The sequence below is a fragment of the Antennarius striatus genome, chromosome 1, assembly GCF_040054535.1.
Source record: "Antennarius striatus isolate MH-2024 chromosome 1, ASM4005453v1, whole genome shotgun sequence".
NCBI classification, from domain to species: domain Eukaryota; kingdom Metazoa; phylum Chordata; class Actinopteri; order Lophiiformes; family Antennariidae; genus Antennarius; species Antennarius striatus.
The window spans coordinates 30165618-30237706 of record NC_090776.1 but is presented as its reverse complement, the minus strand read 5'-3'; the positions used below and the strand labels follow the sequence as shown (position 1 = coordinate 30237706).

Below are 72089 nucleotides of genomic sequence, written 5' to 3'. Positions count from 1 at the left end.
TCCTGCTAAGTCTCTGATTCGAGTACGTGCATACATGTGGGTGTGCAGGAGGGGGATACGCTCCCACTGCTTCTTCTTTTACTCCTTTCCCTCTATCATTCTTTCATTCATTTATTCTTCCTTCCTTCCTTCCTTCCTTACCATCTAAGTGCGTGCAATGAATAACTCCTGACTTTTTCCTATTGTGTTCATTTTTCATTCATATGAATGTCCCTGTGATTATCCCAGTGCATATAAGAGGCTCTTAATGAAGATTCACAATATTTCCCCTCCCAGCTAATACCTTATCAAAGGAGAAATCTCGTTCCAGAAAATCAATTTTCTTTTATATTATTAAGTCCTCCTCTACTGCACTTGCATCCGTGATTCCTTTGGTTTAGCACAGCGAAGAAACAGTGAGAGACTTAACCCCGAGAGCCCCTGAACACTCCATCTACACATCAGGCTGATCTGACAGAGAGAAGAGAAGAGAAGAGAAGAGAAGAGAAGAGAAGAGAAGAGAAGAGAAGAGAAGAGAAGAGAAGAGAAGAGAAGAGAAGAGAAGAGAAGAGAAGAGAAGAGAAGAGAAGAGAAGAGAAGAGAACTATCTCACTTTAAAAGTAAAGATTTTATAATTGATTTCCTATTTCCCTTTTATGTTGGCATTTCTGTAATTTCTATTTTTTTTCTGTTATAGCTTTCCTGTAAAATTCTAGTATTTCTGTGATTTTGATTATGTGATTGTAAAACACGGTAGAAAAGAACAGGTTATATGAGTAAAACATATACCTGTTACAGTCATAAACTGTACAGCCAGTGCGGAAGTCCTACGCTGAATGCTTGTTCAAGGCATATTACCTTTTATTTGGGTCTTTACGGCAATAATGAGGATGATGAATTATGAAGTTACAGGGGGAGTGAATGACATCCTGCAGAGGTCATGTACCAGACCTATAACAAGTTTAGAGATGAGCCACGATAACTTCTCTGAGTACACTTTGATGCTGAGTGATGTTAGCTGGACATCCCATTCCTCTTTCAATAAGAGCAGAAGATGTCAAAAATCAATATACCAAGGTTAAGCTAATGTTACTATAATTTCACTGAGAAAAATTTGTACGTCAGTGTACATCACTGAGTTCTTCGTAATATTTTAGTACCTTGAGTCAAGAGGTATGTTCCTTTATACATTAAGCCTCACAGACATGCAGCTGTAGCACATCATGATAAATTACACAATTTTTTTTCAAGAAGGATCCTGGGAATTATGATGAGGAATTATTCACAGCGTACGAGATAAATAAGCTTTATACATACCCTAAATGATTTAATGTGTAAGATGAGTTGTTTTAAATGTTTTCTGTCATAGTGTAGTATTGCAATACATTGAGGTACATTAAAATACGTTAGACCTTCATCTACCACAGCATTTTTACATTCACATTCTGAATGGATGCAAGTAAATAAATTCCCTTATCCTTGTACTTGACTGTAGATGCTGTTTACATATCAGACATAACATTGTAATGAGCCCATAAGCTTTGGATGCTTTACAATTTATAAACTGTTGGTAAGTGATTAACTGTATGTCTATGTGTTGCCAACATATACATTTTGTAATTACCCTCATTAAATGTACAACAAACTGTAAACCTGTCAGCGTATAGAATTTAAGGATGTGGTTCAAATATACTGTACATTGGCAGGGTCTCTCATCATAGCAGTCTTATGTTCATTCATTATGAATTAATTCAAAGGATTTAAACATCGCTGAGGAAATGTTGCCAAATTTAAATAACTGTACATCTGCTCTGCTTTTTCTGAAGTCTTAAAAGCCATTGATACTTCAGAAATAGGTGCCCAGGTGCTTGACAGGCTCCCTATGCCAAGTTCAGTCTGATGTGATTTGATGCTTTAATTCTATGTATAACATGTAGAGCAGAAACAGAAACATATTTTCAATACTACCTATGCTTCTGTCACCCAAAGTCTATCACGATCTCCGATCTTGGCACACACCATTATTCTAAGAGAAATTTAACAAAAAGAAAATGTACAGATTTTTCAACAAAAAATCTGTTATGTAACTGTTTCAGTAATTCAGTAACTTTTTCTAGAAATTTGTGTTTAAATTCCTCTTAAGTTGAAGTCAGTCTATTTTTTTCCCCGATTGAAGTTGGAAGAAACTTGGACGGAACAAACAAAAAAATTAATTGTCAATTAAGTATGAAGCAATTAATAGATCAGGAGGGCGGGTTCTGAGTTCGATTCTTTTCTGTGACGAGTGTGGATGTTCTCCTTGTGTCTGCGTGGGTTCTCTTTTGGGTTCTTCCTCCCATCGCCATTAAACATGCAATGTAGGTGAACTGGTCATCCCAAATTGTCTGTAAGTGTGAGTGTGTGTATGAGTGACTGTTTGCCCATGTGTCAACCCACGATACACTAGCGACACATCCAAGGCGTGACCCACCCCTCACCTCTGCCAGCTGGGATAGGCTTCAGCAACACTGATGACCTGCACTGGTGAAAGGTGGCTGTTAACCAGACAATTAAAGTAGACTCATCTACAAGAAAATATAAAAATAAAACCTAAAACTGTAAAAATACATATTGCTTCTGATGATGTCACCCAAGTTTATGAATTAAACATGATTTTCATACTCCTCCATCTCATACTGATTGAATGTAAATAGCAGTCAGGTCTTGTCATGACTTACCTCCATGGTTGTGATCTACTCTGTGATATAGGAATGAGACCTACGGCGCTGGGATATGCCCTATGGCAGCGCTGCTGGGTGATAGATAAAGTAGGGCAGGGGTAATGATGAGGCATCATCGATGTAAATGATACTCAGGGAGGCCTGAGAGCAGGTGAAAGAGAGAAATAGCGAAAGAGGTGGGCGGCTGAGAGAGACACCAACACCCATGAGACTTGGTAGCAGGTGAGAGGGAGAGTGGAGGAGAGGGATGAGGTGGATGGATGGAGGGAGGGAGAGAGGGAATACAGATGATGAAGAGGGAGAGAAGAGAGAAACAGAGGTGTTGGGGGTGGTGATGTATGTTGGGCTGTCAGAGAGTGGTCGGGGAAGATGCAGTGTACTCCTTACACTGGAGAGGCAACACCCCCACCCACTCACACACACACACACACACACACACACACACACACACACACACACACACACACACACACACACACACACACACACACACACACACACACACACACACACACACACACACACACACACACACACACACACACACACACACACACACACAGATACACATTTGGCTTCCATCCCACACCCACCCACCACCTCTCCCTAGGTTGGCCTGGATGTAGTGGCTGACTAATAACCTAAAGGTTGCTGGGTTGATCCCCGCCACAGACAGGAGCATTTTCTGGCTGTGAGCTGGCAGCTGGAGGATTCTAGTATTACTTTTAAAGTTCTCACCAGCTATGCCCTTGAATAAGACATAGAGTCCCATGATGCACTGCAGATGGCCTGTAGCATCTCTAATGAAATACAGATATATTTGTATAGAAGGGCGCCGTATGCCATAAGAAGGAAGATCTATTTAACTTACCTGAGTGTCATGGACTGATTAGAGAACCATGTCTCAGGTTTAATATTTTCCAGATTTGCATTATGGTATGTTACACTCCAGTCCAAATATGTCCTCTGTTCAAAAGAACCAAATTAAATGGTTTTAATTACTCCCTAGCAATTTGATCTAGTGCTCTTATTGGCAAGGTAATATCCATGATTGCTTCTTTCACATACATGGAAACATAAAATAATGAACACTCAGTTGTATTCTATTCTTATGTTTCTTCATATGACAGACAATGACCCTGGTTATACTATTTTTTCGTAGTCACGATTATTTTTACTTTATGTAGATTTTTATGGTGAAAGATTTGATACAGTATTAAGGAAAGTCAGAAAGTAACATGGAAGGTGCTGGTCCTGTTGTCCCTTTTGAATATTATTATTTACACTACAGTTAATGAAAGCCAATACAAATTGCAAACTTTTGGAATACATACGTTTGTCTTTATGAAGGCCTTTAGCTGGAGCTCAGGCATGTGTAGGTGTGTATATCAGAAGTAGATAGTGAGATGAGGAATGTGCATTTCTGAGTGCATGTGTTGGCGTTTCAAGTCAGAGAGCAGAGTAATCCATTCTCTTCACAGTGGTATGGAGAGACACTGTCGTCACGGTGTGTTACACAAACACACACAAACACAGAGACACACTCCAACACACAAGTGGTTGTCATGCTGTGTTACATGGGGCCGTGATCACATTATCTAGCACTGGACCCTACACACTCATTCACTTATAGAGCATTCCCTCTTGATTTCCTTCACACACACACACACACACACACACACACACACACACACACACACACACACACACACACACACACACACACACACACACACACACACACACACACACACACACAGACACACACACACACAGTGATGCACAGTGGTCCTGCTGACAAGCTCTTCCACGCCAGATTAATCTGGTTTACAGTCTTATCTGGGAACAGATAGCACCTCCGCAGGCACATGCACACAGACACACATATAATATCACAAACCGAATTTGGACCAGGAGGAGCGATGAACTTGAGACACAAACACCCAAACAAACATGGAATTACACACAGACGCTGGTCACAAGAATACAATTGCCTGTTTACCTGCAGGTGGGCTGGCCAGGAGAAAACAGACGAACGAAACAAACAAAAGAAGTGCAAGAAGTAAAAACAGCAGCAGAGAAAACTTGCTGCAAGCAGGTGGGGGTGCAGGAGGAAAAGTTTGAATTTGACAAGCAACACATAAGGCACAGCAAGGAATCTCCACTGGCAGCTCCACACAGAAAGAAGTAAAAGCAAAAGAGTATTGAAGGAGTAATCCTCCAAACGTCGGTGCTCTTTCTGCTTCATAAAGGTCAACCTGCAGTTTATGAAATTCGTCTCCCACGGTGTTCTCCATTCCTTTCACCACAGAAGAAATGAAAAGAGATGTGAACAAAAATCTGACAGCGACTCAGTAAGAAAAACATTATGAATATTGAAATGTAAAAGTGTAGTTATTTGTATGTGATTATATGTTAAGTTAAAAGTAAAACAATTTTATCATCATGTTTAAAATGAGGATTTCTCTTCTTCTTCTTTTCCTTTCGGCTTTTCCCTTCAGGGGTCTCCACAGCCAATCAGATGCCTCCATCTAACCCTGTCTTCTCATCCTCTTCTCTCACACCAACTACCTTCATGTCCTTTTTCACTACATCCATAAACCTCCTCTGGTCTTCCTCTAGGCCTCCTGCCTGGCAGTTCAGAACTCAGCATCCTTCTACCAATAGATTCACTATCTCTCCTCTGGACATGTCCAAACCATCTCAGTCTGGCCTCTCTGACTTTATCTCCAGAACCTCTAACATGTGCTGTCCCTCTGATGTACTCATTCCTGATCCTATCCATCCTGGTCACTCCCAGAGAGAACCTCAGCATCTTCATCTCTGCTACCTCCAGCTCTGTCTCCTGTCTTTTCCTCAGTGACACTGTCTCTAGACCAAACAACATCGCTGGTCTCACCACAGTTTTGTACACCTTTCCTTTCATTTTAGCTGAAACTCTTCTATCACACATCACACCTGACACTTTCCTCCACCTGTTCCCTGCTCTCACTGCAGATCACAATGTCATCTGCAAACATCATAGTCCATGGAGATTCCTGTCTAACCTCGTCTGTCAGCCTGTCCATCACCATAGCAACAAGAAGGGGCTCAGAGCTGATCCCTGATGCAGTCCCACCTCCACCTTGAACTCCTCTGTCACACCTACAGCACACCTCACCACTGTCTTACAGTCCTCATACATGTCCTGCACCGCTCTAACATACTTCTCTACCACTCCAGACTCTTCATATAATACCACAGTTCCTCTCTGGACACCCTGTCATCAGCTTTCTCCAGATCTACAAAAACACAATGCAGCTCCCTCTGGCCTTCTCTGTACTTCTCTATCAACATCCTCAAAGCAAATACTGCATCTGTAGTACTCTTTTGGCATGAAACCATACTGCTGCTCACAAATGTTCACTTCTGCCCTTAGTCTAGCTTCCACTACTCTTTCCCATAACTTCATCGGTCATCTGAAGCACCTCCTGACCACCCAGAGCCTGTCTTAACTCCCTCCTAAAAGTCCTGCAACACTCTTCCTTTTTCAGCTTCCACCATTTCATCTTCTGCTCTGCCTTTGTCCTCTTCATCTTCCTCACCACCAGAGTCATCCTACACACCACCATCCTATGCTGTTTGGCTACACTCTCACCTACCACTACTTTGCGGTCAAAAATTAGGATTTCTCTGAAGTTCAAACATAAGTTTAAAGACAGAGTGGTTTTCTTTATGCAGTGAATTTGGACAAAATCAAGACGTTATAAAAACAAACTAGAACCAATGCATAGGTCAAAGATCAAAGCTAGTGCTTTGATCTGTGGTCTTACTCACACTGACCTTCATCTTTCTATCTTATCCTGTTCCTGAGTGTACAAAAGTTGAAATTTGACCTAAACCTAGTTTTCTCAAGGTCAAGGCCATCATCTCATTTTCATCCCCTTTAGCGCCCGAGTTTTCTGCTTTTTGTTTCACCTTTCTATCACTAACGGTTGCAAAGATATTTGGTGGACTAGTGGACGGACGGACAAACGGACGGACGAGCACACCAACACTTACAATACATCACCGCTTTGAAGCGGGATATAACTGTCCATCAGTTTTGGCAACGCTTCCCGTCACCATCTACTCCTCCATTGGTTCATTTAATTTATGTATGTTTGTTTGGTTTGTTTATTTTCTCCTATTTATTAATTTTTGCATGTGAATTCCTTTTCTGTGTGAAACTCAGTTGGTTTTTGTATGAGTGAGATAAATTTGTGTATTTGTTTTTCTGTGAATTAATGTGATTGTTAAAATTTTTTAAAAATCCTTCTTTCTTTCTATGTGATTATTTGTAATTTGTTTTATGAGAATAAAAGTGCTTTAAAAAACATTTTCTTTCTTGCTTTCTTTTTTCTCGTCTTTTTTACTCTCCTCCTGAATGACTAATTATTTCATCTTGAGCATGGAAAGGAGACACCAAATCAATAAGTCTCCTCTGTGGAGGCTGGAAAGGGAGAATAGAGCAGTAGAAGGTGAAGGGAAGCGTTGCTAAAACAGATGGACTAGTTACATCCCGCTTCAAAGCAGGACGTAACGAGAGAAAGACTCTCTCTGAAAACGGGAACAGCTTTTTGAGCCTCTGACAAGCCAGGAAAACAGTTGAAAACAGTTTCTCTGCGAGAACAGAACGGACAGTTTTCCGACACATTTTGGTTTAAAATCTAAATAAAACTGTTGACTGCCACAGCACCATGTGTCCACCTCCATTGGGGATCTCCAACTTTTTTGGTTAATGGTGACTTACAGAAGGACTCCCATGAAGGGTTCGAGCCTGGTGCCAGACCGAGGTGTCACTGAGGCAGCAATGATAAAAACATGACACAGAGTCGTTAAAACGAGGAGACAAGCTCTCTACTGGGAATGGATGGGCAACATCGGGATTTAAAAGACCTGTACAAGAAAAACTGATCAGTTTTCTCACTGAGGTCACAACCACAGCTGAGGACAGAGCAGCAGCATCTTCTAAAACGGGTCCACAAAACTCCACCACACGCCCAAGGGTGGAGAATTTAGCCGAGATGAACTTTTTTGTTTAGTACTGCTGCTCCTGCAGTGTCTTTCATGTTAAAAGGTCAGAGAGGCCCGGTCTCAGCTGGTTTAATGTGCCCTCTTTCTCCTGTGGTCTTTGCTAAAATCTGCATTTCATCGATGTCTCTCTCCAACATCTAGACCTGACAAGTCACCGGAGACAGCTTTTATGTTATTGATAAAAACACAACATCGTACAAGAGTGTGATCTGTAAAACCAGCTGGTATTATGGAACAGTTCTTAAAAACATTAATAATGGTGGGTAAAACAATAAAATCTGTGGAATCGTGACATGGACAGTGTGTTTTCTCTGCAGCCTTCACATGTACACTGTCGACGTGTGCTATTATTATCCGCCAGTTCATTCAATTTTATAAAATCTTTTAGTTTCTTGTTTGTTTCAAAAGTTTTAAAAATGGTTTTTCCGTACAATTAAAATCCCCTCCTAAAAACAGGTACTCACCTCTGCTGCATTTCTGAACGTCATTATTTAAAATGTCTAACAAAGCCACTCTATCTGTGCCTACACACAGATATACACAGATAAAAACCAACGTCCTCCTTTAAACAGTTGTCTGTACTTTCAAAATGTGACCCGAAATGATGTCTCCCAAAATCAAGCAAGGTTTAAAAGCACAAGAATATAAAATCCCCACTCCACCCCTGGTGCTGGTTTTGTGGCTAACATACAGTATATTTCTCCATTCCATTCCAATCCGCTTCATTGTCCACAATAATGTGTGTTTCCTGGACAAATAAAACATCTAAAACATCTGTTTTCCCCATGTCCCTCGCTCCATTAATGTTCAACTTGCCTATTTTAAAATTGCAAATGTATAAAAATGGAGCCAAAAACAAACAAGTAGTTAAAACACAGGTTTAAAAGGCAGACAAAATTTAAAACCAACCATTCATTAACCACAATCGTGTTTTTTACTTTTGCCAGTAACTTTAATCTAAAAACTTCCTGCTCAATAAAAACTGGTTTCTCACTTCCTAATGCTATCTGAAAACATGTTGAGGTCAGGAAAGAAATGTTCTACTTTAACCCTCATACCTTTTGTGTAATGCAGCCACTCAACCACTCTGTCAGCAGTCTCTCTTGCCCCATCAACCTCCTCCAAATCAACCTGTGATTTATGATGTGGGCTGCAAGATTAGCCCCTAATCCCCCCCCCCCCCCAAAACACCCACAAATTCCCAAACTTCAGTGTGATTAAACTATATGAAAAAAAATGTGAATAAACGTGGAAATATAAGCAACAAAACGGAATGAAAAACGCACCGATGCCACACTCTCCTCTCACCTACTCTCACACCCTTTCCCAGCATGCACCACGAAAGAAAGAAAGAAAGAAAGAGGCTAGAGGGATGAACATTTGTGTGCTGGGAAATAAGCGCACAGCTAGTAGGATTAAGATGATTTCATTAACTATCCTCTGCAACTTCACCCTTAAACCCACCGATTACACACACACACACACACACACACACACACACACACACACACACACACACACACACACACACACACACATACACACACACACACACACACACACGCACACACACTTCTCAATTAGTTTTATGTGTGCACAGACACACATATACATGTTGTGAATAAATGTGGGTTTGGTAAAGAACTTTGTATATATTATTATATTATTATATTATTATAATCTATGTATGTATTTATATATATACACACATTTTGTGCACACACACAGACTTGTATAATAGTAATGTTATTACAGTTTCCTGCCACACATCACAGAGAAAACTATGGGTGTCATTTCCAATTTCTCACCAATTTCTCTCACTGCCACAGTCAAAAAATGTGACCGTGACTTGAGTTGATGGGAATAAACAGGAACAAACAAAATAAAACACTTCATCTTTAGTCCTGTCTTTCTACATACAGTACATGTCATTCTTCTCTCTTTCTCCTCAATGTTACGTGTAATATTTTTGCTGCCTTTTCTCTCCTGTTCCTTGAATCCTTTGCTCTCTCTTCCTGCGCTCTCGCTTGTCTAACCTCTTCCCTGCTTTGTAATGGACAGCTGTCGTCTGTCTGTGTGTGCCCCTCTGTGAGGTTGTGTGTGAGCTGTCTGTCTGTACTGAATGCTGTGAGTGGCCTCTACTGGCTGACTGAAGGGAATTAAAAATTATTCAAAGAAGCTGAACACAGAACAACGTAACCACAAATATACATGCACACGCGGTGAAAAAGTGCTCTCTGTGAAAATTTAACATGCAAAACGTTGTTTATGTTAATGAGACTGTGCCATTTATGCATGTCTTTGCAGTGCAGAACAGATATACACACGGTGAGCTGAATGAGTATATGTGAGTATGTGTTGAGAAAGAAGTTACTTTATGTTGGCTACAGCACGGGGAACAGCAGGCCATAGATTTATTGCTTTCAGGGGAGTAGAAGGATGCGGACCCCAGGGGTCTGTCCCAACATCAATATAACAATGACACACATCGACCCAACAATGGCTTACTTGCTTCATCAGTAGGACAAAGTAGCGCCAATAGCTGCAGAACGAGTGCATGCATGGTGCTAAAGAATGTAACAAAAACAGATGCGAACATAGGTCTGTGTAAATTAAACAAATGCAAAAGTAAGAAATCAAAAATTATTTTGATAATATTTCATTTCAAATATGGGAAAAATAAATAACATGAAAACTGCAGTTTAATATGTGTAAAGAAATAAGCATACTTTGGAGAAACAGTGACACAATGAGATTTAAAGAAATGTCATGTTAATGTTTGCGATCACATGTTGAAAAATGTTTTTTTTATACATAAATTTTCTTCCAACTCAATTACAAGGGAGAAATATTTTTTTGACTCAAACACTAGTTGACCCTAACTCAAAAAAATCAATAAAGGTTTGGAAAAAAGACATTTTAAAAAAATAAACACAGCAGTCTGAGGGATTGATAGAATAATTCAGGAAAATCAAAGTTGGTCACCTAATAATTGTCATCTTTTCTTTTTATATAATTTCTGGGGAACTGCATGTAAAATATAAAATAGTGAAATTTGCAATGTAAGGTTATGTTCCATTGTGTGCAGCTGTGTGTGTATGCATTTGTGTCTGTGATGGGTTAATAGGTGTGTAACACACTTTTCATGATGCTGTTGCATGCGTGTACGTGTTTGCGTGCTTGCTCATAAAACTGTAACGATCCCAGCCTTTATGCACTTAGCAAGTGTTTTATTATAATCACCATGGCGACATGGTTGTTGCATGACAATGAGGTGTCAGCATGCCAGCTCACATTCACCGACACACAAAGCAGATTGCATCAAAATTATTAGGGAGTTGGAAATCTTTTCGTTTCTCATGTAAACATAAAGATCATCACAGGCAGAGAATTTCTCATTTCTCAGATCATCCCAATAAAATACAAGAAGAAACAGAGGCCAAAATATGATTATCAATGTCAATCAATAAAATTGCCAGAAGAAGAAACACACTCAGACAAACACAGCCAGTGAGAGAGGAAGAAGATAAAGTACATTTTCAGTTGAAGACCAATTAGAGCTGAAATAAATGTTTTTGAGTACTTCTGTGTTTCAAATTTTACAATAATATATTCCACTCTTTCTATTCTGAATTTATTAGTTGTTACCTAAATTTAAATAAAAACTAGTGTAGCTGAGTTACTACATAACTGCTTATTTTTACTCTGTTAATCTCCAGGCACATAGAGTCATGTGCAAAAGAAATAAGATTAAGTCATCATCATCATCATCATCATCATCATCATCATCCAATAAAAGAACATTTTTTTAAATCAGAACAAGACCTTTGATTGAAAAATGCATCAAGAAAAAAAAAGGAAAAATAATGACAAGCAGGAAAGAGAAAAACTTCAATAAGACAGAGACTGGGGTGGCATGGGTGGGGTGGGGGGTGGGGGGTGAGGATGAGAAACAGAAGGGCATGAGACAATATGCTGTAACACTGAGTGGAGAGACTTTGTTGCCACTGAGTGATGAAAAGTCCATATGTTACAGAGCCATCATAAATTATGTTCCACAACGTATGGTAGAGGGGGCACCAGGTTTGGTGTGTGTGTGTGTGTGTGTGTGTGTGTCTGCAAGTGTGTGTGTCATCCAGAAATAGGACACCCACCCGGCTAGTCAGACATCTAGCCACGGAAAAAGGATAGCGTCCCTCGCCTCCAGGACAAACCTGCTGCACCTACAGTATAGAATCCACATCTAATGCTGTCCCCACACAAGCACACACACACACACACACACACACACACACACACACACACACACACACTCACGCATCGTACCTGATTTATCTACAGGTGTTTAATGTACGATGTGTGTAGATCAGTTATCATGCTCTTAATTGACTTAGTGACAGCTCCAGTTGTCTGGAATCTGAAATTCTTTTTTTTTTTAACTTAGTTTTTATCCAACAATTAAACCAAAGACAGGGAGATGTAGACATGAATGATAATACAAATTAAAAAAGCAGTTACCATAATGTTATACAACAAATTGCATTTAAAAAATAGTTAAGAAATTAAATAAATAAATAAAAAGAAAATGTATTCTATATATATACATATACCTTCATACCCTTCTTATGTACTGGTATTTGAAATTCTAACAAAACAAAAAAAATCCTCTCTTAATCTATGTCAAATTTTCAGAATGTGAGAAGCTTTCTTTACAACTCCTCTCTTCCTGTCCTGGCACACACACACACGCACGCACGCACGCACGCACGCACACACACACACACACACACTCACGCACGCACGCACGCACGCACGCACACACACACACACACACACACCTGGAGAGAACCCACACAGACATGGGAAGAATATACAAACTGCGGACAGAAGGAAAAAAGGCACACAGTGCCACCCTACTCAGTGATGCATATCCATAATCCATAATAGACAGTAGGAAGTGTCTACAGAGCAGCCTTATGACATGCACATCTGGATTCTACGAACTAGATGTGGTGAAGACGCACAGCTCCAGCGATGGACTGAAGTCTTCAGGAGGACATAGCCAGGAGTGTCTCGTGATCCTTCCCCGATATATGATCTCAGATCACAGAAAGCAGTGCTGCTACCTGACTGCCTGTGTCCCTACTCTGTTTGTGTGTTTACTAATAAATCATCCCATTATACATCATAAGTAGGCCATCATAATTAATTGGCCAGCTGAGAGAAGCTCTGACAACAAGCCCCCAGTGGTGAGCTTGCATTCAGACACACATAATGTAGGTGGGATCTCACACACAAGATGGCAAATACTTTCCTTATGCAAGAGAACCTGCATACAATAGCTGGGAATGTGAAAATATTCATGCATAACAATAAGAATGTACATGAACTGAGGAGAGTAATTGTTGTTTTCCCAATGTAAAAGAAAACTTCCTGAACCCATTGTATTTCTTCACATTTTTAAGTTTCATTTCTAAGTGTCTTGATTCTAGCATCCATTCCATGACAGAACATGACATCTCTGCTTTTACACTTTCATAAATGTGTTTTTAATGCATTTTTAAATAAATAAACTCCACAACACAGAACACTGACATGCATTTGCTACTGATTTTCTGATATAATAAAGGGGAAAAAAACTAAATAAAATTTTGACATTATTTTTATCTCTTCCCTGCCTTTACGTTGCCTCTCAATAATATCCCCCTTGTTATTTATTGTAGGTATCAGACAAAAGCAAGTTGCATGAAGAGCAATAATGTCCGACATCCTTAGTAGTATATGAGAAGGTCAAGTAGTCAGATACATGGAAACACAAGAGAAAGTACGATGATCAAACACACAATAGAGTAGTGCTCTCCACTTGGCAGTAGTGTGTGTGTGTGTGTGTGTCTGTGCGTGTGCACACACATGGGTGTGTGTGTGTGTGTGTGTGTGTGTGCATCACTGGTTGTGTCAGTGCATGTTCATATATGCAGGCGACGACTTTGATTCTTAATGTTTGTGTGCATGCACATCTGTGCTAGCATGTGACCATGAGTGCCCTGTATAACATTAGAGAGAGATAGGGAGAGGAGGTGTGTGAGAGCATCACCACTAAAAGGAAAAGTGGGAAAGGTGACCCTGGAAGAAAGAATGAATGACCTCTGATACCCATCTTTAGATCAGAGGAGAAAAAGACACCTAATTGGACTTTGAATAATTTAAAGGGACATTCCACACAGGCTTGTAACCGCACATCCTGACACCGGGCCAAAATAAACAAATGTTTCCCCTGACTTCATGTGAATGACTGATTCAAACCTTTTGTTGATAGGGCATTTTCTTTTTTAAGTTATTTATTTAATTTGTTTTTTTCATACAGTACGTGAAGGAAGTTTTAAGCACAACATATTCAACACAGTAATTGCTTTTTTTTAGGTCTTTATGCAGACCAGAACATTTGGATCCCCATGGAATATATAAAAGAAAAACAAAAACTATGGGAGTGATGGTACTATCACCAGAAAATAGTTCATATTTAATAACTGCAAAGATTATCTGAAAACACCATTCCCTATGATAATCCAGAACGTGTAATACTAAATAATAAGCACATGTTACAATAATCACTTTCATGAAGAGATATTTATTTTTTTGTGACAGTTTTTATCCATCCATCCATTTTCTTGTGGACGTGATGGCCGTAATGGTCTCTTCTTCTGCTCTGCGGTTCACGGGTCTGCTGGAGCCTATCCCAGCTGACAATGGGTGAGAGGCAGCAAACACTCTGGCCGCTTCACTAGTGCATTGCAGAGTCACCTGAAAGCCAAACAACCACTTGCCCCCACACTCACACCTAGGGGCAATTTGGGATCGGCCAAATACAACATCACAGAAGTGGGCCTTAATAGCAGGAACATACGGTATGGGTGTGAAGGTGTGTGTGTGCGTGCGTGAGTTTATCTGAGTGTTTGTCACACACACACACACACACAGACACACACACAGACACACACACACACACACACACACACACACACACACACACACACACACACACACAAACACACACACACACACACAAACACACACACACACACCTCTGGAGGGAACCCACACAGACATGGGAAGAATACACAAACTACACAAACCCAAAACCCTGGTGTGAAGTAACCCCCCACAGAGCCACCCTACTCAGTGATGCATATCCATAATCCATAATAGAAAATAAGAAGTGTGTATACAGCATGTTCATGCTTTTAAGGCCCACTGCTGTGATGTTATGTTTTCTTATTGTGTATTTTATTTATGCATCTATTTATTGTTTCTACTATATTATTATTTATCTTTATTGCTGTTTTGGTGGTCATGCTTTTTAAGCATTAAATTGTTTAAATACTCAAAACTGCTGATTGATGGAATTTCTCTTTATAATGATGAAGATTGCTATCAGCTTAAGGGGTTTCATTCTATATACTAAAATAAATAATCTATTAGTTTTAAATATAAAAACAAATCAATGAACAAATTTATCTCTGATCCTTAAGATCAAAGAAATGTATTTATCATAATTAAAAATAAAGAAAAAACTCAATATCCGGAATGAAAACAGTAAACCGAGTGCTGAATATTAACAATTTTGATTATGAAAGCTTTTCAGAAAAATGTTGAACTTTCAAGCAAGCTTTTCAAACTTTTTTTTTTAAAGTTTTCTTTGCAAGATGAAGGAATTTTGTGTTCCAAAATATAACTACATGTGCTACAACTCTTCAGACCAGTTAACATAAAAAGTGACAAAAGAAATAGGCAGAAATAACCAGTGATCAGCCAGAGAGACATAAGGAGATAGAGAGAGAGAGAAAAAAGACTAAGTCTAAATTAAGATGTTAGATGCTGGCTTTCCAATAGCACCTTGACATAGAGGTTGACCTACTCATGACAGGATCCCCATGCTGCGGATTTGGAATTCTATTAGTATTACCAGCTGTAGGGGAGGGGGAAAAATGTCATGCAGTCATCAGGAAGAGGCCAATCCATAGCTTCTATCCATCAGCCAATTACTGGTGCTAAAGTGGAATTAGATAGATATTGACAATGAGAGGAGGTGGAGGGAGATTAGGGACAGGAAAGGAAAGAGTATAGCATGAAGGAGGGTGGAAAGGAGAGCAGGAGGATGGAAAAAGGAAGAAGATGATGAGAAGTAGAGAAGTAAAGAAAAGGAAAGAATAAAGAATGAAGTAGTGGAAGGGCAAAGAAAAGGCAAGAATTTGGACAAATGAGAGAAAAGAAATGAAGACAGATGAAAATAAAAATGGAAGACAGAATGTAATCTTGGTTTAAAAGAGTGGGAGCAGGTTACAGCAGTGATAGAATAATGAAATGTTTAAGAGATTCAAACAACATTCTTGGGTTTTTTGTGTGAAACAAACCAACTTTAATTGGTCACATCAAACTTTCATAACATTCCAAATATCTTATTGCTTTTATCTTATGCACATTTAAAATAGTTCTTTCTTTCTAAATTTTATTTTATTTAAAATTAAAGCATTGTATAAAAGTGTATGCACACATTCTATATATGTATGTATATATATACATGCACACACAATATATACACGTATATTGCAAAACAGCATTTGGAGTAAACATTACTTGGCATTAGCGTCAGTTTGTACGACCATAATAAAGTGTGCAGATTAAAACGGGGGTTGTATGATGTAACAAAGACTCTTATATCAGAGCACAAGGGGTGTGAACAAAGGAGACAGCACAAGGTGACATCAAAGGAGAGTAGGTCAGTCTTTCTAGGTAGGTAGGTAGGTAGGTAGGTAGGTAGGTAGGTAGGTAGGTAGGTAGGTAGGTAGGTAGGTAGGTAGGTAGGTAGGTAGGTACGCATTTTTGGTCATGAGACCAAAAATAGCATAAATGTTTACAGACTTGGGACCAGAAATGGACATCAGTGGAAATTGGCAGTTCTGTTTCCCATTTGGCCGATGGTACGTTCATACTCTTGTTTGTCTGTCTTTATAACTTAGATATACATTCATCTGTCCGGGTTCTCCTGTTCCCTCCCACCTCCAAACACAAACACCTGAGGTGAATTGATCGTTCCACATTGCCCATAGGTGTCAGTATATATGTGTATGTGAGTGGATGTTTGTCTACCATGAGGCTCAGCGGTGCACTGGCGTCATACTCGGGAGTTTCCCCTGCCTCTCACCCACAAGTCAGGGGGGTTTTTTTGTTTCTTTTTTTGTAACTACATAAGTCCAACAGGGAACACGGGGGGGTCGATAGCTATCACACCTGAAACAGCAACAAAAACAGTCTCCTAAGTGAACACCTGAGCAGGAACAAAGACTATGATAATGAATAAAAGAAAAGGAAGACATTGCAAACAACAGTGTAAAAAACAGTGTAAAGAGAAAGACATACAGTAGGTGGTGAAGAGATGGAGAAAACAGTACGGGGGGGGGGGGGGGGGGATAGGTAAGAAAAGGGAAAAAAGAGAGAGTATATAAACTCAGAGCTATGTAATGAATTTATGCCCGGCTAGCAGATCTTTATAAGTTATTGGAGAAATAGCCGAGGCGGCGTATTGACACAGCTGGGTCTTAGATCAATACATTGAGAATGGGCAATACATTTTAATTTAAAACTGATCAAACTTTAGCAGCAAATCCATTCGGCTCAGCGTAGCCTCTTGCCCCATCCAAGCTCACAGATGCACATCTTCTCGCACATACGTGTGCGCACACACACACACACACACACACACACACACACACACACACACACACACACACACACACACACACACTCACACACTTTCTTCCAGTTTACTTGAGGAGTTAAGGCATGCTACATAGTTGTCATACACTGTTTAAGTGTTGGAAGTGAAAACATAAAAAACCCCAGAATAATTTAATTGAATAAAAGTATTCAGACCCTCACAAATACCTTAGTGGTACAGTATTTGTGAACATTAGTGGTGTTCTGTTGTGTTCACCTCCAGAAATAAATGATGTACAGTATAGAGAAACACAGCCCTCTTTCTTACATTCAGAAAACTGGGGTCAGTTGATCACGTTTACCTGATTTGCGGGCTCATAACGTCCTACTATTGCCCAAGTCTGCCATTTGGGACAAAGACCATCAAACTACATTCCTATAAGGTAGAAATGTCAAAGTCAAATACACGTAAAGCCAAAAAAACTCATTTGCTTCAAGCCAAGGGCCGGACTGGTTCAATGTTTATTAAGACATATTGAAATGATTGTACATAGCCGATCGAACCAAAAATCTTCATTCATTGTGGGGAATGCAGTGTTGGTGCATGCAAAACACAAGCGGGCGGCTGTGGCATACGGGCCAGTTCTAATAGTAATTAAATATCATCCAGGGGGGCATAGATAATTCATCTGTGGGCCAGATCTGGCCCCCGGGCTTTGCATTTGACATATGTGCTATAGGGGGTGCATGCAAAATCCATATAGAAAGTTTTGTCTGCATCTGCATACAAACACCTAAATGCATTGTTTTATGTTGTGTTATTTAGATCAAGCAATGACATCCGTAATTAAAGGACCAGGACTGTGACATCGGTCTTCAGCCTCTTTAATTAACATAAATAATTAACGCTAATCAATCCAAACAAATTATATTTTTAACACCCAGAATTAATCACAGCTCATCTCTCCATTTCTCAGCATAGACCGATCGGGTACTCTGCAAAGCTTTCATTGATCACTCAACAAATGAGAGAATGCAGGGCGATGAGGCTTATTTCATTGTATTCCTATTGTGTTCCACTGTCTGACTCTTTATATCGTCCATCATTACACAGCCACACACTAATAGACTAATTAGAACTTTGTAAAATAAATATAGACACAATGTATTAAAAGTCAGACATGGGGCAAGGAGGAACTTTGTTCCAAAGGAAAAACAATGTACATGAAAACATTAATTGTGAAAAATTCTGAAATATGTGGACTTCTTAAAAATTATTCCAGCAAATTTGGTTTTTGAAACTAAACACTAACCCTAAGATATGGCTTTTACAATCTTCAGTCAGCTGGTGTCTTGCGGACACGACTGGGCCCCAAATAATAGAATACTTGATTATTTTGGGCTCTTTTGTTCATTGCTGGAGGCGCACTGCATTTATCTGACCCTATTTGTAGAAGTATCTATACTTGTGGTCAACCAGAGTTCATTTTACTTCCAGAAAGTAGTGAATCCCAACATGATGTTTATTCATCCCAAATTAATAACAGAATATACAATAGAAACAGTATAAAAACCAAACAGCTAATTTAAAATTTTTTTATTAATAACATCATACCTGTTTGAGTAAAAATAAAAGAGTAAAATTATATATCAAAATGTTAAAGCCTGGTAGTCATTAAAAAAACAGAAATGAAGAAAGATGTATTAGTTTTGTTTTTCACTTTTGCTTTTCACCCATCAGTTTTCTTTGCCTTTAATTCATCCACTGTATTCCCCTGTGCACACTGCACCAAGCTGGCAGAGGTTTCTCCACACACATTTCAGTCATATCTGTCAGTAACACCTATCTTTTTCTTCATTAACTTTTGATTGTTTTTCTATGCAAGAAAGCTCTCATTGTCACTTGTTTTTTCTCCATCTTTTGCATCTTTTTCTAAGGTATGGTGGTAATCAATCAATCAATCAATCAATCAACCCCATAAGCGACATCTTGTGCGTTCTCTGGAGGGTCTAAGTAACTCCTCTCTCACTGCAGCACGTAAAACGAGCCAATGTTCTGTTGCCATTTGGTCGATTTTCATAAGGCAGAATCACAGGTGAGTCTATAATGGTAATTCCCGGGATCGAAATTTCAGTGGAGAAATGGAAAAACTGAATATTTTTGTTGAATGGAAGGGCATTTCAAGCTAGCGTCCCAGGGACACACGCTGTCTGACCAGCGTGCGTCTCTGTCACAAAATGTGCATCAAAGACGAAAGGGTGCACCTAAACAAAAACCATCAACCAGGGCACAATCCCAACTTCATGACTGCCCCCCAGTCTTCAATGGCAGAGGTAAGAGGTTCATTGAGCTCGTACTCCAACAGCAGCAGCACACACCCGTAAACATGGACTTTCAAATGAACACTGAAGAAAAGGTCCCTAGAAAGTCCATCTCTCATACACACACACACACACACACACACACACACACACACACACACACACACACACACACACACACACACACACACACACACACACACACACACACACACACACACACACACACACACACACACACCTTAATATTGTTATATTGCTGTCAGTTTTTCAGTCTTGTGGGTTAATCAGAAAGGCCAGGGGAAGGGTGCTTTCTACTCACCGCACTGCCACAATTATTGATTTCATTTACACACAAGCAGACAAACACACACAGACAGAAAAACAACTAAACACACACACACACACACACACACACACACACACACACACACACACACACAGAAAGAAAGACATGCGCACACACAATTTGACACCCATTTTTACCACAAGAACAGGCACCCATAACACCCCTTTAACTATTCTATTGGCTCCAAATAGATTTTCCCATTTTACGCTGTAGAGGCAGGGGAAACACTGGAGCAGAACTGAAAGTGATATAGATGTATCAAAAAAACAGATGAACAAACATTGGGGGAAGATTTATTGCTGGGGATTTTAATATAAAATTGGAGGCAGATGAATTGATTTTGGTTTAAGGAAGGGTGTTATAAGGAACAATTTATCGGGATGGCTCAGGCAAGATGCATTATTTTCCGATTGTTATCCTGCTCCACTGTTTGAGAGGCTGATTTGTGTTGTGTATTACATTTTATGGCTAAGAAGGAAAGGGGAACTTTCAATGATTTAGGTAGGATGTATTAATCAAAGGCAGCCAGTGTGAACCATAGATCCCCAGGAAAAGGAAGTGCAGGTGACAGCTCATTCTGCTAAAGAATGTTTGGGAGCTGCACATCACCGCTTCTCCATTCCCCTTTCTTCTTTACATCTTCTCCACCTCCCTCTCTCCATCTCTCTCCATCTCAATATCTTTCTTGTCTCATCATCTTTTTTATCTTCCCTTCTGTTCTTGCTATCCTTCTATACCCATGCCTTTTTTCACAGTTCGGTGCACGTTTGGTTTTAATTTTATGAGTCTGAAGTAGCTTTTAACCATCCATGCGGCAAATAAACTAGGGATTAGGAATACTTAGTGTTTTTTTCCTTGCTGAGGAAGTGTCATAGTTCCTCAATGCTCAGTGACCTTTGCTGCTGGCTATGATGTGAAGAGACAAGCTCATCATCATCAGGTTCACACGTTCATTTTACCAGCAGTTGGTATGGTAATGCCTGTATGTGATGTACTGTTTGCCTTGGTCCCAAGTTCTCAGGTTCTGCTCTGTCACTTCAAAGTTTATCTGTCTTTGTCTCTGTGTGTTACTTTCTGCTGCTATCAGCTCTTTTCAAGTTCTAATAAAAGAAAAGGTTTATTAACATCTTGTTGTGTTCGTCTACTTCCCTGGGGAGCATCCCTTTCTTCATTTTGCATCAATCTTTGCCATGCCTTAATAAGCTACAGGTGCTGTGTGACGTTGTGTTCATGGCTCACAGCCTGTGGAAGTAACATGTCGTTCACATTTATAATGTTTTCTGAATGTCATCAGTTAAATGCACCATTTAAACAGGAATCGGTGGTTTTCGAGTTCATTTTGAGGATTCTCTGTGAAGCGAGTTACATCTCAGCTTATTCCATAAAATAGATTTTAAATTTAACAAGAATTTTAGTTGATGAAACTATTTGTAAACATAAATAAGCAAAGTTGAACTTTTCTGTTCCAGTCGGGCCTTCAGTGTGGGTCTCCCCTGCCCCCCCATCACCGTCCTCTGACACACCAGAAGGACACGGGCTGACATACACATAATAATACACGCAGACATGCAAACACACACACACACACACACACACACACACACACACACACACACACACACACACACACACACACACACACACACACACACACACACACACACACAATTGAGGACAATTTGGCCAGGCCATTCACCTGTGGTTAGGGTTGATTTTAGTTTTATTTGAAAGTTAGATTGGTTCTGAGAAGACTGGGGCATTTGTGAGTGAGCAGAGTGGGGGTGTAATGAACTGTACATCTACATTACAGTACACTAATAACATAACACTCACTGAAGAGCTTTTCTCTACTAAAGAAAAGACAGAGGATTCATTTTAAAAGCTGCAATACTAGTATTGCAAAGCTACAGTAATGATCCAGATGGAGTAATGTCATTTTATAATTTGAAAAATAAATTCTAGGAGATATTGTAATAATTTATTTGCTTTACTTGAAATAGTATGGTAGACTACCTTTACATTTAATGCATGAAAACAATTTAAGATAATAGTCGGACCCTGGTAATCTATTACTGGAAAATGGGAGGAAGAAAACAGTGGAAAAACCAATCAATCAATCTAAATAATGATCAAAGGTCAAGCCCAGTCAAAGTTCCTTGGACAAACAGTGAACAAGTGTGCTGATGCGTGTTATTGTGTGGTCACTGGTAACCAGGTCAGAAACAGACTGTTTAAAAGCAAATAGACAGATAGGTAGGCAGATACTTTATTAATCCAGAAGGGAAATTATGTAGCATAATTCTGTCATCACTTTTGATCATAATCTAACACAGTATAAATCCCAAAAACAATCCAAAATCGACCTTATAAAAAAGCATTATTTTTTCTTGAGATAGCCGACACACGTTTGGCATCCTTCATATGACACACTGACACACGTCTGTCCCTCCTCCTCGTCTAGTTCCACCTCTGATGTTCATGTCAGGAGTGAATTATTGGCTTCTGAAGGACCAAAAAAATTAATTTTCTCTTTTGATAAAGCGCTACACCGACACATTTAGGCCACACCCAGCCTGAGTCACCTGCCCAGAACCTAACACTGTAAAAACTGTTAAAAAAAAAAAATTCTACATTCCAAAAACACAAACTTCCTGAAAAGAAACATATGTAGGCTTCCCCCAAGACCCCAAGAGCAGATCAAATCATTACCTCAGCTGAAAACGCTCCGATGAATCTGAGCCAGAACCACAATATATCCGTGTGTGTGTGTGTGTGTGTGTGTGTGTGTGTGTGTGTGTGTGTGTGTTAATGTTTATGTGTCAGAGCAGATTACTCTTGACTTCATTAATCTCTGCAGTGTGATTATGATTAGCTCTCTGAGACATGCCAAAGGACAACTGACACATTCACACACACACACAGACACACACACACACACACACACACACACACACACACACACACACACACACACACACACACACACACACACAAAATAGTGCCTAGGAGTATCAGAACAAAAAGAATCAACAGTTGGTCACCGTCAGAGATTAAAAAACAAATATTAAAAAACATGACTGAAATCGAGGCCCACACTTCAGAGTTTGTTGCTTTTGTTGTTGACATGATTTGTGTCACTTATGCGTTCTGTGAGATGCGTGTTTGTCTAAAGACAGAGATCAAAATGGGATGTAGGAGAGAAGGGAAGTAATGCAACAAGAACAGGGAGGATGAGAGGAGACGAAGGGCGACAGTCATGGACAAGAAAGTAAGCCTGGGCAGCCAATGATAAAGTGAATACGTGACACAAACCAGACAAGAAGCAAGCAAAAGACACACAAATCAGAACAAGAGAGGAAGACATGAAGGGGGTGGGTGGGAACAGATGAAAAGAACAAGTGAAGTGTGAGTGGAGAAGGGATAGAGAAAGCAGGATGATGGAGAATGCTCATGTCTACACCCTGCCATGATCAGAGCTTGCACCGGATGCTTATTTCCCTCTGCCAATACAGAGTCCCTGGGAAAAAAACATTAAAAAAACTAGATTCCATTAAACTACTGAAGGATTTGTTTTAAAAGGAGGATGTGGTTGTGGTTGTGGATGTGTAGGGGTAAAGGGATGACCATCACATGCTTCAATCTTGCAAAATAAAATGGTTTTGCTTCTCTTGACTCGCTTTTCTGGTTTCCATTCTCAATTCCACTCCTGTTTCTCCTGTTTCCCTTCTGTTTAAATACACAAATATGATGATAAAAAAACGTTTTTCAGTAATTAGAAAAACATTTTTGAAAGTTTTATTTACAAATGCAGGGTTGACACAACATGATGGTGACAGATGCTAACAATGTAGCTGCAATAGCATACCAGAAGCAGACCGAACACAGAGGGTTGCTCAAGTGCCTCCACAACCTCTCAACAGGCGTTCCTCAAGGACACATAAAAAACGAGGTTATTGTCAACTTGTTTCAATGAGCATTTCTCATTTGTTGTTGCTCCACCTCACACCAGTGATGATTTTGAGTCTAATTGCTGTAAAGTTTGATCTGTCATCCCATTGGTCGAGCTCCCAACAGCGCCAAATTTGAAGTGGAATCGTGCAATGCCCCGGATGGCTCACTGCAGTTCAGTGTTCATCTGTTCTCCTATTCTGAATCAAGCACCGGGCAGGTCGTATGACGTGAGGAAAAGCCTTTGATTTTAATACTGTTTTTTGTTCTCTTTTTGTTTGTTTTAAATTGAGTTAAGCTATCTTGGTACATTTTATTTTTAAAATATATATTTTTTTTTTTTCTACTTGCCTGTCAGCAATTAGACAACAGTATTTCACTTAACAATTCACCTACAGTTAATACAACTTTAGCATAAGCGCGTATGTCAAAGGGGTAGACGTCGTTCTGTAATTCTAGCTTCTAATAATGACAAGAAAAATGTGTGTGTGTGTGTGTGTGTGTGTGTGTGTGTGTGTGTGTGTGTGTGTGTGTGTGTGTGTGTGTGTGTGTGTGTGTGTGTGTGTGTGTGTGTGTGTGTGTGTGTGTGTGTGTGTGTGTGTGTGTGTGTGTGTGTGTGTGTGTGTGTGCTTGCATGTGTGAGTGGTGTGAGTACACACAGACAAATGATAAATTGTTGTAAAATAGAATGAGTGGAGTCATGATGGAACAATAATGCATACTGTAGTTTCTCTGTACGTGTGTGTGTGTGTGTGTGTGTGTGTGTGTGTGTGTGTGTGTGTGTGTGTGTGTGTGTGTGTGTGTGTGTGTGTGTGTGTGTGTGTGTGTGTGTGTGTGTGTGTGTGTGTGTGTGTGTGTGTGTGGTGATGAATGTCTCATAGTGACAGTGGGGCCGGCAGCAGCAAATGTCCTTCTGGGTGGGACACACACACACACACACACACACACACGCGCACACACACACATACTGGGACACACATACACAGATGGAAACGACCACACTAATGGATCACCCCTGTCTGCATGCAGTCCACCACAAATAATGATGAACCACCCCTGCATTAAACTATTTTACACAATGCTCAATTCATTACTGTACTTCTCTCCCTCCCTCTCTCTGTACAGGTATAGATGAGCTAATAAAGGTATGATATTCCTCCTCTTCCGGCACAATCATAGTTTTTATCCATTAGTAGGAAATTAGGATGGGGAATGAGGAAAGGGGAGGGAGGGGATAGGTTGAAAAGGAAAAAAGAAATGGCTTAAAATTGGTTTAAATGCGTTGCCACCATTAGAAATAACTGCAGCCCCGAGCAGAAAGTATGAAGAAGTAATTCACTTTGTTTTAATAAGAAGGCCAGGACCAGACGTTTTCAGGACGATACTTCTTGTAATTACTTAGAAATTACAACACCTCGATTTTTAAGTAATCACAAGAGGTTATTCTTAAGTAATGACAAGAGGTATCAATTCACCTAAGGTGTATGTTTTGGGAAGTGGGAGGAAACAGGAGAATCCAGGGAGAACAACACATGTATCTAAGATATTAATCCAGACACGCAAGAGCTTGAGCGTACCATCGGCCAAATGGGCAATTTTAATTATATGGATTAAGAAATCTTGAACAATAAGGGAAAAGAATAGTAATGATTTTAAATAACCTACAGTTAAATGATGAAAACAGTTGTCTTATATTATGTATATTGTCAAGAAAAACATTTTAAGTTGAAACTGCATCTACTTACAGCTGGACATACAGTATATTCTGAAGACGGACATTTAAACAGTTTCTCAGTGTGACCTTCCAAAAGAATCAAGTATATTTTTGTTTTCTTTGTAGTTCATTAATAAAAAAATCCTCCATTTTTCATTGATTATAATTGTTCCCCATGATCTTTACATTTAAGTGTTGGTAGAGGTTTTAATCTATGTTAAATCGACATACATTATTAGCACTAAAATTGAGAGCCAATGTCTGGAAAATGACAGCACATGCTGTAGATGTTTTGTTTTTTATTATTTTTATCTGTAAGTTGCAGATCAAAAATAATTAAATAATACAGAAAATATGGTAACACCAATTACAGGTGTATGAAAATTCAAAGATTATTAGGCTGTTAAAAAATATGACCCTAGGTGGCAAAATAATCGATAATAGCCGGTAGTGATCTCGCTTTTTTATAAAATACATGCATCCAGCTACATTTTGCTTAGTGTGGGATAGAGGAGAAGAAAGAGCCATTATGGATTTCAATTAAGTGATCCCTGAGCAGAGAGGGACGCGTCAGACTGGAGGAATTAATGTGCTGCAGACAGATGTTTAATAATAATGGCCGAAATGGCCCTGCTGTGTCCTCCTGCAACCCACTGCGGCCCCAGGAACACACACACACACACACACACACACACACACACACACACACACACATACACAGTCACATATAATCATTCACACATTGACACTCACAACTATCATTCTTACACATGCACTATGTAGATCATCCATAGACACCGGTGTCAACGCTGCTTTGTGTGTGTGTGTGTGTGTGTGTGTGTGTGTGTGTGTGTGTGTGTGTGTGTGTGTGTGTGTGTGTGTGTGTGTGTGTGTGTGTGTGTGTGTGTGTGTGTGTGTGTGTGTGTGTGTGTGTGTCTTTATGACCAGTGCTGGCCACAGCGCATATGGACCTCATTTAGGAACAATGGGCATGGAGAATGGCTGGTTGAATGAGATTCCTGACTGTGAGAGGTGACTGGAGGCATGTTAAATGACATGCCCCGTATAGAGAGATGAAGCGAGACACGGAGAGTGAAGGAGAGGGAGAGTATGGTTTTACATGGCTGATCTTGTTTAAGGAATTATTGCCTCGCTGAGCAACAAAAATGTTTTGATTGAGGACTCCGAGGAGACGGCGCCTGGAGGAAGAATAGTGAAGGAGAAGAAACATGAGAGAAGAGGTAGAATCACAGAAGCCGGAGCAAAAAGGAGAAGAATTTTGATGGAAGAGAGTATCAGAAGATGAGAGGGACGTGGAGATGATGTTCATCTGACTGGGTCCAGAAGTGGGTCGTTAGACATTGTGTAAACAGCATGTCTTTTTATGAAGTACTCTCACTCTCTCTTTGTGTAAATCTCACAGATTCACTCCCGGTGACACCTAATCAGTGTCGTTGCAGGATGAATGGCCTACAGCTGTCCTTGCAGTCTTGTCAAAAAACAACACATCCCGAAAAAATCTCTCACTCACACATGCTGTTCATAACGTCTTGTCACAACAGCATTTCTCTGGTAATCACCAGGGTGGTCGCCCTCCTGCTGCCCCTCAATGAATGGACTGAGCCACCGTGGGTTTGCCCCTCCAGCCATAACTCTACCGAGGACGTCTGTCTATTGCTCAACACCGCAGTGCTGACCCCAGACTGCAAATTGGCCCGACAGAAAGACAGAGAAAGACAAAATGCAAGGATGCTGCTGAACAGACATGGACACAGATTCACTCGTGCTCATTTAGTTTCACTATTTGTCATTGGCCTGTCTCTCAGGATTAATTTATAATACAGACAATCTTTTCCTCTAACCATGGCCAGACAGACTTTGCACAGTAAACACACACACACACACACACACACACACACAGAAATTTTGACAGGTGAATATAGCTGAAGAAGAGTGACGAGCAGGAAAAATGAGGAAGCAAGTAAGAGTGGGGAGAAATAAACTGATAACTGCATGAAGGGTGATAACATCAAGAAAGGAGTGAAATTGATGAAGGAATTGGTGGAAGAAATGAGGCTGCTGGCAGATCAATACTCAGACCCACAATCTGCATCCAGAAAGCAGGCATTTTATGAATGTTTTTCTTCATTTTTTCTCTCTCATTCTCACGTTATTTACACTGTATTTCTGCCTGAGTACAGTAGACGAGTCTGAAGAAGGAACTGGTGAAAGTAAATACAGTCAGTTGTGTTAAAGCTGGCCAAATTCATAACAACATTGAATTAGTTGTTTATGATTTAGTAAGTGGAAACGAGCAAATGACAAGACCTTTCAACAAATGTAATGAGTCCATAAAAAAAAAAAAAAAAATATATATATATATATATATATATATATATATATATATATATTTATCTCCTTCATCTCGGTATTTATCTCGGTTCGGTATTTACCTCGTGTTGCTCTGCTGTGCTGGACTGTGGCAGGAGGTGGGGCTAAACTGATGGGCGGAGCCTCGTCTCCACACCTGTTCATCTCCACACCTGTGCCTGATCAGGCTGATTAGCCTGAGGAGTTTAAAGCCGTCTTCTCCTTTGGTTCTGTGACAGATTGTTCTCTCCCCTTGTCTGTACCTCCCGTTTAGACTTCCCTTGTTTCTGGATGTTTCCTGTTTGGACTAAACTAGGACTGTGGACTTCTCCCCTGGTGTTCTGCATGTGGGTCAAAACCATATCCGTGACATTTTGTTTTTGCAAAGCAGAAAGAATAGAAATACAGATATTTTGCGCAGGGTGTGCTACAAGCAGTCACCTAAATAAAATAAGTTCCAAATCTGCAAAAATGAAGTGACTCCTGCCAATGAAAACCCATGCAGTCTGTGTCCAACGCGATGGACAATGTGCACACAAGCAGTGGAATCTGTCCTTGATAATTACTCTCTGCTGTGACAGAAATCAATGAAGAATCATACAGTGATGTCTTATGAAAGTGGGGGGAATTTTGGCAGCCCTTGACAAATTTAGCACATTCTTTGGCCTGCACCTCGCATTGATATGTTATTCTGCCACTTAACAGCTGTCATGGACCCTACAGACTGTAAACATATCATTACATGATGTGCAGAACGGAATGGCTTTTACTCAAAGCTTTATTCACTGAAAGAGGTCAGATCAATCCTCGATGACTTCTATAACAAAGTGGTGGAGGACACCTAAAACCTTGCAGATGCTCCTGCGTTGCCTAGACAACAGAAACACAATGCAAAACCTAAAAATAAATTTTTTAGGAAAACTGGGAAGTTCTCGTGACACTACATAGTCTTCAAAATTCCGTGCATTGCAGACGCTTTGAACGCATCACTACCACCTTGCGAGCTGTTGTCAAGACAACAGATAAACTGACCACAGCAGACATGGCGGAGCTGCTGGAACTGGAACGGGAACTGGAGGAGTTAAAGAAGCAGCACTTCCACAGACACCGGTACGCATCCGAGAGCAGCGTGACGTGGTTCAGTCACGCGTGACACGTTCGTAAAGAAAAGTTAAAAGTTTTATCGTTTGGACTGGTGACGTGAAGTAACGTGAAGTAACGTGAAGTAACGTGAAGGAACGTGAAGTAACGTGAAGTAACGCCAACTGCGTCCGTAAACCCGTCGGTCTGGACGTTGGCCGTTATTGAGCGGTAATAGTTATAAAACTCAAGGCGGGTTTGATTTTTAATTTTCTTTTCTTTTCTTTTCTTTTTACCTTTAAATGTACATTTCTACATTATATTCACACTTGTTTTTATCTTGTCTGTGTGTTTTAGCCAAGTAGAGGAGAACAGACAGAAGGAAATCCAAGCCGCGACCCGGATCCAGGCCTGGTTCAGAGCCTGCAGGGTCCGGGCTCACCTCAGGTGTGTGTGTGTGTGTGTGTGTGTGTGTGTGTGTGTGTGTGTGTGTGTGTGTGTGTGTGTGTGTGTGTGTGTGTGTGTGTGTGTGTGTGTGTGTGTGTGTGTGTGTGTGTGTGTGTGTTTGTGTGTGCGTGCGTGCGTGCGTGCGTGCGTGCGTGCGTGTGTGTGTGTGTGTGCGTGTGTGTGTGTGTGCGTGTGCGTGTGCGTGTGTGTGTGTGTGCACTTAGAATCAAAAACCACAAAATACACCTTTAAAAAAATGCCACGGGCAAAGAGGGAAACAAGCCTTATATTTTATACACCAATTTTAAATTTTTGCCTTTTTTTTTTTCATTTGAAAACACTCGTACAAGAGCGTTGATTCCTAGGGAAACCCTGACACTAGCTCATTCTCATAATTATCCCACTTCTAGAGCTTTGCAAATGGCCTGGAGGAATAAATGTCACTTGCGCTCTGTGCTCCTTTCACACAGAGAGAAATGAATGTCTCTATCTTTGTGCATGTTCCTGTATCGTGACCCCCCAGCACCATTCTGCAGGGTCAGCAGACAAACTTCCAGACATTAGGTTAATTCAGATTACTTTAGTTAATTGATCAATGCATTAAGTGGATAATTAGCAACAGTTTTAGCTGCCTAAGTGCAACTCCGGGGTTGTGCTATCCCCACTATAAGCATTGATTTTCTGGGCATATGAATGGCCTTTTGGAAATTGATGGCCTCATTGGAGGTGGAGAATCACAGTGGACTTGCATTTAGAGTATGTTTGAAGATGAATACAAATGTGTGCCACCAACTAAAGGGGGGTGAAAAGCACATCACACATGATCGAAAAGCCTGGAAGAGCAGAAATGTTCGTCGTGCATGTGTCTTTGTGAGATTGTAAATTTGTAATGCAAATTTAAGGTGTCCCCTGTCCTTTTAAATGAAGTGTTATAGATGCAGCAGACAAATCCCAATCTTTTCAACATTGTTTCCTTACATTTTAACACAGTAATACAGCGCGCCTTCGTTCTTTGCGGTTAATGTGTTCCAGGGACCACACGCGATTAAGGAATCAGTGATCGAGATTGCGATCTATTTATCTTATTATTTACTGTAATTTACATTTAGTAATTTACAATTTAGTACATAATTATATAATATAATCTATTATTCTTATTCTTATTGTATATATATTATATACAGTATATATATTATATTTTAAATTATATAATATCTATCTACAATATATAATCTATAAATAATTTTCAACATTTAAAATTTACATGCCAGGCCTTAGGCTCCGTGTAATATTATGTATTTATTTATTACAGTTTATTTATAAGACTCCTACTGTTAATAACACTTCAAACTGTCTATGTCTATCCTCACACTGTTCGTATGTTTCCTAACACTATAGAAATAGCGATGCAAACAAATGCTGCATACTCCGTTTGCCAAGCAACGACATTTCATCGCCAGATTCACTGTTCTGAACCTCTGTGCAATGACAATAAAAGGAAGTCTATGTCTAATTTGAACGTTTATCAACCCTCCCCATACTGATATTAAACCACCTTCTATCTGAATTACCTTTTCCGACACTCTTATTGACTGTTTAAAGCCCTTTTGTGTCTCATGAAACGAGTTCACTTCCAGATGCCATCAGCCAATAGGATGTGCAGACAGTAACAGCTGACTGCCTACCAAAAATCCGCGATGAGGTGGAGTCGCTAATGTTAATGTGCGAATTTGCGAAGGCACACTGCACTGATTTCTTGGTATTTTTCTGCTTAACTAATTCAATTACATAACATCTATTTATTGTTTCTTTGTAGACACCTTAGTTCTGCAGTACGTATGTTTCCTATTTTTCAAGAGGTTTTTACATTTACTTTTACAGTGTGTGTGGTGTTTTTTTAATAAATAAACTGATTAAACCAACATCTTACCTAATAATAAATAGATTTCACTTCCTTCTTTCTGTGTGGATAACTTTTAGCAGTGTTTGCTTTCGTTTCATTACTGAAAATACATTCAATCTTCTCTCAAAATGACTTTATTACAGCCATCTGCACAAGAAGGCGATCATTATACAGAAGATGTGGCGGGGCGTCACAGCAAGGGCACGTGTCAGACAAATGGTGAAGGTAAGCTAGAGCCTGGAATGGCTATAGATATATTGATTATGTTATGATAGCATGCATTAGAATTCAATTGCTATATACCTAAGTCCCTGTGAATGACCTTAAGAGATATAATTCACTCATTACATATTGGGAAATTAGCACTTAGGTAATATGATCCAATATGATAAGAAATTCCATCTCCATCGCAACTGCTGGGATGTCTACAGAAAGAGTACTGATAGGAATAGAAAAAAGGCGTGAATTAAGGAGTTGGTATGTATGGTGTGTGTATACGTGTGTGCTTTAGTAAAACAAGGCACCATTTTCAGCATATTGCCTCCAACTGCTTCTTAATTGAACAGATTGTTGATACCGGATCCAATACCCAGTGCTCTCACATATAATTTTCCCCTGGATTGAGTTTTGTAAACGTATCACAACAAGCTATTTATCATGCCTGTAAATTGACTGTTTGCTAAAGCATAACTGCCAGCCGCCGTTTGGGAAGCATTCAAGAAATGGAAAGTGGAGGGGGGGGTGTTCGGGTTGAGGGGTGTTGAAATAAACGATGAAGGATGTGTCACAATACACATATGGGCTTAAAAGAGGCTGTTTGGTCTCATTTGGAAACAGATGAGCACTAATTTGAATCACTCAAAATTGCCACAGTGCAATATTTTGAATTATCCCTGAGAGATTTTGTTCTTCCCCTCCTTTCTCACCCTCTCTCACTCTTTCTCTTGCTCTCTCTGCCTCTCCGTGTTGTTCTTCCTCACTCTGGCAGACCTTATCATGTGTGATGTGACATGCACAAAGCCTCATCTCCAAACATCAAGCTGAATTTACAACCTCCTTTCAAGTCTTTGTCTTCCCTCCCCTTCCTCTCATTCCACTCTTCCCTGTCGTGATTAAAAAAGACGTGTTGAGATATGAATCCCTTTTATGGCTGACTCTCCAGTTTGCTCCTGAAATGTGCCCCAGTGGTCGGACATCACGTTTGGTGTGCGACGGCTCGTCGAATGCACCACTGAATATTCTTTGGCGTTTCAGCCGCTGCTGTCATTGATTATGAAATCCAGAGGAGAGCATTTGGCCATCATACATCTCCATTAGCTCACTGCTTGACTACCATAGATTTTCTTGGCCCTTGTCTACCATGTTGTATTAAGAGGTTGCTGTCCTCCCCTTGATACAAAGTCCTGTTAACTATTCTCCTCTTTCTTTCTGTCTTTCTCCCTCTTTCCCTCTTTCTATCTATCCATCCTTTTCATCTTGTTCCTCATGTCTCTCTTGCTTGCCTCCCCTCTTTTGGGCCCACTACCACTCATTCTCTCTGCAGTGGCCTTATCTGTGTTGCCTCTGTGTGCAATGTATTATGTATAAAGAGCTCTTTATCTTTGACGCCTGCTGTGGACAGATCAGAGGACCGGGAGACAAGATGTAACGGCGTCTTTTTCTTTTGTGTTCACAGGCGAGATATTTTATCATGAACATGAATTTCTACGATGAGATGGCAGTCAGGGTAAATATTACCACAGCATCTTGTTGTGCCAAATTAAGTGTCTTGGGGGTGGGGGCACTCTTTTTTTTCCCCATGTGTACACCATGCATTGGAGGCCTCATGATTGTGACGCCTTACAAATTTTGTTCACCATAAAAACCTTTTAATCTTCCAAACCAAATATTTCCCCCTGTGTAACAAGTGGTGATATATTGAAGTTTTTGTGCAATCCTTTACTGTAATTATGTCACATGCTAATTTCTCCAAACAAACAACGTTCGTTTCTATTCACATAACATGTATATTTAGAATCTATTTCAATTTTAAAGAATTTCTGTTCATATTCAATGTATTCAATGTATTTTAATTGTTAGTTTCATTTTATGTTTTTATGTTCCCCCTTCCTCTCAGCAACCACTGTTCAACCCGTAAATCATTTCACTGTGGCTATGACTGATGCTTTAGCACTTTTACACAAGGATATTCCACAGAAACCTTAAACATTTACAATTCCATTTAGCCTACTCTTTGGGCTAACAGTTTCCTCCTGCCTAAATCATTAAAGGCTTTTATAGGGAAACAATAAAATTCACTAGTGTTTATAGAAGAGGTGTGTCCGTGTCCAGCTGGAGACAGAGATGCAATATTTTCATATTTGTGCTAAAGCCTGGAAAAGTGAGGAGTTCAGTGTTTACACTTTATAGAACCCACACAAATAAAGCTGACCACCCTGTTGGTTCAATGAATGTCAAATACCACAGAGGCATAGATCCAGCAGAACTGTCTGATACAGCTTTATGTCACAGGGTGAAAGGGTTCATCACCAGAAAAGAAGCTTCGAAAGAAGAGGCCCTTTATTACCTGTGTAAAAAAAAAAGATTTTTAAAGTAATTCATAGGAATTGTAAAATGAAGTTAAGGTGAATAGGACAGCAAAGTGCTTCAATGGATAGAATTACAAGGAGAGTTTGAACCTCACACAGGTCGAATGTGGCTTTTGGTATCAAAAAGGGACATTTTTGAGAGTACATGTAAGGATAACTTAATACAAATGGCAAAGAAGTATTGGGAAATACTGTACATCTTATATAAATCACCCTGAATAGTCCACCTTCTACAGGTGTCACAACAGGCCTCTGTCTGATACACTTTGGATGAAGGAACAGAACTTATTAGGTATGGAAACACTCTCTGAACAAATGAGTTACTGAAGGACATCTTAATCTGTCCCCAAACATAACAGGCAAAGTGTAAATAGAGAGAATGTGACGTAGTGAACAAGGCAGTCTTTGATCAATGCTAGTGCATAGGTCGATCAAAGCACCAGCTTTGATCTATGGTCTTACTCACACTGGCCTTCTCCCTCGTCTTTCTATCGTATCCGGTTCCTTAGTGAACAAAAGTTGAAATCTGACCTTGGACTAGTTTTCTCAAGGTGAAGGTCATCATCTCATTTCCATCCCCTTTGCTGCCTGAGTAACGTGCTTTTTGTTTCATCTTTCCATCTGAAACGGGTGTGAAGATATTTGGTGGACTAACGGACAGATGAACACACGACACTGACAATTACAACACATCGCCGCTTTGACGCGGGATGGAATAAGGGGTGAAAGGGAGGAACGGTCATTTCAGCGTCTATTTATGACTCTTTCTTTGGATCAACTTTGATTCTTTTCTCTTTCCCTCTGTTGTCTGTATCACGCTGCGGTAGCTTACAGAGCATAATTTATTAGGGTCATGATAGAAAACAGTGTTTACATGCTGCACCTCGGATTTGTACTAGATTCAACGGCATCGATTTCACTAGTCAACAAAGGTCAGCAAGAACTCAGGAGGTGGCAATTACTTTATTTAAAATTATCTATTGACTGGCAGATCAATGCTAATTCTCATTTTGCTCTTTGTTGTTTTTACCCATCCTCCACTTCTTTCTCTCCTCCTCTTCCCTCTTCTCATACTGTGATTATTCTTTTACCTGCCATTGTTTTAATCTCCTAATTAGTCTGAAGGACACTCAACCCTTTGCTTTTAAATGGTCTATCAGTGTGTGCTGGCTAATCTGCAACCAGGACAATCGATGTGGACCGATACAGTTAAAAATATGGAGCTGTGGCAGCTTTTGCCCCCCCATCACTGCAAGTGAAACTGTAATCCGTTCAGATATTGTTTATACCTACAACCTGCAGGATATCACTGCCATCAGTATGTCTGCATTTGAAGTAATGACAAGAGGTATTGGTTTAATTAGGATGGCAAAAACAATTAGCCTCAATGATAAATCTGTGTGTGACCAAGAGTTATGTAATTTGCTTTTACTGTAAATAAGTTTTAATCTCTTACAGATCCAACGCAGATGGAGGGGGTTCTTTGTAAGGAAGAATATTCATAATTTCTATGCACAAAAGAGCTATCTGGAAGGACTTTCAGGGAAAAATGAGCTGCTCAGGTAAAACACACAACAACGAAAGTTCAGCTCTCTGTGAGAACATTTCTTTTTTGCCCATGACGTTGTGTGGTTTTTATTCTACTCTTAATTGTTGAGTAGACGCTGACACTCTTAATGATATATTAGCTTCAGTAGCCTTTCCTCTGTCTCACTATTTATTTTTTATGTCTTGTGGTAAAACATAATTTTGCTTTGGATCGCCACTGGAGTCAGCTGGTGCATGAAAAGATGAACTGAAGGGATTAGTGTGAGCAGTTTGTGTGAGCATGCATAGTTGTTACCTCAGAGGAAAAGAGCAGCGACGGAGTATGAAGAAAGAAAAGTGAAGGCATGAAGAGAGTGATGGAGAGAGAAAAGATAGAAAAAGAGAGAAGTACTGGAAAGCGCTCAAGGCAAAGAGAGAAGTGAATGATGTGGAGAAATTAAAAATTAGCCTCTGATTTGAACCGCAGCTTGTGCATTAATAAAACATCCTTTGCTTCAGGGCTCACTGTTACAGATACACCATCTTTTATTCTTACCAAAAAAAATGTGCAGCTAATTGTCACATTTTTAATGTTGATAATATATTTTACAGGAAAATATCTTTAGGCTTCTGCTAAAATTAAATGTAAATTTGTGCTCCTTGGATCACTGACTCCCCCCCTCATTTCCCCACCAGCATTCCACCTTTCCACCGCACTCCTTGATCCTTTTAGCGGTAGAGGGACCTTGGCAGTTAAGGTCCATTAGAGAAGTGTTGCCTCTTTACAACACGCTAAGACACACGACAATACGTTGTTTAAGAGTTCATCTTTTTTAGCGTTTTAGCTGCAACATGACGTCTGCTTTTTGCCAATCTTGGACAAAAACATGTCACAGAGTTTATAGTGAAAAAAATAGTATTTTTACATCCCGCTTCAAGGCTGTGACGTGGTAGTCAGTGTTCGTCTGTCTGACCGTTCCTCTGTCCACCAAATACCTTCGAAAACGTTGCAGGCAAAAGGGATGAAAATGACATGATGACCTTCACCTTGACAAAACAAGGTCAAGGTCAAATTTCAACTTTTGTACACTCAGGAATCATATAAGATAGAAAGACGAGGGAGAAGGCCAGTGTGAGTAAGACCATAGATCAAAGCTAGTGCTTTGATCTATGGTCTTACACTAGGCCAGTCTCCATATGCACTAGTCTATGCACTACTCAGGTACTCCTTAAGGGTACCCTGACCTAAGTCGTGGGATGTTTCAGTCTCTTGCCTTGTTTAGCGTTGCTGGGGTCAGATCCATGAACATTGAGCCAGTATTTGTTCAAAATATCCTGTTTGTTTGCTACCGAGCCAGCAGATCGCACGCGACCTGTTCACTCACCCCGTAAAGGTCCAGTTTTTTAATCCACCTGCCCCCCCCTCCTGTAAGTATGTCTGTCCATAAATTGTTCAAATTTGGACTAATGGTCCCCGTTTAGTGCGGTCTGATCGGCTGTGCATGGTAATAATGATGTGGGAGTAATCCATTGACTGCCTGTTTCTTTCTTTCTTTTTTCTCTTCATGAAAGATTTTTCTGCATCGGAGTGAATTCCAGACTAAAGCACGTCTCTCCATCTGCCATACTCTTATTTGATACTGTAACAATTTACTAGTTTGTCAGAAAGACACTGAAAGTTCTTGGGCTTTAATTTAGGGCACGCATTGGTCGACTGGATCAATTAGGAGACCACGACAAGCCCACTTTACATATTTACTAAATGTACTCATGGAGGCCACCACCAACACAGCTTTTGAGTGCATGAACGAAGAGCCGGGTAATTATTAGTGCTAGAATCAGATAAATCATTTTCACTGTGATGTTGCATGAACTTGGAAAAAATTCTTTTAACTTGTCCTAAAGAGAGCAAGAAGAATGTATTGACTTGGTGTTGCTAGACCGAGCAGCAGTGTATTCTGTCATTATTATTCTCTTCTGTTTCTACGCTCTCTATCAAATTTTTTCCTGTCTCTTTTAGCTCCAGCTTTCTTCATTCCTCCGTCTCTCGTGTCCCTCTCAAGGACATTCATGAAAGGAGAGCTGGAATAGTAGAGAGTGGAGGCCTGCCTGAACGCCTGCCCTGCTGTCACACTCCGCCTCTGTGTGCCAGCCTTTCTTTTACTGGTTTTTCTTTCTGATCTACTTTCAGTCTGATAGGATTTGTGTGTGTGTGTGTGTGTGTGTGTGTGTGTGTGTGTGTGTGTGTGTGTGTGTGTGTGTGTGTGTGTGTGTGTGTGTGTGTGTGTGTGTGTGTGTGTGTGTGTGTGTGTGTGTGTGTGTGGTTGTTTTTCCTTTCTGCCTCTTAAGGAATTAACTTTTGAGAGTAAAACAATGGAGGGTGTAAATATTTTTCTTTGTGTTTTCAGTATTTGAATCTTGAATCATTTATTTGGAAATCATTGTTTGCTTTCCCACCTTTCCATGGTCAGTGTCTCCCAAACTTTTACCTGTGATTGATCACTAAACTAAGTGATCCCCAATGTGAATATAATTTGTTCTACTATCCAAAAGAAAACATTTTTGAGATCCAGAAAAGTTAATGAAGCCCATGAGTTAATAGTGTGGTTGTTTCATTAGTTAGTTACTTAAGGAGGGATTTATAGGGAAGACAAATGGTTTCCTTTTTTGACGAGGACCCCCTCGAACCCCCTCAAGGACCTTTAAGGGTACTCAGACCGTGCTTTGAAAACCACCAAATTAGTTAATCAATAAATCAGTCACTTAAATTGAAACACGGTGTTATTAGGGTGTTGGGAGTTCAATACATTGAGCTGATCACTGTGTAAATCAACGGTCTGATTACCCCCTCCATGCCAGCTATTGAATCATTTAATTGGAAAAATTAAAACATCCAATCAGGTCAACCCTGCATTAAATATTTAGAACCTGGCCAATTAGCTGCTGTGATGGTGTCCTGGATGACCGCAGGTGGGGCCTTTCTTCCCACAATGCCTCACTCTCTGATATCCTGTCAGCCTTTGATGCTCCTTTGTAAATAATTGAGGGAGAAGCGAAAGTGAAGCTTCAACATATTCATCATTTAAATAAGTTAACATCCCAGGGCAATATGTCACTTAGAGTTTCAACTATGTAGCAGTAGTTCAAGTGTGCCTGATTAGTTTATTCAACAGTTCAGCCATCAAATGTAGGTGGAACACTTAAAATATATTTCATGATATTCTGAGCACTTCCTGTTTTTTGTGACGAGTATGTGCTGTTGTATAATGTTGTAAACGCACAAACGTAACTGATAGCATACATATTAAATTGCATATTTTTAGGTAATGAAACTGTAGAAGACTAATATAATATACAGATAATGCAGGTTGTCTGTAGTAAATCTCTTTGTCTTAATTTTAAAATTTTGTTTTCAGAGCAACAATCCTTCACACTTATATACATTAGAATGTTTAGCTCCTACAGTTATTCCTCTCCCCGTTGGCTGTGAGAAGACAAAATGATGGACACAAGTCGGACTGTTGAAGGCACACATGTGCTTCATACTTTAATTATGTAAAGGATAAAAAAAATAGCCCCAGTTCTCATTTAAATGTAAAAATGACCTTAAAGCTGCAGTATGTATCTAACTTTTAAAAAATGTATTATTCTTATACTTTCGGAACTTTTAGTCTTCTTTCTTATATATGCTACCTACTGCAGAGTTTAACTACAGACACCTTTTATTGTGTGTTCTTTTTTAATTCCTTCTTTCCTCCTTCCTTCCTTCCTTCCTTCCTCCTTCCTTCCTTCCTCCTTCCTTCCTTCCTTCATCCTCTTTCACACACTCATGCAGTCGTGCACAGGCCATGTGCCGTGTGCCGAACAAGGCTAATGAGGGTTGTGTGTTGTGGCGGCTGGTTGGTTCGACACAGATCGAGGTGCCTTCAGCCGTTACAAATCTGTTTGGCTTTTGTCCACTACACCGCAATTAATAACTCTGGTGCTGGGGGCAGGGAAGCAAAGGTCACCTATTCAGCCTGACAAGCACACACAAGTGCACACACTTCCACACACATTCACGGACACATATAAGCAAAAGTGTTATACTGAACACTTATGGTGAATATTGATACACACATTCTTATTCCGGATGGACACACACACACACGCACACACAATAATGGAGTCACTAAGCACCTGCTGCTTAGACACATATAAATGTGTGACAACAGGACCTATGCAAATATTGTATGTTTATATGGTTGTATTAATGCACGAACAAGCAAAAATACACACATTTCCTCTAAACACAAACACCATTTGGTTTGTCAACCAAACAGTCTCACAATAAACTACAACTTTGTATTTTACTTGAATAAGTAATTTCCCTGTTAGTAGGATGGACAAATGGGGCCAAACCAACTGACACAAACACACACCTGCACACACATTGAGACATAGAGCCACACATCCATACTCATGGCCTAAATTACTTCCTGTCATTCTCACCACACACATGCACCCACACACACAAGAACACACACGCACACGTTCATGTGCAGTGCTCTGCATATTTCATTTATTTTGTAATTTAATCTGGTGCTGAGGAAAGAATGAGAGCGGGGCAGCAACAGAGACGGTGTTGTGATTTCTTTTTAAATGTCAGTAGTTGCCGAATGTGTTAACCTTACATTACAGACACACTATGAATATTCTGATTCCTCTGTGGAGTCTTGTAATTGAAAACAGGAGCTGAAAATGGAAGAAGGAGAGAAAAAAGGAGGGATTGGAAAAGAGGAAAGAAATGAAAAATTGTCAGTAATTTCTTTGTGTGTGGATGTGTGCGCACGCGGTTTCATATTACCATGGCATGTGTGTTTTAGTAATAGTTTCCAATTCCCTTTTTAAGTTATTACCCCCTTGTAACAATGAGGATGTGTGATTGCAGAATGAAATTGCTGTGTATGGGCTTTTAATGCATCCCATTTAGCGAGCTTCGCTTAACAGATGCCACAGACAGACCTATCCTGGACTTCGGTGATGAAATATATCCATCATCCTCTCATTGTTAGCCTCTTGCACCCTTATTTGCTTTATTCCGTCCAACCAGTCTCATTCTCTTGTTTTTATTCCAGTGTCTCTCTCTCATTTTGGACCTTTTTTTTTTCCATCCATCTGAAGGACACTTACAGAGCAGTCAGCTTTCACAACAAGAGGCTGTGTTCAAAACAGGCACTAACAGACAGTGTTCATCTGGTGTCTGTAGAAGTTCTGATCTTACATTATTTAAAATGTAGGAAAAGCATAAAATTAGTAATTCAACACATGAATGAGAGTATGATGACCTGTTGCTCATGCATAATTTAGATTGATTTACTTCACCAAAAAAACCAAACAAACATTAAACCATATACAACTTTCCTGTCAAGTGATGGATCAACTTTATTATTCTTCTCATTTTAATTTATTGTTCAGAAAATTTTCAAAGATATTGAATTGTAAAACATTTGTGTTTGGCATGTGTGTCTTGTAGAAGGGAGCTGGATGAATTTCAAGAACTGCAGAAGAGAGAAAGAGATTGTCTGCAGATGGTCAAAGAGCAGAAAGCCAAGGTTCTCCAAGCCCAGCGGTTACACTACCTCCTCAGTACGAAGCAGGTTGGTCTTTAATTCATTTAAATTCACATTTCTTGTGAAGCAGCAACACAAAAAAATGTAAATAAATCAGGATATTACATTGAGGCAAAAAAGAAACACGCAGTCAAATTCAAAAATGGAACAAATTGTATTTTATTGCACATAAAAACCAAAAACATGTTCATCAATTTGAATATAAATTCAAAAAAGGTTGCCATAGGCTTCCAACATAACTATATACAGTTTATGTCACTTATGCCGCTCGTTCTCCCCACACCCCTAGAAAATGCACGTCAGGTGAACTGGTCAGTCTCAAATTGTCCATAGCTGTGATATGAAACAGTCTGAGTCAATGAATCCGCTCTTCGCTTACTCTCCAATATGAATGTCTGGGAAAAACAATCACCTGCGATGGAGGTTACAGGTAGCTCCTCTTGAAACAGTCTACAGAGAGAGGGGGGAAAAAAGTTTCTTTATTCTTTATGCGTGTGTGTGTGTGCGTGTGTGTGTGTGTGTGTGTGTGCAGAAATTAATGTGTCCTCATGGCTCTTCTGATTTTAGTGCTTCCCTTGGCACCGGTGTATGTACGTGTGTGTGTGTGTGGCACCTACGCGTGCCTCCCCACTGGGATTATAATGAAGACAAAGCGCACTGGTCACTGGTGATTCAGCACCACTTCTTCTCTCTCTCTTTCACCATTGTCTTCTCTTACTCTTTCTCTGTCTCGCTCTTCTTCCTCCCTGTGAGACCAGTATTAACATCATCTGGTCTACGACCTACAGCCTGCAGATATTTCATGTACAACTAAGACACACACAAGTAGGGCTGAGCGAGTACATCACTATCTGTATCTGTATCTGTATCTGACCATCTAAATTATACACATCCGTATCTGCCCGGAAATGGGTGGGGCTTAAATCGCTACATAATTTCAAGTCTGAAATTGATATGGATTGATCAGAAGTTATTTATTGTTTATTGTAAAACTATTTACAGAACGGCCTAAAAATTGAAATTCAAATCATTGTTTTTGATCACAAAAGTCAGACAACTATTTACAGAGCAGGTTTTTTATTAACTCAGAACATGAATATTCTTCAGTGTATAAATGAATGAAAATGAAAATGAATCTGATCACAATAGTAAAGGAACTATTTACAGAACAAGTTTTTTAATGAACTCAGAACATGAAGTGCATTCATGATTACAACGCATGCTATAGGAAATTATGAACTACAAAGTATGCATGAACAAGAATTGTCATGCTCAACACAACTGTAATTTTTTTGATTTTTCCTTTCAATTTTTTTATTTATTCATATGATCAAACTGGTTTTTTTTTAATTATATATTTATTTTTACCACCTAATGTTCTTGCCATTTTTTTTTTTGCAAGAACTTTAACAGTGTTGATTAAGGTGTGTGTGTGTGTGTGTGTGTGTGTGTGTGTGTGTGTGTGTGTGTGTGTGTGTGTGTGTGTGTGTGTGTGTGTGTGTGTGTGTGTGTGTGTGTGTGTGTGTGTGGGTGTGTGTGTGTGTGTGTGTGTGTGTGTGTGTGTGTGTGTGTGTGTGTGTGTGTGTGTGTGTGTGTGTGGGTGTGTGTGTGTGTGTGTGTGTGTGTGTGTGTGTGTGTGTGTGTGAAAGTGTAGCAGCAAAGTCGACAGCTCTGGCTGCAATCTCTTCTGGGAGGGGCGGGCGCTCTGTGTGAGTGGCCAATCACAGAGCGTGAAGACAGTCAGTTCTGAGGGTTTTGACGAGTTTTACTCATATCGTGCTCGTACTCAACAAAGTGTTATCTGTAGTGGATGCTGGTCTGAAATGAGCGCCCGGCTCAACCCTACACACAAGTAACATTTACTACGGTGCTGGCAGCTGTTGGCATTTTCTTGATTTTATGACTCCAAATGTTTTAAATTGCCTGTATGTCCATGTAACTAATTGTTTTTTATGATTTTATCTATATTGTATAATTTATAAGTCAACCTTACTGAAAAAAAGTGAGGCAAAAAGCGCTTATATGCTCTTCCCTGCCCTCTGTCTTCTTCACTCTAACTCTCTCTCTTTCTCTGCATATGGCAGGAGACTCTTTCCGTTCGTAGCTCTGACCTTGTCAGCAGTGAATAGATGGCTCTCCCACACAGTTCATCCTTCCTCACTTCTCGGACCCTAGCCCACACACACACACACACACACACACACACACACACACACACACACACACACACACACACACACACACACACACACACACACACATACTCAACACGCATCTTACCGAAAGGCCCCAAGTCCCTGTGACAGAGACAGAGATGGTGTGTTCCTGGGGTCAACATCATTGCTCTTCCCGTAGCTTGGTTGGTACTTTTGGGTTTGATCGTGTGTGTGTGTATGTGTGTGTGATTGTGTGTGTGTGTGTGTGCATGTGTGTGTGTCTTTAAGAGTGGTGAGGATTACGATTGTGTCCCCCAGCTTTCTGTCTTCCTGCTGGGTTAGATGAATACACTTATCCCTTACGCATTACTAAGGTTTACTAAAGAATCATAAATACACATAATTAACATTTCCGATCTTGTTAATGACATTTTGGTTTCTCACATATTCATTATGATATACTTTTTGTTTTTATATCCATTTACTTGATTTATAAACAATATTTAGATACATATTTCTTAGTCAACAAACGGATATACTTTGAATAATTAAATTGAATACTTAATTTCATTCATTGTACCATAAAAATACTTATTCTTAAACATCAAAATATTGTATAAGAAACTCTTCAGACATAAGATCATGAAATATCCTTTTTAAAAGTTGAGTTAGGCGAATGACATAAATGAAATTAATATCTGTGGAATGTAGTTCACTCTATTTTTTTTTTTTAAATGCATTTTTTGAGTTTATTAAACTGAAAAAAAATCACGCTTTTGTCCCTTCTCCTCTCTCTGTATTTTCCCTGTCTTTTAGAGCAGTCTAAATAGCAAGCAGTGTTATTAGCATATAGAGTAGATACAGAGGCGTCCTACTCAACGCTTTGGTCTGGTAATTAACGCACAAGAGAAAAGGATCACTGTGATTTGAATAATTAGAACTGAGACTGTCTGTGGCAACTCTCTACTCGACTCTACAAAAAGAAGGCAAAGTTGTGTGTGTGTGTGTGTGTGTGTGTGTGTTTGTGTGTGTTTGTGTTTGTGTGTGTGTGTGTGTGTGTGTGTGTGTGTTTGTGTGTGTGTGTACATGTTTGTTGTTCTAAGAAAAAACAAGATTCATTCATTCATCTTTCGAACCTCTTTATCCGCCATAACGGGTCACAAGTTGTGTATAATTCCACACTTTGGACACACAATAAATAAATAAACAAATAAATAAATAAATAGTCTAGTAAGTCGTCTATCTTTGTTATCTTCCTTTCTGAACTGTGTACGGAGACGTTAGTTAACCTGGCACAAGCCTTTGGGTGGATCCTACATCAAATCATCCAGCACTAAGATAAGTTTGAAGACTAACCTGAAGGCAAACTCATACTCTCTTGCTTTTAATTCCTTATTTATTATTATTTATGAATTTTATTCATTCTTTTATTCTATTTCTGACTATTTATGGAGGTTTGGATAAGTGATTTTGTCATTTTAAGGCATGTATACTACTTTGTCCTCCCTGCTGCACCTGTAAAGCACTTCAGGTCAACTGGTGTCTGAACACATTTACTGTTGAAATAAAATGACTTGACTTGACAATGTCACCACCTCAACCTTATTTTTCCAATATTTCTATTTGCATTATGCTGTTATTTAAAAAGACTATACTTATGGGCATAGTCACTTAATTTCTAACACGGCGTTAACTACCCCTTTCTCTCTCTTTCATCAGCGCCCAGGGATTTTCAACTCTCCATTTAGGCCAGCCCCCCATGAGATGGAAAAAGTTCTCAGGCAGTTCAAATACAAGGCTCCCACCAAGCTAACCCACAGGGCCAGTCCTTGTCTCCTGGACCCAGCATTCCCCCATTTCCCTGGCACTCAAGGATCCTCATCGGTTAAAACCTCAAGAAGCTTCTGCTCCCCCAGGCCCATACTACCCCCCATTGGCAGCAAGAAACAGGAGGTGAGATGGCATGAATTAAGATCATGACAGTAGAAAATCAATGCAGACCCAGGTCACTAGAAATGTTATGGAGAATAGACATTGAGATATAGAGTGTTTAGGGGAAGGATAAGAAAACAGAAAGCAAAGGAGGGACTTATTGGTAATGGAGGTGTCCACTAATGATTGTAGTCCTCCTTCCCCAACACCCCATTTTTCCATTGGAGATTTTTCTTGATGAACCAAAGATCCTTTAAACTTGTTTTAGAGGAGAATGACATCATTAAAACATTGCAGACAGCTCTCGGGGGGGCACTGCACATATCTTTCATGTTTGCCTTCCATTGAGTACTGGAGGTTTTACGGTACAAATACATTTTCCAAACACTATTTTTAACTTTACTTTTGATTAAATGCACTTTGACCTCTGGCTTTAATTGTTCATTACATTATATGACTTTTTTTTTTTTACATGTATTGGGCCACTGGATCAATATCCATATGTATCAGAAAGTAGGCAAGTTACTATATAATAAAAGTGAAAGTTGTGTCATTTTCTATCTTAAGACAACTCCATGTTACCTTTAACTGAATAATAAACTTATATCCACACTCTTGGAAAAGGAAGGGGAGAGTTTATAATGTGCTTTTCTCTACAAATGAGAAAAGCATATTTGTAAGTAACATTATCAATGGTGGTGTATTTATGTACTGTATATACTATTTATATTTACAATATTTTGCTTTCAACTGAAAGCAAATTGATCATTTGCATTTTTATTTGGAGCTATATTTGGTTTAAATACAGTATGTATGTAATTGTGTGCATGCATACGTACTGTATGTGGATGTTTGTCTGATGAGGAGCCAGTGTTATTTACTCTCTACAGCTCAAAAGAGCATTTTTTTCTACTCATTTAGAACATAAGGGTGAACAAATGAAGTATGGATCTACCTGATAATCCAAGCTACATGTCAAAGCAAAAACTGTCATCTTTGTTGCAATGAACCCGTTAATGATATCAGGAATGTCTCCGGTAGCTGACATTGAGACATTATTATTTGTATTATTTGTGTTTATATCTCTGGCTTCTGGCTGTCTCTGCTTTGGGGTTGTGTTTGGGTTGTGTGATTAGTGCAGGAGTCTACCCCCCCCCGCTGTGATAACTATCTGGTGGTGATGGATAAGGTTGAGGTGCTGGCTGTGGAAGTGGTCAGACCAGGCCACCGATCCCGTGGTGATAGGAGCAAGGACAGGGTCCCTATTTCTAACTCTATCTCTCCCCTCTCATCCTCCCTCCTGTTTTATAACACCAAACAACAACTGAAGGTCACCTCAACAAAGCATTTAAGTTAATCTGCACACCACAAAGTTTACCCATCATCTTGTTACACAAGAGGCTGTATTTTCTTACACAGGATTACATATTTATTGGTTGCACTTTTATTATACTTCACATTAAGCTTTTTGTGTAGTATTTTTATCCACATATTTAGCTTATATGGTAACTTCATGTGAATCATCAATTAGAATAAATCAACTAGAATAAATGGTGTTGAGATTTGAAAGTCAAAATTTCTATGAATTATCCTCAGCTTTGGAATTGGACTTGTTAAAATAATTACATCCCGCTTCAAAGCGGTGAGGTATTGTAATTGTCAGCATTTGTGTGTTCGTCCGTTGGTCCGTCCGTCCGTCCGTCCGTCCGTTAGTCCACCAAATATCTTCGCAACCGTTGCAGATAGAAAGATGAAACAAAAAGCAGATTATTCAAACGGCATAGGGGATGAAAATGAGATGATGACCTTGACCTTGAGAAAATTAGGTCAAGGTAAAAATTTTACTTTTGTACACTCAGGAACTGGATAAGATAGGAAGACGAGGGAGCTCATAGATCAAAGCTATTGCTTTGATCTATGAAAGTAGGTAAGAGCACTAGCTTTGATTTTTGACCTATGGAAGTAGGTCTGGGTAAATTTTGAATTCAGGGGTGTCGCGGGATGTTGCAGTCTGTGACTGCAATGGTTCTTGCTCCACTTGTAGACAGAAATGACCAAAGACACATAAATGCGTAGTTTAGACAGCTTTTGTAAGTAACTGCTCTGATGGTATCTCAATTTAAAAATGCCTGGTGAGAACTGCATCCAGTCCTGCATGCCACATGGCAGTTTTTATGAGGTTAGAAAGGAAGCAGCATAAAAATTGTGTTGCTAAAACCAATTTTTGTCGTTTTCACAACTTTTATATGTCAGTAGACATCAGTGACCCGTCACTCCGGGGTAGGATTCACAATGTCAAGAAGACGTACAAGGATTAAAATTGACAGACAGCTCTTCAAAGTTTAACTGACATGTTCTTGAGAACTGATCCCAAAAAAACAGCTGGTTGTCTCACTGTTCAGCGAAAGTAACAAATACACTCACTTTGGCTCTAGCATGCTTAACTTTGGTTTTATTTGTCCCTTATCTTCCCCCCTCTCTGCCGAGATAATTGTCTTCTCTGTCTCTCTGTCTCTCTCTCTGCCTTCCTCCTGGTCTCTGAGCTACAGGAGGAGAGATGAAGGGGATTGGCCTTTGGTTTAAGCAGTAAGCCGTTGCTACTTGTGGGAGAGGGATCACAGGAAGAAAGATATGGAGACTTAAACAGAGAGATACAGTCATCATTATCTGATTCTTGTGTGCTTATGTCTCTGTGTGTGCTGGTGGTTTTGGTTACTGCAGGGTCAGACCAGAGAGCCAGGGGAAGTGTGGCAGCAGCGTGTCCATTATCCTGACCTGATGTTACGTCTGCGGACCTCTCAAACACAGCTGGAGGAGGCCCAGAATCAACTACAACGGCACGAGTCTGTATAACTTCACAGAGGCAATGCAACCACATGCAGGATTACAGAACAAGAATTTTCTTTTATATAAGAGAAACACTTTTTTTGTGCATGCAGACATGATTGGACACTTGCATTACAGGCATTTATCACAGTGGCAAACAAATTCATGCAAGACTGAGTGGCAAATGGACTATCATTGTGAAACCTCGTGGAGGTTTGCTAGAAAATTATGTTAAGGCTGCATCGCTACAGGTTTATGATAACAGTTTCTCCCAGCTTTATTTCAAGCCTTGTATTAGTTTTAATTAAGAACTGTGGATGTGTATGTGTGGGCGTCTTTGCTAAAACACTTGAGTGTAACCTCATTACCACTGACATGCTAATCCACTCAGTCCTGTAAGTGTGTGTGAAGCGCTGTTATTAACCCTCTGTTTGATCTGTCTTGCACAATATTTTCCCTGACCATGGCAGAAGAAACCACCCAGATCTCTTAAACACCACCCCTCTTCAGTCTTTTTTGTCGTTCCAAACAAATGCAAGTTTATGTTTTTCAAGAAATGTTTATGTCTTTTTAACTTTTATACCTGTTTATGTGCCTGAGATTGGCCCTTGATTTTTCTCAGTGTAATTCAGGGTTTGTTGTAGCTATATTATTGTGACCTGTTTCAGATAGTAGGTGATAAACCTGGACTAGGAGCAAGACAACTGTGTAAGATTGACTTTAGTGTATCTAACACAAGAGGAAGAGTGAGTAAATGTCTCTGGTGGCAGGCTGTCAGAATGGTACTGGTACATTCTACATGTTATATTTTCCATCAGTTGAACACATAGAATGAAAAAAAAAATTATTCCCTTCTGATTGGGTGGGCAAGATACCAAATGAAATGGTTGATCCCCAGCACATAAATATTACCAGCTTCCTTATGTCTCTTTTTTGCATCATGGATTCATGCTACACCTAATCCCTCTTTGTCTACTAGTAAATACTAACCTGACCTAAACTTCAGCCATAATGACAGACACATTTCTGTTGTTTCTTGTCATTCACTCACCAGAGGAACAGAAAGTGTTCTGATTGTGTTTAGTTTGTTGGAGTGTGGCTGGAGGCGGGGCCCAACTGTTTGGAACAATTGTGCCGAAAACTGTTTCATTACTCAGCACCCCGTTCATTGGGAATGTGGGCGCTCTCTTTGGCAGGGTGACTGTACTGCAACCACACAACGGTCGATGAGCCCAGAAATACTGCACATTAACATTTCCTGTATTGCATGTATTTTCTGAATAAAACCGAATAAAATCTAATTTAATGTGTTAATCCTTGCTTGCTATATTGTAGCAAATTGTTTTATGATCATTGATCCTTGTGGGGTTCAATAAACCAATAAGAGATATGGATTACATGTTTAGGCATGTATATTTAATATCCCCACCTATATGTTTGAATAAGCTCACTTGAAAACCTCTCGCTGTCACGCTTCCCGCGTCTACCCCGGAAGTTCGGGCTGCTAGCCGAGTTAGCTTCGGTCTTGGCGTTCGTCCGTCCCACACACACGGAGCCGTTACGGCTTCGTCGGACACAGCGGTGTGTTTGCTTGTGACAGTGAAGGAAAAAAAGAAAACAAACAAATTCTGATATTATTTTCATCTTCGAATTTCCACAAGTTCCTGCTAGTAAATATATACATATGTGTTCGTATGTGTGAGTTACATAGGAGGATTAGGGCCACTGGAAAAAACAAGGTCTATGTTGTGAGATAAAAATCAGATGTGTTGTTACTATACGCCAGGTGCTGTGAACGAAGTAAACACTTCACCTGAAAATTAATAAAACCCTAATCTAATCTATCCACAAGGTATTGATACGATACGCAGCGCACCTCGATGTTTCATCCATTTTAACACATCTGTACCCAGCACCATAAATAAAATTTCTGATATTAAAATTTTCACTGAACAGATTTATCTTCACTTGTTAAAAAGAGTGAAGAGCACTGCGAGTCTCTTTGAGTCAGAGCTTTTTCCTAGACTGCTTTTAAATAGGGCCCCTGACTCAAAAACACCATGATAAAACGGAGGCAAACCAATTAACTTTAGAAATTTTAGAATCAATTGATAACTGCAGCATCCAGACCAAGTTACTCATACGTCTGAATACGCAGCTGGCCACCTCTCTCCACGTCAGATCCGCTAGTCCGATCAGAAACCGCTGGATGAACTTGTAATCTGAACGTGGCTGTTCTACTAGCCAGGTGGATGAGGCCCTGTCCCCCCTCCTCTCTTGATGAAAACAACACTCCTTGAGGCACCCAATGCATCCCATCCCAGAAAAAGTTAACAAGTTTGGTCTGGATTTGGGCTAGAAACCCTGATGGGGGGTCCATTCAGGCCAAGCGGTGCCACAGCTGCGAGGCCACCAGGTTGTTCATCACTAAAATTCGACCTCTGTACGACATTCTGGGGAGCAACCATTTCCATTTTTTAAGTTTCCCTTCCATTTTTTCAATAACGCCCTCCCAGTTCTTCCTGGTTCTTGCCTCATTTCCCAGGAGAACACCGAGATATTTGAGACCATCAGTCTTCCAACATAAGCCTTGAGGAAGAACCGGGAGGCCGTCATGCCACTCACCAACAGCAAGGGCTTCACTTTTGCTCCAGCTCACCGTTGCAGAATTTAGAACGTTGAATAAATTAGTTGAAACCACTAAAACATCAACATCCCTCTGATTTTTCATAAGAACAATTACATCATCAGCATCAGCAGATAAAATAACACTCTTTAGAACCAGTTAAAACCAAGCCGTCGATGCTTTTGTGGATCTTACAGAGGAGGGGTTCCAGAGCGAGTGCATAGAGCATCCCAGACAGGGCACAGCCCTGCCGGATGCCCCGGTGCACCCTGAAGGGGGCACACAAACTGCCGTTAAACTTCAGTATACTCTCAACGTCACTGTACAACAAACCAGTGCTGGACCCAAACTTCTCCATAGTTTTCCAGAGGTAGCTGTGCTCAACACGGTCAAATGCCTTTTCCTGATCCAATGAAACGAGACCAGCATTTATACCCAATGATCTGGAAACCTCCAAAACATCTCAAATTAGGTAGACATAGTCTACCATGGACCTACCAGGCACACAGTAGGTGTGATCCCGGTAGATGACCTGCTCAATAGCTTCCCTCAGCCCGGTAGCCAAAGCCTTGGACAGAACCTGATAATCCGTGCAGAGCAGTGACACAGGGCGCCAGTTCTTGATGTCCTGCAGATTGCCTTTTTTAGGCAGGAGAGTGACGACAGCCCTCCAGCAGGACAGTGGCTGAGATTCGAGGCCAGACTTTTGTTGAAAACCTCCGGCACATCACATGCTAGAATGTCCTAGAAGGCTTTATAGAACTCCACCGTCAGACCATCAATGCCAGGAGCTCGCCGTCCCTGCGTGCTCTGCATGGCGGTGTGGAGGACCTCCAACTCCAGCGGTCGGTCCAGCTGTGAGTTGATCTCCATAGAGATTTTCAGGTAGCTCTGCACAGAAACCCTCCAACAGTGGTTGGTTCTCCTGGTACTCACTGCTGTACAAAGATGAATAAAAACTCACAGCTTCTTCTTCCAGGCTGAAGAAGAAGCTAGAGGGAGCATCCATTTCGGTGATGTTTTGCACCCTGGATCGGACCAGTGCACCCTGTACTTTGGTACCTAACAGGTTGGCTAAAGCCATTTTTTTAGACTTGAGGATTTCAACATACCTCTGATTTCCTGTGGAAGCACTCGTCTCTAACTCCACAATCTCAGCCTCCAGGCCTTTCATAGACCGGCAGGTGTCACATGTGACGTTCAGAGTATACTGCTGGCACAGGAGTTTTATCTCTGTTATATCATAGTCCCACCACTGCCTAAGAGAAGTAAAATCACCTTTCCTAAGTTTAAAATTGCTCCAAAAATAACTTAAAACTTCCCTAAAGCCTCTGTCTAAAGCTAAAACTGAATTAAAATGCCAGTATGCACTCCTAGGTAAAATATTTTTTATCACAAAGCGACATAAAACCAAAGAATGATCAGTAAAAGCAGCTGGCATTATTTTACAGTCCCTAAAAAGGTGTTTAAAATGATCCAGCCTGGCTAAAGACACCCTGTCTAAAACCGTTTACGGTCTGCACTGTTTGTTGGAGCATAAATATTCATAAAAACCAGGGTGCGGTGCTCAAATTGTGCCTTTGCTAAAAGACACCTCCCCTTTACGACATGCTCGACCTCCAAAGATGTTGCATTAAAAGTTGTAGAGAACAGGAAGCCCACTCCACCACTCAGCGTGGTGTTATGGCTCAGGACCACTTGTCCTTCCCACTCCTTCATCCAGTCCACCTCATTGCTGTCATCGCTGTGTGTTTCTTGTAAAAACAGAACATCAATAGTTTTCCTCCTTGCTGTGTCAAAAATGAGTGCCCTTTTCCTTTCTTCTCTGGCTCCATTTATGTTTAACGTTCCCACTCTAAAAGAATCCATGATGAGGGAGAAGTTAAAAATAAGAACCTTATAATAAATAAATAGAAATAAAAAAATTTTCAGCCTCATCAAAATTAAAAACTCAGTTGTTTTTGTAATTTAATCATTTGCTTTCAGGTTCGATATCTCTTGGTCATTGAGTTCTGACGTGGCTGTTTTTAATAAGTTGTTTTGCCAAATAATAAAAAACTAATTTGACAGGAAAATGCTGTTCCAGATTTAGACCGTTCATGCTTTTAGTTTGTTGTAAGAGCATTTTAAACTTTTTTTTTTGGGTACAAATTTTGCTGTTGACTGGCAGTGACTGGAGTGTGAGGTAGCTCACTGCAATCAGAGATACAGTCATCGCTATCGCTGCTTTCATCCACACCTGGTCACATCTCAAGCCGACCAGGATAAACCCAACTAACAATATACAAAGAGTATAAACATAAAGACAGAGGTAAAAATGAAGAAAAAAAAAAAGCGCTGAAACACTCAACAGTTTCCACTCACTTCATTCACTCCGACCACACAAAAAAGAAGAAGAACAATTAGAAGAAGAAGACGAACAAGCAGAAGAAAACAATCCACTTTATTTTTTTTACACTCAGATATTCATATACGTTTTATACAATGTTGTGTACAGGCCCCTGAAACACACAAGGGGCCTGTAGGCATACAATTAGTAGAACGACAAACAGTGCAGGGTGACGAGCAGCAGTTTTTAAGGGGGACGGCGCCTTGCTCAAGGGTGCCTCGGCAGTGGCCAGGAGGTACACCTACTGTCAGGCAGGGCTTTGAACCGGTTCATGGAACGAAAACCGGAAACTTTTGGTATTTTGGCAGGAACGAAAACAAAACCGAAAACTTCATATTTTTTAATTGTTCCGGAACAGAATCGGAACAGAAAATAATTGTAAACCGGTTAATACCGGGTTTTTTTCATTCTTGAAAAAAATATTTGACCTCATGTTTCTCTTCCTGTCCTTCACTGGAGGGGTGAGAGCAGAGAGAAGTAGTGGCTATCAGCAGCAGGTAAGAACAGGGAGGTCTCCCAGTCACCATGTAATCCATTCATTCATTCATTTTCCAACCCGCTTTATCCGCTAACGCAGGTCGCGGGGTAGCCAGTGCCTATCCTGGCAGTCTCAGGGCGTGAGGCGGGGGATACTCCGGGCACGACGCCAGTGTACCGCGGAGCCACATACAAACAAACATACATTCACACACACACTCACTCCTATGGTCAATTTGGGACCGGCCAATTAACCTGAAGCGCATGCCTTTGGAGGTGGGAGGAAGCCGGAGAACCCGGAGAGAACCCACGCAGACACGGGGAGAGCATGCGAACTCCGCACAGAGCGGGACTCGAACCCGGGTCCGCCGTGTCGTGAGGCAGCAGCGCTAACCACTGCGCCACCGTGCCGCCCACCATGTAATCATTACAGGTAAACACTCAGTGTGTCTGAACATGTATGATTTAGACATGAACTCAGTGGCTGCAGTCATCTTCAGAGCAGTGTGTTCCCGTACTGCCAGCGCTTTGTAGGAATACTGAGCTATGGGAGAAGAACAATGAAGATCTGTTGTTCAGCAATAAATGACATGGTGGAAGTTATTCTGTTCTAATGTCATGTAGTGTCTAAGTAGGAGGCATAAGTCTGAACTACATGATATACCTGTCATAAAGCAGAGGTGTAGTGCTGTGGTGGGGGCATATCTGTAATTATAGTCTATATGTAACAGACAAGACAAGATTGATTAATTTTGGAGTTTTATTCATTTCACCAAAATCCCTCACGATGTGTTTTGATTTCTTTTGAGGATGTGAATTTATTTGTTTCAGTTTTATATTTTGTATTTCCTTTTTGCTCACGGTCAGCACCTTTATTTTGAAAAATAAAGGAAGTGATGTCGGTAACATCCGGTCTGTCCGACTCTCGTCAGTCTGACTTGAACCTGACTGCGGGAGGTACGTGCATCGAGCGGCTGTCCAGAAAAAGTTTTAGTTACAAGTTTTAGTGACGATTTCTTGCAATAATGAAAAGTAATGTTGTTCGGTAACATGTTTACGGTGTTTTCTCTTGTGGAATGTAATTGATTAGCGGCTTTCGAATGGGAAAATGTAAGCTAGCTTTCCACGTGTTCTACCTGTGTGCGGGTGTTAGCGGGTGTGTGGGGGGGTGCAGGAGCGTCTGTTCTGTTCTCTCCTTTTTAACCCAACTTAACATATTTCACCCTTGTGCTAGGTGTTGCATGGAGGGCATGAATATTCACACCCTGGTTTGTTTTAATATCATCACGGTGCAGGTATGTGTACAGGTTTTTAGTGTCCTGTGTTATGTTCATAAATTGTAGGTTTTCTGTCATGTACATTGTATTTTATTTTCATTCATTTATATTTTATTTTGAATGTTTATATTTGACATTTTGAAGGTTTTAAGTGAGTCTGCCTTGAACCTGACTGCGGGAGGTGTTGCATGGAGGGCATGAATATTCACACCCTGGTTTGTTTTAGTTTCATCACGCTGCAGGAATAAATTCCAACCGAAAAAGTCGCCTCTGTGTCCGGTCTATTGCGCACCAGAACACAACGCAGTGTAGTCGGAGCATGCGGACTGCCCCGGCTACATATAGTATATAAACTAATTGTTTTGATTGCCAATTTAAAAGTCCTTAAGTTTCCGTGTTTTGCGCACCATTCGGCTCATTGTATAAAGAGGCGCAGTCTAAATAACGGAGTTTATTTCTCTACTTTTACACACGGCCCACATTATTCGGTACATGGTTGTTAACGGAAACAAAAAGCTGACTGGTTGGACTGTGTTGTACTATGTATTTAAATAAAAAAAAACACACCGACATTATTTTTTAAATGTTTCTATGTCTTTATTTTGTTATAAATGTGTAGTAAATCCCTGAAGTCCTTGTCTCCGGTCTGCATTGAATCTGTCGGTAGTTTCTCCACCGCTGACCGGCTGGTTTCCGGGGGTCTGTCCGGTAATGATGCGGCTTTAGAGAAACATCGGACAGAAGTCTGAGCAGACACGTTAGTCCAGGACCCACAATCCACCACATGTTGGGGGGGGTGTAACTCCTCTGCACTGCCCCCAGTCCTGGTAAACCTGTGTTCACGTCTCTCATCCATCGCTGACGTCATCGTCGGGGGTCTTCAGCCAATCAAATGTGGTTTACAGCATACCTGCGGTACAGTCCCGGTATCCCCCCTATACCGGTACCTACCGGAGGTGTGCCGGACGGAGCCTCGCGTCACGTCCTCTGATTGGTCCATCGCTGCCGGCGTACGTAGTGACGTAATACGTCCTCTCGGTGGACAGTGGTCGGTCTGGAGGATCTCTGACTGACGTCACAGAAACATTTCTACAGATTGGTGAACTCAGTGAACACAGAAGACGCTTCATGTCAGAAGGAGCAGAGTTGATTTTTGAGACATTTTAAGGCTTTAATCGCGTCTAATGGTGCGGAAAATACGGAACCTCCATATTTATATCTACAAGGTACGTTATTAACCGGTTCAGGAACTTTATTTTTTTGTTCTAACCGGTTCAGGAACGTCAGTTTATGGTGGAACGCAAAACCGGAAACGTTATAATTCCGTTTCTGTTCGGAACGAACCGATTGTTAAAACATTCTGGTTCAAAGCCCTGCTGTCAGGTCACACTCCGAGGATGGCTGGGCAGGAGTGGGGATCAAACCGCCCTCTGATCACTGCAGCCCTGAATTCTGTTGGAATTATGTGAGTATTCCCCTTTATTTAGGTTATATTTGTTATTTTACCCCTTGTGGCAGACCCTCAGTTAATACTTAGTGAACCTCATTTTGAACCTGAGCGGCGATTTTCTGAATGGTGGAGTTATTTGGGTTTCATAAACTAAAAAGTCATGATTTCCTATGACAGCAACAAGCAAACGTTTTGTTCTGTGCAACTGTAATGTTTGTAACTTGAATAAGTAATACATAGTTATTTAGCATTAAGGAGTAATTGCATCTATTTTACATAACATTGATTTACATTTAGTTGCATTTATAAGTTACATCTGGCCTTTTGAGGACAGACTTTATGCTGATGAGGCCTTCTGAAAATGAGTTTGACATCCCTGAGATAGAGGACAAAGCATTGACCCAAAAGGAGGTAAGTTGATTACTACACAAAGCAATGGGTATCCCTACAGTACCATACACCTAGAAGAAAAAACTGTTGGCAAACACACCTCCTGCTGCTGTGCAGACATCCATAACTGATATTTAGATTATTTTTCCTGAAAGGCGTCACAAACAGAAGCCATCAAAGCTCACAGTAATAATACTAATGCTTCTTTCACAGACAAGCCCAATGTCTTCCATGGGGTATGAAAGATTGTGATCCTGCGTTTGTCTACACTACACTGCCAAATACAAATCATTGCATGAATGTATCTGCCTGTTAAAGGTATATTGCTTTAATTAAAGAGGTTGTAATAGGTTTTTGAAATTATGATAGTTTGTGAGTAGGTCAAAGTAGATTTATCTATCGGTTAAAAAAACTCAACTTGAAAACCTAAAACATCTTGCCTCATCATGAGGCATCTCCAGTCCAGTCCGGTTGATTTTATTCACCACCGTCTCTAAGAGAAACATGTGAGGTGGTGGGGGTTTTTAGTTTTTGTGTGTGTGTGTGGGGGGTGCTTCTCTTTGGATATTTGCCTCTTAATTGCAAATATCTAAACTATGCAATTAAGAGGCATCTCATCATGAAGTCATTATAGAACACCTTTCACAATTTCAAATCAAATATTCATAATATCAGATCCATGGTTAAACCTGGTATGGAGCTTGGACATGAAGCTATTTTCCCTCTGAAAAGTATTATTCTCCTCAAAGAAGGAAAACGGAGCAGCAGTGCAGGCAAACCTTTTCAACTTGAGTTGCACAAATTTGTCAAAAGTGACAGCTTTTAATAAATCTCTGCTCTCCATCATGCACATATGCACACCCACCCACACACATACGTGCAATTCCCAGTTACGGCCTCCACTGCCCCCTCTCCATGTATAGGTAAATGAGGTGCATGCTTGGCTGTGTGAGTCTGTTAGAGAATGTGTGTGCGTGGGCCCTACGGTCTGGTCCAGGCATTAGGTAATTGACTGTGTCTTTGCTCAAGGCCTTTCATGGATCACCATCCTTTATTAGCTCACTTCCCAGCACGCACACACACACACACACACACAAAGTTCCCAGCAGCTCCACCCCAACCTCCTACCCTCCATCACCAACATCCAGACCCACTTGTCTGGAAATGAAGAGCAAAGTAGGGGAGAGAGAAGAGCGAGGGAAAAAGGAGAGAACATCTGCAGGAACAAACCAACACGGCCTGAGTAATAAGAGATGATTAAGAATGGGGGGATCAATAGACGGGATGAACGGGGTTTGCTTCAACAGGGTCTAGGGAAGAAAGATCAGCTTTGGTTGGTGGATTGATGCTGTCGTTATGGAAATCTTGCAGGGTGTTCAGACAAATTTGCGTTGTGTATTACCGACTCTACTTGGCCTTTTTGGTCCCATTAGGTAAAAGCTGTTATTACTTTCTAGGTAGCAGCTGTGTTGTGGTTCTGTGTGAGCTGAGCAGGTGCTAAGAGGTCTTTTGAAACATTACAGACCACCGATTGGTCACAGAAGAGAATCACTTCTTCATTGTGTCATCAATTCCCTGCATACACAGAATATCCTTTACAGCGCAGCAGTTTCACAACGCTTCTACAAGCCGTGTGTGGGTGCCCTCATGTAATGGAACGCACCAATTTTTGGTGTGTGGGGGGGGGGCACAAATGATATTAAGAAACACAGAGATGCAATATCCTCAAGACATTCCTCCCCATCACAACTAGTGAGCAGAAAGTACAAAACGCAATCCAGACACTTCATACATTTGGTCTAAACTTGACCTCCCTGTTATCTGGAATGACTGCTTCTGTTGCTGTGTAGGATGTTGATGAAGATGGCAGTGCCTGCTCTCAGCCCAGTTGTGTCATCCTGCTGTCACTCAGACCTCATTAGACCTCAGACTTTTCCATTCAATTCTCCCGTCCGATGCCTCATCTTTCTTTATCTCTCTATCTCTGTTTACTCACTCTCTTCTCTCACTCTCTGGTAATTAGTGCTTTAGTCCTATCGTTGGCATCACCCCCAGCTACAACAGCAGCCGGCAGAGCTTCTTGTCACAGCTCAGAGGGCCAGTGGAGTGGACAGCTCAACCCTGGTACTCATCTTCATACTGTGCCCGCCCAGCCCCCCCAGTCACATTTTATAGCTGTGTTATCTATGCTCCTAATTATTTTCAAACCCCAACCATCTCGCACAGCCTCTGCTACATTACGTAGACCTACTTGTGAGCGTTGCCTCAGCCCTCTGCACAGCCTGAAGTCTAATCATTAACATAGCCCATTTCTTTTGAGTTCCAGACTGTGACACTCAGGTCTGCACATCACAGCTCTTGGCAGTACAGCACGCAACATTCCCAGTATAAACCAGGTCACAGAAGAAGCCCCTCATTTTAGGACCTTTATTTATCTTTGCCATCTATGAACATGTATGACACACACACATTTTCACATACTGTATATTGTGGTGGGCACCTTTCTGGAAACATTTTGCACCCAGTATTGACCAAAGAAGTTGTACGACATGTAGCATTTCTCTAGTCACAACGCGCCCTTCGTTGACGACCAGTCCTGCACAGGTTTCCATACTGAAGATGAGCTTTTTAAACATTTCTCTGTAGCTCATTCCTTTATTTACTCACATCCCAGTCTCTTGAGAAAGACATAGTTTTGTGAGTGAGCATTGTGTAAGCCTATTAAAACTGATGGTTCAATGCAACCGTAATGTTTTATAATAAAATACTCATATGCTTTCTTAGATTCTGCAATAACTAACATAAAGTGTAGATGTGGGAAAGCCCTCTGTGTTCATGCTAATTTTGTGACTGTTATTTGCCATGTCACCAGCGGGACTGCCTTCAAACACTGACTGTAGCTAATTAGGAGGCTACGTGCTAATCAAGTACACTACAGTGAGTGGTCACGTCTGTGTCTGTCTATGCTCCAAGCCTTTCCTTCCCCTTGCATTAGACTGACACACGTCATGACTTTCCAAACCTGCCATCGGAACCAACACAAACTGATACACAAAAGAAGACACGTTTGCAACCACACATAGACACAAGAGCATATAGAATCATGAAATCATACATATACATATATCATTGCCGAAAGCTCAACTAAAGGTATACTTTTATGTTGCCCTGGTGTCGCCCTTGTTACCGCTGTTCACCATAACACATTCAAACACATACCCCTTCGTACCCCAACTGAAATACACACTTATCCTCCCAGTAGTAAATTGTAGCTTTATTATTGTTTTGTTCAGACTGGGGACAAAGCTTCAGGCAAGAGGAGCAAGAAAAGCATGTCCTATATGCATACAAACACATACTGGCTCCCCCTTAATGGCGTCAGCCATAATATATCAGCATAATGTACATACCTGATGTATGAGGCTTTTTTAATACAAGCATTGTCATTAACAGTTGATATCTGTGTTGAAATTGGTTACAAATAGAAACATGGAATGTTTCGGACAACGATATCAAACATGAAATCATGAGTCCACATTTAATGCACGTCTACCTGCGCGTGATGCTATCATGTCATCCATCTCTCCAATGCTGCTACATTAATGTCCAGGTTACTGTGGTCACAGAGACAGAACGCTAATTCTCTATAACCATTTTACAGTGTGTGTAAAACTCTGCAGCCCCTTCATTTGCACAGCCATAAAACATTTCCTGTGCCACACTCCTTCTTACTCAGGACCTGAGATTTACTGAATAACTCAACACTTTGCTTGTATTAAGGTTTTATTTTACTGTGACAGGCATGCATACAGTTTAATAATGACAGCTTATGACACACATCTTGATATCAAATAGACAGTCTTGATTAAATGATTAGCAGTCATTTTTTGGTGTCTCTTAAGAGAATTCATTACAAAATAAGTTATATTAATATTTATGTCCAAAGCCATGACTTGACATGACAAGTTTAACTCTATGCCTTTATTTAAATGTGATAAATAAAATGATGCCAATAATATATCATTGAGTAGTTTCAAGAAAGGCATTTTCATATAAGTATGAAATAAATGTTATCTACGTAATTAAAAAAATTAATAAACAAATAAACAAATACACATCTGATCCAAAACTGAAAGCTGATTTTTTTTCTTGTAATCAGATTTTCAAATAACCTTCAATTGTTTGCTCCAGTTACAATAAGTTTTATTGTTAAAATTAATGGAATACAGTTGGGTTTCAGTGCTCAACAAAATAAATCTCCATTGAGAGTTCAGAGCACAACCGTTATAGGATGATTTCATGTGATGTGATTTTGATACAATAAAAGGGGAGGAATACAGAAAGAATAAAACACTTTTGTATTGATGCTATTTCAAATGTCCTGGTGTCACTGTAACTGCTTTTAGACAAGTTCTTAAATATTCCATACCAATTAAATATTTTTTACAATCATTAACTTAGTCAAGCTGGCTAAAAAAAATAAAAGAAACCTACTTCAATAAAATGCATTGTCATCAGGTTTATTGTCAGGCGGTAATGTCAAGATTGGAGATTGGGCTGAGGTTTATTTAGTTTCTTCTCCATGTATACATGGATGTAAAAAGAAAGCTGGCAGACGCAAAGGATAAGGATGTGTGTGCTTTCAATGAACCGCCTGTCCCTCTGCAGACATGCTCCACTGAACCATACTGTATGTAGTGTGGTATAATCACTGCCTATCTCTATCTCTTGCCATCACTCTCTTTCCCCTGCTGTCTTGTTTATTTGCGCGCTTGTTCTGTTTTTCTCCATCCTCTTCATCTACAGTACCTAGATGCAACTTCTTTTCCTCTCCCCTCCACTGCTTTTCCTCACAAAGTACTTGTGGGTTTGTGTTTGTGTGAGTGTGTGCTATTAAATAGCTGAGTGCACAAAACACACACACACATGCACACACATTCACATACTTGAGGAACATGACAGCCCTCCCATACAGCAGTATGGTGTTGATAGAAGTCAACCCTGTCTGTGAAATGCAAATGGTTTATGATGAATTTATGGTGTAGACTGACATTGAGGATGTGCCAGATAACAGACATTGACTTACACATGTATTTAGACATTAAAAAATGTTTTGATGTGTTTGTTTATTTTCTCTAGCTGTCTGTCTTATTCCATCTATCTGTTCCATCTATTTCTTCCATTTATCTGCCTGTCGTTCAGTCCAGAAAAGCCCAGCTTCGTCCCCGATAGAAACACACTTTCTTTTCCCGCCACTTGATGGAACTCACTGGACTCTACAGGCAGGAAGTTCCCACTGCTTTGTTTTCCACAGATCATCACACAAGCTCCTGCCATAAACAGTTGGTAGGGTGTTTCTGTCAGTATGTGCTTCATTTTGTCAGACATAACACTGATGCAAAGAGCTGAACAGTTTTATTTTTGTGCCATCAATCCATAGAACAGCATCCCACAACCCATCCTTCCATCTGTTTAACAGTCTAATGTTCACGTTGATGTGAGAATCACACTTTTAACCATGTTGTTAGTTTTTGGATGGACATTCCTCTGTGTGTGTGTGTGTGTGTGTGTGTGTGTGTGTGTGTGTGTGTGTGTGTGTGTGTGTGTGTGTGTGTGTGTGTGTGTGTGTGTGTGTGTGTGTGTGTGTGTGTCATTGTGGTTCTTATTGCAGTGGGACAATGTGTGGGGGTTGGTGTGACACTGAGATTCACTGAGAAAGGGAAGCAATCACAAATACTTAAACCTGCAAATGGCCTTGATATCCTTTGCTAAGCAGCCTGTGTTGACTGATGAGCCTGTTAACCCTGGATGAAACAACTTCAGCACAAGGGATTAGACAGTAGCGCTGGTCCTGTCTGCTCCTTGCTCATTTTGCATGGGAATTGTGCATATTTAATCTAAGGTGTGCCGAGGTTTTAAGACAATCCCCCTCTCTTCCCTGTTTCTCATTACGGATGTGTAATAGCACCCTGAGGCTGGGGTCCTTAATTCACCAGCCCAAGTCTTAATCTTACCCTCAGTCTCAGCCCCCACCTTTCCCCAGTGCTCACTCTCAACCCGAATAAGTCCTTGTCCCAACCCTCTTCACAGGCTGTCTCTCAGAGTCCTTTTTTTGCCAACTGGGTCAGCAGACACCATGTCATTTTACCCGTTCTGTTGATTACTCTGAGTAGAAATTGCATGGCAGGATGCACGATGCCATCTGAAATAAATCAGATTTTAGTCAGCCTAAAAATTTTAAATGTTTGCTGCTTAAAATAAAAGAAAAAGACTCACGGTTTTCCATGACTACATGTTTATCTGCCACAATACAGATTAAGCACAATTTAAGAACAGCAAACCAGAATTGTCAGAAGGCTGAAGTTAATTGTTGTTTCTGCTTTGGAATTATTTTTCTCTGTTACATGTTGCAGATTCATGTATGAGGTAGTTGTCATCATTTTTAAACTACTGCAGTTGTTTTTTAGTCACATTGTAAAGACACTGCACTGGATGTATGTACTGTATATACAATAGCCACTCATGTCTTCAGTAGTTTTGGTAAAGAAAGGACTTTTTGTGACATTTTTTTTCTGTTTTTCTTGCATTTATTCAGAATTCTGCTATCGTTCCTGATTAATGAGATTGAGTGTCAATGACAAGTGCACTCAGAAGAATCTACCCATCTAATTCCATTTATCACCCTCTCTCTCTTTCTCTCACTCTAGACTCATCCCTCCCTAATCCAGATATCGCTTGTTTCTGCAGGACAGAACAATTAATGCCTCTTTGTTTAAACTGTCTCTCTTTTACTTTTTTATTTTTCCCTCTTGCTTTATTCATATTCCTTTTCAGACAATGTTTGTCTCATGCATCAATTGACCCCTCTAGAAAAAAAGGTGTGTGTGTGCGGTTGTTTGCTTGTTGTCGCTTGTTTGCTTGTGTGCGTGCACGTATATCGTTTCAAGAGCGACGCCATACTGGGTGTGTAATTTCTTGTACATGCTTCCAAACATCTTTTGCCTCTGCCAGAGTAGAGGAAAGATATTTAGAGAGACAGAGAGGTTGAACAAAACAAAAAAGATTAAGAGAAAATGAAAGAGAGGGGGAGATGGGGAAGAAAGGATGATAACCAAAGCAGCTCAGATTTCACAGACACATATTTCATCAATCATGTGAATAAGTCGTGGTGATTATGCATAGCGGTGGCAGACCGATGGGGGCTGATTACCATACACCATAAAGGCTGCTTTCTTATCTCACACACACTGATTAGTTTCTGTCACCAGATAGCCTCTCACTCTTCCCTCTTTTTCTACACACAAACACACACGTAGGTATTAAGTGTTTCTATCTCTGCTGCACACATGCATGCAGGTTTCTAAATGTAAACACAGGTTCGTGCACAGACAGTGCTTCTCAATCCAGGTAAATTGTGACGGCAGGCCAAACCCAAAGGTCAAATGAGAAAAGTTTGCACAGCCGGCTGCTAAATGGTTTGACTTAATCAGGGGACAATATTCTGAGATACAGTGCTAAAATCAGAGAGGGATTCAAATAAAACATTGCTGTGATTTGTGTATTTAGTTTTTTGAGCCTGAGTTCGGGCTAACAGTAGCTGTTTTGGTTGTTTTGCTACTGAGGTTCATTTTCCAGGAACAATGACTTTTTCTGCAGAACAGGAGAGAGGAAGGAAGAAAGGATATGAAGGAGGGTATGAAGGTGAGCCTATGGCAAAAATAGCTCTGTATGAAAGGCCTCGCCTTCTGTCTCAGCCAGGGAATTAGAAATTACTGCATTCTCTTGCACTACCTGCTCTCTCTCTCTTGCTCTGATGTATAATGTAAACTAATTTTGTAACCAGGCTGGACCTGCGTTGTGCTGCCCAAGAGTGTCGGCAAGTGAGAAGTGCGCCTAGGATGCATTAGGGCCTCCTGACAGGGCCCTGGGTGAAATAAGTGAAATTAATGGAGCTCTTTTCATGTCGGACAAGGCCGCGGCACCCCTTTCACGCCACATACAGTCACAGAAAAGTCAATACTTTTTTATTACTCCTCACTTGCCCTACATTCCCGACTACAAGTGCTCTGCTCACTAATTGGTTTCAGTTTGCTGCGAAGGAGAGAAACAGGGGGAAAAAAAAGGACAGGGAGAGGACTCCATCCCAAAGAACACTCAAGCAAATAAATCAATCTCATATTTTTTCTCCTTGCTGTCTTCTTTCATTGAGTAGCATGGCAGAGTGAGGGAAAGATGAGGGGGAGAAATAGGGAGAGGGTAAATGGTTGGTTAGAGCACGCCTGTTCCCTAGGGAGCATAATGATATCTGGGAGCCTGTTAATGGAGACGAGTGGTTAAAGTGGTCTGGGGCTGTGACCAGGTCACCCCAGGGGGTTTTTAACCAGCAACTTCACTTCCAGTGGGTGCCTGCACACTGAGCTCAGAGGCACACTGGAGCATCCCACCAAAATGCAATTTCAGGCTTTGATAGATTTGCAGAAAATGACATTCAACTCAACTATGTGTGGGAAGATGTGTGGAGAATAAGTCTTCAAATGCATCAGTGCCTGCTTACCGTGGTGATGCATTTCACCAGCCCTTTTGCACTGATGTCGTCCTGCATGTGAAATTCATGTCAGTGGGTATTGTTCTTGTGTGCTGAATGAACACAGCTTTTGTAGTTGGAGTTTTTTTTTTAAGTTATGATGGGTAGGGTATTCAAAATGGAACTGCATGTCTAGAAAGTGTCTGTGTGTGTGCGTGCATGCGTGTGTGTGTATGTGCGTATATATTTGAATAAGTTCACTTGAAAACCTGAAGCTGACACGCTTCTCGCGTCTACCCGTAAGTTTGGGCCACTAGCCGACTTAGCTCCGGTCTTCACCTTTGTCCGTCCCACACACAAAGAGCCGTTACGGCTTCGTCGGACACAGCGGTGACAGTGAAGAAAAAAAAGACAACAAATGAAGTCTGATATCATTGTTTTTTCGTTGAATTTCCACGGGTTCCCACTAGTATATATATATATATATATATATATATATATATATGTGTGCATATATAGACACATATATATAAGAGTGCGCCCTTGTTCTTTGCGGCCAATGGGTTCCAGGAACCACACGCGAGTAAAGTATTCCGCGATAGAGCGACAAACTTTTTATCGTATTACGGTAATTTAGGTCATGACCCTCCCCATACTGATATTGAAACAGTATTACCTTTTCCCACACTCTGATAGACTGTTTAAAGCACTTTTGTGTCTCGCTTAAGTCTGAGACTCACGGAACGGAGCGCACTACCGAATGCCCATCAGCCAATAGAATGCTCGTACGGTATCGCGTGACTGTCTACCAAGAATCTGCGATGAGGTGAAGTCGCAAGCGTTAATGTGCGAATGTGTGAGGGCGCACTGTATATACAGTATGTACAGTATATATATATATAATCAGAATCTTTATCAGAAAAAGTTTTATTGCCAAGTACAGTAAAGTTTACCATACGAGGAACTTGACGCGGTGTCGGTGCATTAAAAGGTGGAAGAGAAGCAATAAGGAATAAATAAATAAACATTGGCCCCCTGTTATCTCAGCTCAGCTAACTGACTCCAGAAGTTCCCTGATGACTTCTGAATGATCCAATGCTGACATAAATGACTAACAATGACAGCGTGACCTGTGTGTCATTTGGTCTCATATTTGCACGTCCTAGCATGTTGATTCTGGAAAAATATTTTCAGTTTGTTATCTTTAAGTTTGAAGCCGGAAATGTGACAAAATGTCAAAAATTATTGGGGGGGCCAATACTTTCGCAAGGCACTGTACACACACACACACACTTTCTGTCTCTGTGTGTGTATATACAGTATATATTTGTATATATATACATACAGTGATACCTCTACTTACGAATGTCTCTACTTACGAAATTTTCTACTTACGAAATTTCTCAGCAGGAAAATATTACCTCTACTTACAAAAGACATTTCGACTTGCGTAATCTAAAAACACAATATCGGCTGATACTCGAATCTCCCAAAGGTTCCTGAACGCAACATTGTTATAGCTGCTCTTCCATTGGCTATTACCTATTACGTATCGTCCTGGCATCCCATTGGCTAAGAGGGATGCCACTCCACCTCAGTGTGGAGCTAGAAAGGTGCTTATGGAGTGTATTCGTCATGAGGTGATCTGATAGTTTTACGTAAATATATTAACTTTTAGAGTATTCACTATGGACCCCAAGAAAGTGACGGAGAAAAGAGGAAAAGAAAAGACAAAGAAAAGAGTTTTTTTGTCCATACAAACAAATCAAGAGATGATAGAAAAGCATGAAAAAGGGATGCGTTTGGTTGATCTCTCCAAAGAATATGGCCGTAATGCATCTACAATCACCACGTTATTAAAACAAAAGGAAGTTTAAGGACTTTAAGGCATCGCGTGGGTGGTTGGAGAAGTTCAGAAGGAGGACTGGAATTCACTCTGTTCATGGTGGGGCAAGAGGGCATGAACCAAAGAGGGCAAAAAACAATGAGGACAGCAGTTAAAAGGTAAATGACCATCGTTTTTATTCTTTATTCTGTGTTTTTTACATTATGCACAACTCTCATTTATTGTGTAATAATCTAATTGTAACATGTATTTGTTACATATTTTGATGCATTTTTATGCTTTATAAAACATGTCTGAATTTTGGGGGGCTTGGAACGGATTAGGGCATTTGCATGGAAAACACGTCTCTACTTATGAAATTAATTGGTTCCGGAAGAAATTATGTAAGTAGGCAGTACCACTGTATGTATTCAGTGTATATATATAATATATATATATATATATATATATATATATATATATATAATGTACAAACACACACACTGATATATGTATCAGTTCTGTCTCCACTATGCTGTTCACTGTTGTGCTAAACTTAAATGGCAGTGGGGTTAGCCTCTTTCAGAAACAGCATAGCCACAAATTGATGTGACATGTTGAACCCCCTCAGTCCCTCCCTCTCTATCAGCTAACCAACTCAAACAATTGCGCGCGCGCACACACACACACACACACACACACACACACACACACACACACACACACACACATATACCAATCAGCCTCTGGTTAAGACGAGTTTCCACCAGTCTCGTTTTCTTTCTGCTTCCCAGCTTTCACAGCTCCAGAGTGGGGTGTAGGGTAGGTTTGGGGGGCTCAGCGCATGTGTGTGCAATTGTGTGCATGTGTGTGTGAAGAAGCTGTCGCACAGTGCTGGCATCACCATTCAATTTGCCATCTTGCTTGGTTTGACAAGTCCCTGCCCCATGGCTAACACAATCACACACATACACACACACACACACACATATACACACATACACACACACACACACACATATACACACACATATACACACACACACACACACAGTGTCTCTCTGTTCAAGTCTCATCTTCTTTCACAAACACATGTGATACATAACGCACTGATCACAAGCTTGTATACATATTATGAATGCTTAAATAAGTGAATGTACAAACACATGTCCAAAGCAACAACCAAGCGTGGGATGTACGTAACACGTTGAATTTTGTCACAAAAGGTGCAGCATCCTGTGGGCATTGTGGCAGCAACACATCTCAACAAATGATTCCTACTGGAAGGTAGTTTTGATTTTTCAGTGGATTTGTCTTAAACTTTTATAGACAAGAGTTTCTGCTGTATTTGTGAGGCTTCACTTGTGCTGTGTGTGTGTGTGTGTGTGTGTGTGTGTGTGTGTGTGTGTGTGTGTGTGTGTGTGTGTGTGTGTGTGTGTGTGTGTGTGTGTGTGTGTGTGTGTGTTAAAATGAGAAATCTTCTCGGCAGTTGTTGGCGTCAGATTGCGGAGGGGTTCTGTTTGTTACAAGGACAGGCTCGTCCCCGCCTCCAGGCATCGGCATTACGATGATTGTCATGGCGATGGAGTGTGAGTGACAGGCGGGATCACATGTGGTAGCCGGCGAGAAGGAAGCCCGAACCGCCCCAGTCCCTGACATTAGTTTGTCCTTCATCAAACTTTATGCTCGTTTATAACTACTCACTCTCTCTCTTGCAAAATCCCATTTCATTCTTTTACTTACCATCTGTCTCTCTCATGTCCTGATCTCTCTTTCTGTGTTTTATTTCTATTTCTGTAGATTGTCACTCTCATTTACATTTCATTTAATACTTCTATTCTCTCTCTCTCTCTCTCTCTCTCTCTCTCTCTCTCTCTCTCTCTCTCTCTCTCTCTCTCTTTCACTGTATTCTTCAATATCAAGCAAAGTATGATGGGGGGGGGGGCAATCATACCAATTCCAAGCTGAATGGTTCTTCTTCTCCTCCTTAGGGCTTTTCCCTTCAGGGGTCTCCACAGCGAATCAGTGTCCTCCATCTAACCCTGTCTTCTGCATCCTCGTCTCTCACACCAACTACCTTCATGTCCTCTTTCACTACATCCATAAACCTCCTCTTTGGTCTTCCTCTAGGCCTCCTGCCTGGCAGTTCAGAACTCAGCATCCTTCTACCAATATATTCACTATCTCTCCTCTGGACATGTCCAAACCATCTCAGTCTGGCCTCTCTGACTTTATCTCCAGAACCTCTAACATGTGCTGTCCCTCTGATGTACTCATTCCTGATCCTATCCATCCTGGTCACTCCCAGAGAGAACATCAGCATCTTCATCTCTGCTACCTCCAGCTCTGTCTCCTGTCTTTTCCTCAGTGACACTGTCTCTAGACCAAACAACAAAGAACAAAAGTATTGGCCCCCTGTTCTCTCAGCTCAGCTAAACGTCTCCAGAAGTTCCCTGATGACTTCTGAATGATCCAATGTTGACCTAAATGACAACAATGACAGAGTGACCTGTGTGTCATTTGGTCTCACTTTTGCACGTCCTACTTTTCAGTTTTATATTTTTAAACACAATATAAAATGTTGAATAAATTTGGTTCCACTTCACGATTGTATTTCACATGTTGTTGATTCTTCAAAAATATTTTCAGTTTATTATCTTTAAGTTTGAAGCCTGAAATGTGGCAAAATGTCAACCAGGTTTTGGGGGGGCAATACTTTAGCGAGGCACTTTACAAGTCATCACAAGCCCCTTGTTTGGCCTTATCTACCTCTACCTTCACCTTACGCTGCATCTCCCTGTACTCCTGTCTACTCTCCTCAGTCCTCTGAGTGTCCCACTTCTTCTTAGCTAACCTTTTTCTCTGTATACACTCCTGTACCTCCTCATTCCACCACCAAGTCTCCTTATCTACTTTCCTTCCAGATGACACACCAAGTACTCTCCGACCTGTGTCCCTGATCACATTAGCTGTAGTTGTCCAGTCATCTGGAAGCACCTCCTGACCACCCTTAACTCCTTCCTAAAAGTCAGCAACACTCTTCCTTTTTCAACTTCCAACATTCCATCCTCTGCTCTGCCAATCTCAAATCTGGAGGAAACACCCAATGTAAACCCAATGTAATGTCTATCTGACACTCTTTTTACCGCCAGGACATTCCTAACAAACTCCTCCTTCAAGATAACTCCTACTCCATTTCTCTTCCCATCTACACCATGATAGAACAACTTGAACCCTGCTCCTAAACTTCTAGCCTTGCTACCTTTCCACCTGGTCTCCTGGACACACAGTATGTCTACCTTCCTCCTCTGCATCATGTCAACCAACTCTCTACCTTTTCCTGTCATAGTTCCAACATTCAACATTTCCTACTCTCAGTCCTATACTCTTGGTGTTCCTCTTCTCTGTCTTCCTACGAACACACTTTCTTCTTCTCCTGGATAAGATGTTAAAATCAGGACAGATATCCACAAATAGACACATGGTCACATATACCTGTAGTGTGTGTATGGGTGTGTGTGTGTGTATGTGTGTGTGTGTGTGTGTGTGTGTGTGTGTGTGTGTGTGTGTGTGTGTGTGTGTGTGTGTGTGTGTGTGTGTGTGTGTGTGTAAATTCATGTATATGTTATGGTGGGAGAGCTGAAGGTTTTTGCACATCACAGCAGAAAAGGAGGTCAGCATTCATCATTAGCCTGCTGCTGCTGGTAATGTTGCCGGTTACAACCATGATTAAGAGCCTCGTTTAGTTCCAGCAACCGGTACCGACACGCAAAGACACACTCAAATGTTTGGTATCAACTAGATCGCTCTCTCTTATACCATCACCCACTTAAGCATGCGCTTATTTTATTTCTCTCTCTCTCTCTCTCTCTCTCTCTCTCTCTCTCTCTCTCTCTCTCTCTCTCTCTCTCTGTGTGTGTGTGTGTGTGTGTGTGTGTGTGTGTGTGTGTGTGTGTGTGTGTGTGTGTGTGTGGTTTGGGGGCTCTAGCTGCGTTGAGGCTTGAGGGTCTGAAGAGGAATCTGTCACAATCACTCATGAAAAGAGCAATTCACAGCTACACACACACACACACACACACACACACACATGCACATACACACAGGGACCTGGTCTTGGTTATTGTATGTGTGCGTCATGATGAAATTAACTTCTGTCAGTTTTGGATAACTATGTTTTTTAGAAGTACGTTCTAATATTAATTTGATAGTTTTCTGCAATGTTTCCACTTCTAGAAACATATTTAAAATGCACCACTGCAATATAAAATTAATCTTGTAAAAGAAAGACAAAACACACATTTCCTATCAGTTGTGCCCTTATGGTGACTGACTTGCTATTGATTTGGAAAAGAGAATATTTTTGAAAAAATCCCCAAATGGATTTGGGAATTTTTTTGAACATATTTAAAGCAGATGAGAATTGGTGTTTTTAAGGATGTGCGTGTGTGTGTGTGTGTGTGTGTGTGTGTGTGTGTGTGTGTGTGTGTGTTCCTATATTTTATATGTTTGATCAAAATATATGACATGCTTCCTTTTGCCCTCTTTTCCTTCATTCCTTTACATCTTCTGTTCCTTGACCTTTGTCCTCTCAAGACATTGAATGCAGGTCTAACTTTGACAGGATGTTTGGGTCCTTTCCTCACCTGTTCTGCAAGGCTGGCATCAGTGACACAACTCATCTTGGTCTGAGACATTCAAAGAAGAAAAATTGTTCAGTTATCATACTTCATGTGTATTTGTACCTAATGTGTTTTCTGCAACCATTTTTTTTCCTGACAGTGCCTAATTTAAGTATTAAAGGCATGTAGCAACATCACAGTTAAAGCAGAAACATTCCAAAATGTCAGTTGTATTATCCAGAAAGTATTTGAATTAGAGTCACTAAATGA

General features: G+C 40.5%; 1 protein-coding gene across 1 annotated transcript; it reads left to right on the top strand.

Moving 5' to 3' along the window:
* Positions 1-29213: 29213 nt before the first annotated feature.
* spata17 (spermatogenesis associated 17) lies at positions 29214-48269 on the top strand. Its single transcript, XM_068315155.1, has 8 exons — positions 29214-29281; positions 29609-29698; positions 31745-31826; positions 33277-33327; positions 35648-35751; positions 41232-41355; positions 45204-45437; positions 48138-48269. Exons 1-8 carry the CDS (start codon positions 29214-29216, stop codon positions 48267-48269), a joined length of 885 nt encoding a protein of 294 aa, XP_068171256.1.
* Positions 48270-72089: the final 23820 nt, after the last annotated feature.

Coding starts and splice junctions, on each gene's coding strand:
- spata17 (XM_068315155.1), top strand. CDS start 29,214: ATGGCGGAGCTGCTGGAACTGGAACGGGAACTGGAGGAGTTAAAGAAG. Junction 33,328..35,647: donor ACGATGAGATGGCAGTCAGG/GTAAATATTACC, acceptor AATCTCTTACAG/ATCCAACGCAGATGGAGGGG. Junction 45,438..48,137: donor TTGGCAGCAAGAAACAGGAG/GTGAGATGGCAT, acceptor TGGTTACTGCAG/GGTCAGACCAGAGAGCCAGG.